Source organism: Salarias fasciatus, chromosome 3, assembly GCF_902148845.1.
Source record: "Salarias fasciatus chromosome 3, fSalaFa1.1, whole genome shotgun sequence".
NCBI lineage: Eukaryota > Metazoa > Chordata > Actinopteri > Blenniiformes > Blenniidae > Salarias > Salarias fasciatus.
In genome coordinates, this window is record NC_043747.1 from 1,992,765 (window position 1) to 2,047,699 (window position 54,935).

The following is a 54,935-nucleotide window of genomic DNA, read 5'->3' on the forward strand; positions in this document are numbered from 1 at the left end:
AACACCCGCTCTGGACTGCCACGCAATGCTGTAAAGCATTTTTTTTTCCAAGAAGGAGACCCTGTTTGTGCATCACCCTCCACGGACTCACGCTTCAGAGGCCGACCTGGTGTCAGCGTTGGATCGACGGGCTTCGCGCCACCTTCATCAGGGTTTGCCCGAAAATGTCGAACAATCATGTGATACAGTACACCCAGTCGTTGGAGTTCAGCATCGCTATAGAAGGTACAGCTCCCTGCTTTTCACCCTCACCTCGCTGATAGAGGCAAAGCTCCCCCGTCATATTTGAACACGTAGCCCCATGCACCACGCCGTCCGTAAGGTTTCAGCGGCCATTCTTCCTTCAACGATTCCAATGGACGGAGCTGGGTCCGAAGCAGTGCATCACATGCTTCTTGGGCGCATTCGGGATGATCGGCGTCTCTTCGTACACCATGATCGGTGTGTCCCGGATGATCGGTATGTGAATTCTTTCCTGAGCCATTTTTTTTCTTCCAAAATCTGTATTTTTTAATTGGAGTGATCCAACGGGCTTGATGTATTTAACGACGCGTATAAATGGAGGCCCTTCTATAGGGAGGGCGAGAGGAGGGCCCACAGGACTTCAGCGTTTTTATTTTTTCTCCTTTCCCCACCTCCACTGAGTCAGCATGGGGGAGGGTGTGTGTGTGTGTGTGTGTGTGTGTGTGTGTGTGTGTGTGTGTGTGTGTGTGTGTGTGTGTGTGTTCTGATCTGAGGAAGTCATTTGACATGGTGTCCTGTGAAGAAAGCAGAGAGCGTATTTTGTGTCTGATTTAAGGAAGTTGAAGGAACTTGGACGCTGACGATGATTCTCTGGAGGTGAGAAGCACATCAGGCCTGTAGAGACGCTCGGTCTGGCTGTGAGTGTTTGAAGCTCGCTACAGGTGCTGATTCTGGAAGTGAGTACAAATACGGCCTTACAGCCTCACCATGCAGAGGTGCTAAAGCCATTTGTTTGCGTCATTGACGCTTTTGTGGTTTTCCACAGAGTTTTTTCCCAATGTGTATTTAGTCGGTCAGGTCAATCAGAGAAGTTGACAAACGGATGAAAGAAATAAGTTAGATAGATTCCCTCGTTCCGTGTCTTCTCACAGAATGTTCTTTAAAGCATCTGAGTATCGACCCGTTTTGTTTTTGGGGCCAGTTGTATTCCGGGGCATTCTTGCAGGCCTGTACAACCATTCCTGCTCCTTAGTGAACCATCTTTATTCTTACGATGGAGTCAGTAACCCCCCTGTGCAAATAGATCATGCTGAAAAACTACTCTGGAATTCCTGAGTGGACTTTATGGTGAACGATACATGACAAAGTTATGGAAAAGCTTCTTACTTTAGCAGATGTGATAACACGGTACTTCACTGTAAGAAACGGACTGATGAACAGGTGTCTGAATATGCAGAAAGATTTCTTCAATGTTGGAAAGAAATGGTCAAATTAAAAGTGTCGCATAAAGCTGAACCTTTCTTTGTGTCAATGATCATTAATGGACTGGGAACACAGGATGCTGATACTTTAAAGAATTAGCACCCCTGACGTGTTTTCATTGAGTCCTGTGGGATTACTAAAAAAGGACTAGAGAATTAGATGCAACTGGATTGTTTGCAAATCAAAAAAAAAAAAAAAAAATCTAACATTCATGCTGTACAATACACAACTCTGGGAGAGTATAGACCGTTTGTATCAACACAACCAGGCTTCAGAGGATGAGGACGAGACAGGATGAGACCAAATCAACGACGATTTAGGGGCCGACGTTATATAATAATACTAATGATCACAAAACTGGCAAGGGGAAGAAACCTCAATGATGCATGTACCAGAGACTGTGAGCAAAGGAAAAAAAAGAGATGAAGCTAAAGTAGCTAGACCCCGGAGTGCCACAAGTGTTGAATCAAGGCCAAAACTCAACAAGTACCAAAGACAAACATTACACCAGAACAGAGAGCAGTTTCCTTTCTGTGGAGAAAAACTTTACACAATGAAGCGGCCGACAGAACTGGGACGCTGACAGTGATCATAATAATAATAATAATAATGATGGTTATTCAGGCACAAGTTTCAATACCGGTAGAAAATACCAAAGATTTGTTTAAACATTAAAGGGAAACCAAAAAGTTTTCATCAATGTAGGTGCATTTTTCTCTGGTATTCGTCAACAGGAGATATACTGTCCATGAAGTAATGACACTGTTCAAACTGTCAGCATTTCTGGTGTCCCACCAAGAGAACCGCTGTCAAAACTGTTCCGGTTGAGAGAGATGGCTGGAAATTTCAACATGTTTGTGATTTAGAAATGTTTTCATTATTAGGAAAAAGATATGCTATCAAAATTAAGATTATATAGAATTTGTGCTCCAGAGTGAGTAACAGTAAAACATCCCAAACATACATCAGACGGTAGGACAGTATTTCACTGTTTGGCAGAAAGCAGCCTCTGGTTTGCTAAATGTTGATGTTGTGACTTGACTGCTCACAATAGAGGGAATCAGAACATTAGCATCCAGTCAAGCAGACCAGTAGATAAACCATTCTAAGACAGAGTAGTGAAGAAGGATGAATTAGTAGAAAGTCCACAAATATTGTTTGTCTATCATGTAGGACTGCTGGATATGGAACCTTATCAAGCAACAATTAACTATGCAAAATATCCTGTTTGTTAAACAGTATCTCTTATCAAAGGAAAAACAAATGGTGATCAGACCAGTGGTTCAATCACTGCTGAAACGAGGAGTCATTGTGTGTCTCCAAACAACACCCCAATAAAAATCCCATTCAGTAAAAGACAAAAACAGTGGCTCAGTAATTCGGAGATGGTTCAGTTTTAAAGTATCAGACGAGCTACAGAGTCACGTTATATGTAGGGAGTGCTATAAACAAGATACAGGCAAGAGTGGAAGCACAACTAATCTTTACACCACCTAAAACAGTGGCACAAACTGCAGCACAGAGTGTGTAAAGCTGCGCGCATTACTGTCTGTCAGAGTAGAAAAAGAGTGAGAAAATGTATATTGAGCTGATATTCTGTTTTCTTGTGCAGTTGGTTGAGACTGTTCAGAAAAGAAATTGCTACAGGAAAAGGTATGTAAAGCTGATGATTGTATTTGTTTCTTAAACTAAGCACTTTAATTTGTTCTTTCTTTGTTCTTACATAATGCTGCTCTTACAAGGGGTTGTCATATTTGTTTTTTGGTAATGTTTCTGTGGATTTGTTAGAAAGGAGAAGAAAATCTGTAATCGCAAATCATGTAAAACAGTGGCACAAACTGCAGCACAGAGTGTGTAAAGCTGCGCGCATTACTGTCTGTCAGAGTAGAAAAAGAGTGAGAAAATGTATATTGAGTTGAAATTCTATTTTCTTGTGCAGCTGGTTGAGACTGTTCAGAAAAGAAATTGCTGCAGGAACAAGAGGAAAAGCTAATGTAGAGCTGATGTTTGTATTTGTTCCTTAATCTCAGCACTTTATTTTGTTCTTTCTTTGTTCTGATATAAATGCTGCCCTTACATGGGCTTGTCATATTTTGTTCTTTGGTAATGTTTCTGTGGATTTGTTAGAAAGGAGAAGAAAATCTGTAACTGCAAATCATGTAGGATTGCTGGCTGTGGAACCTTATCAAGCAACAATTAACTATGTGAAATATCCTGTCTGTGTTAAACAGTATCTCTTATCAAAGGAAAAAGAACTGGGGATCAGGCCAGTGGTTCAAACATTGCTGAAACGAGGAGTGTCATGTCTGTCTCCAAACACCACACCGATAAACCCCATTTTTGAAACCAGGAACAAAGAAGTACAGATTTGCACAGGACCCGAGGAAAAATAAATGTCAGCGTCATTCCTTTAACTCCGGTTGTACCAGATGTTAATGCTATCTTAGTATCAGTAGCAGCCAGAGCGAAATGGTACACAGTTGTGTATTTGTGTTCTGCTGTACACAGGAATACATGGATTGTTAGTTTCACCTTCTGTGACCAACAACATCGCTTGACAAGATTAACGTTGTTTGTTTGTTTTTTGGACAGTCCAACCGTCTACGCTGCAGCTGTGAGACAGCAGCTTTCAAAGCTGACATGACCTGCTGACTCGGTTTTGTTTGGCGTACATCGACAACATCTATGTCTCTTATACAGAAAATTGAATTTGAGTTTATAAAAATTGTTAACCAGATATTCTGATTTATTGAAGGCTGTGTCTACGCTTCCTGATTAAGTTTGTGTGGCTTTATTTGAATATTTAGAATGAGACTGTCTTTGAATGATTTTATGATTCATTTATACTTTTTGTATTTTATACACTTTTAAAAACCTTCCCTTCTTTTGAGAAATTACGATGCTTATCACAGGGACGCTACATGTTTCAAAGTTTTGAGAGCAGTAACTTAAAACTTCAAGTTAGGAGCAGATTTGGTTATCTTCAGGTCACAAATAGAAACACTTTTGATTATCTGCTTTCTGTGTTAAGATGAAACCTGAGTTTTTTGTTTAGATCATAATTTTAGGTTCACTGGAGAGCTTCAGAAAGGTCATACAACCATCTAAAATGCTACAGACATCCAGACGTATCTGTTATAGTAAATGTAATATCTAACCAGACTGTTTGAAAACTGTATGAGTGAAAAATGTTAATGAGTCTTTTTTTCCTTTCTGCAGCTCCGGCTCACAGAATAAACCTTCGATCACTTCGCCGTCATAATCTTTGAGTTTATATACGCGGAGTACGCAGAATGCATTCTGACACCGTAAATACTTCGTCCGTGAAACTCTGTTCATATTTTTTATCGAAGGCCCCTCGCAACTTGGATATTCTGACAACATCGCCCTCCTTAAATCCTGCCTTTATTTTGTTTTCTCTTGTCTCGTGGTGTAGGCGCACCGTACAGATTGTGAAACACTTGAAGGCCCTTAGTCACATCAGCCGGGCGCGTTTTTACACTGCTGTGGTAAGTGTTATTATAGCTTTTTACCAAGTCTGGCAGGATTTCCACGTATCGACGTGTGTTCTTAGCAGTGAAATATCTCCACATTCTGGTCTTTAACGTTCGGTTAAATCTTTCAACCACGCAGGCTTTTAGATCACTGGCTGTGGCAAAATGTATGATGTTGTGTTTCCTCATCAGAATCCCAAAACTTTTGTTGAAAAATTCTCTTCCTGCATCAGTCTGTAGTTTTTCAGGCGTCTGGCTCTCACGAAAGACGGATTCAAAGGCAGACACCACCTCAGCCGCGGTCTTCTTTCTCAAAGCTCGCACGTACGCTAATTTGGAAAAAAACGTCTATGACCGTGAGTAAAAACTATACCCATCATTTTCATCCGCTAAAGCCCGCATATCACAAAGGTCTGCCTGAAAGTTTGAGAGGTCTTGTAACAAAAACTCTGTTCCTTGGAAAATGTATCCTAGCGGTTTATGCAGAGTATAGGCGTCTTGAGATGATAAAAAGTCTTTCACATCTTCCACCCTAATTTCTTCCCGTCTCATCTTGAACGCTTTATGAAGCCGCTTACCCCGCCGAAACTACCAGGATCGACTCGGCTTGTAATATAACCTCTTCATGACACGCTTCCGCCATCTTAAATATAAATTCACCCCGCCTCTATCGTCTGTCTGGCTCCTACTCATCCCTTCAGATGTGTCAACACCTAACACATCGTAAAAACTTCAAAAGACCTCAGAAGGGAGGAAGTTTGTTTGTTGGGGGGGGGGGGGGGGGGGGGGGTGGACAAATGCGCAGTGACAAACGGTGGACAAATGGCGAGGGGAGGGGTTTATTGGGGGGCCATAAATCTTTCGGTTTGACATATAATATAGTACAAAGTTTTTTCACACACACACACACACACACACACACACACACAGACGGAGCAGAGAAGACGGTGCTGTTCAGACAGCGGAGCACTTCTTCTTCTTCTTCTTCTTCTTCTTCTCTTCTTCTCCTTCTTCTTCTTCTGTGGTGTTTAACGGCGGATGGCACCATTTCAACAGGCGCATTACCGCCTCCTATCGCTATAGAGTGGGATCAGAGAACAATCTAAATTCTGTTTATTAACCCCGTTAACACAAGGTATGAGATCAATGCATTCTGACTGTTTACAACACGACTTATGGAGAACTGATGAATTCCTTCTCTTCTTAATTCGACAGCGGAGCACGGAAAATGACTAAGCTTAAGAGCACCTTCTCAGATGAACTGCAAAAAAAATTGAAGCACTGAAGCATAATAAAGCATGTTCATCAACGTCCGAGAAGCCTATCTGAATTTGTGTCTTGAGCACAGCAGGGTCAGGGTCAGGGTCAGGGTCAGGGTCAGGGTTGTTCAAGAAGCCTGATTCTGAGATAGAAAATGTGACCTGGTTTCCACTGCGACCTGCAGCTCAGACACACAGCAGCAGGAAGCTGCTGCGGTACCTGTGGCCGGACTGCTGTGGCGCCACCGATGAACTGCAAGACGCCACATCGTTCAGCTCCTGCAGGCGGCGCCGGGTAACGAAAGATAAAGAACGATACGGGGCGAGGACAGACGGAAGAGACGTGATGAAGACATGAGGAGGCATTGTGAGAGCAGCAGAGAAGTGCAGAGGTTGTCACTTCCTGTTTACTGTAAGTGTGTGTGTGTGTGTGTGTGTGTGTGTGTGTGTGTGGTTTAGAGCTTATGTGCACAGTGGCAAATCTTATGTTTCTACAAAGACAGATAGAGAAACGTTCTGCGATAAGTGAACTTTCTACATTCAGCCTGAGTGAAGCTGCTGGTCGAGACGTGCAGCGGATCATAGCTATTAATTATAACGAGAAGAAGAATTAATGTTGTCAGTATTGCCGTTATTCTTGTTGTTGTTATTGACAGCTCTGACCACAATTAATCAGGATTAATCGCATCATTTATGAACTTGTAATCAACAAACAACATCAACAATTTAGCACAGGAAAATGTCTTCATCTGAATGATTTAACTTCTAATCAGAAAACACTGATGCGGGATTTGAACCATCCAACATGTTCAAGTTGAGCTGCTCAAGGGAAGGTCAGTCCCAGGTTCTCTCTGAGTGTAGAACGGTCCAGAACATCGACGCCACCAGAGGATGTCTGGAACATTCTAATCTCAGATGAAGAGTCTGATCCTCATGATTAATCTGGACTGAACAGGAGGAGAAACGATGAAGCCTCAGTGACGGGAAGATGAGTTTTCTCTCCTCTTTCTTTTCTTTGAGCCAATTTATAACCTTTAGATAATTCTGATTAATTGCAATTTTGAAAAAAAATAATTGTTGACACTCCTCCATTATATAATCATGATTAATGCAATTAAAACCGACAGCACTGGTCGTGAGACATTTGACTTCTTAAGCCATAAACTGTGAGGAGAGCCTGGTTCTGGTCCATTTCACGTACGTATTTAGTCTTCCACGACTTTGACCTTCCAGGACTTTGACCTTCCAGGGCTTTGACCTCGGACGTCCCTGCAGCAGGTCAGGTAAATGTAGGTTCAGTCTGAAACCACGGTGACATGGCCACAGAAGGCTGTGGGCGAGAGCCGCATGCACGTTGGCATCGGGCAGCATCGGGCTTGAAACAGAGGAAGTGATAAGAAGGAACTGTCATATTTCAGAACGGAAGCTGTCGTTGCAGCTTCCTGAATGTGCAGACGGCGTTGGGGTGCGGAGAGGAGGACGCGGTGCTGTCAGGGTGCAGCCGGGCCCGGGTGGAGCTGGAGCCGTCCCGGGTCGTCCTTCGGGGCGTGGGTGGGAGCTCTGCTCCGGCTGTTGGCCTCGGAGCTGTGGCTGTTCAGCTGGAACATCCGCCAGACGGCTCCCATGCCCATGTTCCTCCTGAAGGTGTCGGTGGTGAAGTAGTACGCCACCGGGTCCAGCACGGTGTTGAGGCAGGCCAGCAGCAGGCTGCAGCGGTACGCCGTCACCACGGAGCAGGCCACCTGGTCCCTGTTCAGGAACAGCAGCACCAGGCTGATGTGGTACGGCAGGAAGCTGAGCAGGAAGATCAGCAGGCTGGCCGCGATCATCCTCTGGATCTTGTCGCCGTCCACCAGGTCGGTCCGCGCCACGGCGCTGCGCCGGACGGCGCGGACCAAACCCCAGGAGCAGATCAGCATGACGAGCAGCGGGATCCCGAAGCCCAGGGCCAGCGTGGGGACGAGCACCGCCGGCTTGGTGGCGTAGACGGGCAAGGCATCGAAGCAGTCGTCACCGGGAGACCTGGCGGCGGACGAGGAGGTTAAATGGGCAGGCTGGCCCCGAAGGTGAGCGTCCAGGACCCCCAGGCAGAACAGCCAGGCCTTCTTCCTGGCCTCCTGGACCCGCGCCGACATGGGGAAGATGACGGCCATGCAGCGGTCGAAGCAGATGCAGGTGAGGTAGAAGATGCTGCCGTACATGTTGGCCTTCAGGACGAGGCCCACTACGTCGCACGCCAGCTGCCCGAGGCCGCCGAACCCCAGGTGGTAGTAGATCCTGACGGGCAGCGTCAGCAGGAGCAGCACGTCTGCCACGGCCAGGTTGGTCATGTAGACGACGGTGTGCGACCGGGACCTGCTGCGACTGAAGAAGAAGACCAGCGCCGCCGCATTGAAGACCAGGCCCCCCACGAAGACGGCGAGTATGTGCACACCGGAAGACGCTGACGGACGCCGAGCTGTTGCTGTGGCAGGGAAGACGAGCTGTTGACGGCCATGTTGACCTGTGAGACAGGAGACGCAGCGGCAGTCAGAACTGTGCTTCAGTCAGCGGGTCTTAAATCTACTTTCCGCTGCTCAGCATCTGCTGGGAAGTGGTTCACTGCTGTTGAAGGGTTGACGAGCCGCAGTGTCTGAGTTACTAACTGTCACACACACACACACAGCGACACACACACACACACACACACACACACACACTTCTGCTTCCACCCACACCAACACCCAGCACACCCAGCACACACACACATAGGGTGCTTCCAGCAACGAGCCATCAACTCCTCAGCTGAAGAAGCCACGACAGCAGCGGCTGTTGGACGACATGGAGTCCTGTCTGTCCCTGTCCAGGCTCTTTCTGCTCTGTGTCTACAGCAGAGACAGCTGGACATCGGGCTCCAAAACAGCTGGAATAAACTGTTGGACATGGTGAGACCCGATGGCCTCTTCTCCTCTTTCCACAGCCCAATGGAACAACACCAAAAACAAGAAACAGAGCAGCGAATAAAGACCTTTTCTGTCAGAAACATTCACTAGAATACAACGCTGAGAGTATACACCTCCACCAAGCAGCCCAGCCCCCAATCCAGATCACTCCCACAGTCTAATCAGGTCTTCATGTCCTGTCAGACGTTTACTGAGAGCTTCAGCATCATCCTCCATGATTTCTTGAGTTATGTTGCTAATAAACAAACAAACAAACAAACCCTTCTGGCAACACGACCTGCAGGAGGCAAGCAGCTGGAGACGGTACCTGTGCAAATCCCAATTCTTCTTGCTGTAGTTCTTGAAGTTACAGCCCTGTGGTGGATATCTCCACTGACACGGATCGTCATTTAGAGCTGCTATAATCACCTCTCAAACGGGGAAGCGTGAACTGTAGGAAGTCCAGCTGCCTGTTGCATTGTTTATCAATGTTTGGAAATGTTAGCGCAGACGGAAGAGAACACTGGCAGTCCTGAAGAGCGAGACGGTCCCGGACCCGACTGACCCAGCGCTCTGCTTTCCCATCAGGAAACTGGAAGCAACACTTTGAAAAGCAACTTGCAGCCAACCAACATCCTGGACTGGATTTCCCAAAACTATAGAAATAAAGCTCAAACCTCTGACCGGTGCTGGGGAGGAAGAAACGCTTCTCTAACTGTGGTATGTTTGATGGAGGTTCTGAGGTTCTCTAAAAGTAGAACAGCTATCAGGCTGTCAGGTGGAACCATCGTCCAACTGTCCGTCTTCCTCTCATTTTCTCTCCTTCTATCCCCTCATCCCAACGGGAACATTGGAAAGTCTCCTCTGGGTCTGGTTCTGCAGGAAGTCTCTGGGTCTGGTTCTGCTGGTTCTTCCTGGACCTCCTGGTGTGGAGCTGCTGGATGTTATCTGTCAAAGAGCCTCACAGTGACTGTGTTGTGTTTGACACTATAGAAATAAAACTGAATTCCTCTGAATAGAACCAAAATATGTCCAGATCTGTTCAAATGGTTCAAACTGTTAAAGATGCCTTCTTTTTTTTTTTGCTTTTTTTAATTAGCAAAATGTATTTGAACTGAAATGAAGCTAAAATGGTAACTTTCATGTAAATATGGAGACATGAAACCATCAAACAGCAAGAAAAATAAAACAGGCTCACTGTTCTCTGCAGAGGTCAGGCCTGAGTCGCTTTTCAGCAACAGGCTGCAGTGTGTGTGGTAGTTTGTAATGCAGGCTGCAGTGTGTGTGGTAGTTTGAAATGCAGACTGCAGTGTGTGGTAGTTTGTAATGCAGACTGCAGTGTGTGTGGTAGGTTGGCAGAGCAGCAGTGTAGTGAGTGTGAGCACCGGGAGTGTACTGTACCTGCGGGGCCATCCGTCGGCTGAGGCTCTGATGTCTCTGATCGGCGCCCCGGAGGCGTCTGAAACCCGCCTCAGGAAGTTGACCAACCTTAACGCCTGCTTTGAGTTCTCACACTGTGTGTCAGCTCCGTTTCTGCTGAGCAGACGTGTCACGTCGGTCTGATCTCCTGTGGGCCGACTGACAACAAGCGCTAAGAGCTTCTGCACACCCAGCATCCCGACGACGGTCACATTTAAAGTATATTGGCTTTCCTAATTTGTGTTTAAAACTTTCCAATCTGGCTGACTGCTGGTTATTTATGACCTATGGCAGGGGTGTTCAACCCGCGGCTCCCTTCAGTCCCTCTGTAGCGGCCTCCGTGAAGCCTTCACAGCATGAAATGTGAACGAACATTGAACTTATTTTTAATATTTTGAACACACCACGGTACTAAATGTATTAATATTACAAATAACAGTGTAAAAAAGGTTTTAACTGACACTTTAACCAGATGCAAAGCCAAACTTAATGTCTGGAATGAGAGCAGTTTGTGAAAGAGAGCATTCCTGAAAACTGGAGGCCGAAAGCTGGAAGGGAAAGAAAACCCTGCAGTCGCTCACAACCTTTTCTGGATTTCAGAGTAAAACACATTTTAAAGTCCAAATCATCAGATATAACCTGCTGTAACTGCCTTAATGTTGAAGCTATAATCTGGTGGTGTATGGCTCATTTTAAAGCTCTTTTCCTGATCGTTCTCATGCTGCATGGTGGTTTGCGGTGTCTTGAAAAAACAGACGCTGAGCAGAATGTCTCTGTTGGACAGCGCCCTCTAGGGGGACATTTGGGAACAACGCCGAGTTCTGTAACGATGATTGTCACCGTGACTGTGAGGAAATACCAAATAATAGGCCTTATTTATCATCTGAAATGAATTCTTCGTCACAGCAGAAGGAAGTAGGAGTGTGTGTGTTCTGCTATATCTAGTTTTGCGCGACGTGGCGCAGCAGAGACCTCGTGGCGCAACGGTAGCGCGTCTGACTCCAGATCAGAAGGTTGCGTGTTCAAATCACGTCGGGGTCAAACTTTTTCCTTTTCCCAGGAACGGCACCCTGTTTTTCTCCTTCTTTCTCTGCAGTCTCACCACCAAAACAGTATCCGGAATGCTTCTCTATTAAAATGATGAATGCAACCACAAAGCCAGTCCAGCCTTCAGCATGAGGATGATGAAGCTACTGCAGTTTCACTGGAACACTAAAGTTTTCTCTCTCGTCGGTCCGGAAACACATCCCAGTAAAGAAGGAAGAGGCTCCGTGGCGTTCGCCACGATAAAACCACGCTGGGCTGAGTTTACAAGCTTTATTACAAAACATTTCAAAAATATAAATTTTCAGACATTCGTTGCCGGAGATTTAAATATTCAATAATATAATCTTCAATGTATTTAATAACATAATCTTCTTCATCAAAAAAAAACAAAAAAGAAAAAAGAAAAGAAAGACATCCCAGTGGAGGAAGAAGAACGCTGATTTAGGACACAAAGACTTTTGAAGAAGAGGATGAAGCCCTTGAGCCGCAGACGAAGGTGAATTATTCAGAGCGTTTTGAGTGATGAAGATGATGGTGGTAATAAATAATGGTGATGAAGGTCCCCTGCAGGCCTTCTCCAGGTCTTCGTGTTTCTTACTGTTGACAGAGAACAGGTTGTGAGTTAGATCTCTTTAAACAGAACTTCATTCTCCTGCCGTTCCCCCTGCCTCCACAGGGGGCGCTGCTGTGAGGCCTCACCTCCTTTCCCGAGCAGGTTCCACAGATGCAGCCGAACAGGCCGTTGACCATCTGGATGGAGCAGAGGATGATCTGCAGGCCGGCGGCCACCAGCAGGGTAGAGAACAGGGCCAGGTTGAACTGCACCACGTCCTTTGGCTCGAAGCACAAAGCCCACTGAGACTGGTCCGTCAGGTAGGAGCCACTGCTGCAGGGCGCCGGGACACGGACAGGGTCAGGGTCAGGGTCAGGGTCAGGGTCAGGGTCAGGGTCAGGGTCACTGACAACGGTTCAAGGCGGTCTGGAACCCAGACGCGGTGCGAACCAGTACCTGTTCGCAAAGGGCGTTCCCCAGTGCGGGAGTGGGTTGGAGGGCGACACCCCGAGACACGTCGGTCCGTTAGCGAGGCCCAGAGCGGCGACGGCCAGACTGTACACGCCTCCCGCCACGCCCGCGGCGGCGAAGCCGATGGACAGGAACATCTGCAGGAGGAGCGCAGCTCAGTGAGGACAGGACCGGCGGCTGGGACGCCCAGAACACACGCCCACCGCGGGGGTCTACCGGCAGGACCGGCCCCCCGCGGCGAGGACCAGAGACCGGCCCCCCGCGGCGAGGACCAGAGACCAGCCCCCCGCGGTGAGGACCAGAGACCGGCCCCCCGCGGCGAGGACCAGAGACCGGCCCCCCCGCGGCGAGGACCAGAGACCGGCCCCCCGCGGTGAGGACCAGAGACGGCCTCGGCGGCCGGGGACTCACCCCACAGCGGTTTGCGCAGCAGGTCTTGGTGCCGGTCAGGTGGATGTGGATGGCGGGAATCAGAGCCTGTCGGTGGAAACACAGCAGGTCCTGGTTAGTCCTCTCGTCAGACAGAAGTCTCTCTATCAGCGGAGTTCTTGAGCGACCAAAGGGTTCTGCGTTTTTTCTGAGATCCAGAAGCAGATCCTGACGGGCCGCTGTCCACAAACAGAGGGACAGCTGAGAAGGGAGTCCTGACCGGGAACTGAAACCTCCGAACGGGTTTCCGTTTCATGAAAACTGAGGTTATCACGACGGTACTCTCGACGGGTCGAAGGCGTGTCTGTGGAGGAGCCAGACTCACCATGATGCCTCCTCCGATCACGCCGCCCATGTATTTGACCTCGGCGGTGAGCCGGGGGGTCGTCTCGCCGTCATCTTGTGCATACTTCGTATCGAAGTCCGGGAAGAAGAGCAGGATGTTGCAGACGACGGACACCAGCACCAGCACGTAGAGCGGGATGGCCACGAACTTGGAGCACGCCCCGGTACACATTCTGTCTGCGGGACGAGGAGGACGGCGTCTCGGGAAGCGTGAAGCGGTCTGGAGCGGAGCCGGGCGGATGAGACGCCGTTTCCGAGGTCAGAATATATACGGGACGCGTGGAGGGGTGGGCGCCGGCGGGGAGGAGCTCTGCCGATAAAGGACTTCTAGCCTGGATCCACTCCCTCCGTGACCCGGCTTTATGGCCGTTATCAGTTCCGGCTGGAACACGTCATGAGAGGAGAGGAGGAACAGCAGGGGGCCGAGCGCCGCCGTCACACCGAGGCGTCAACGCCAGAACGACCTCCTCTAGACCAGCAGAACTGGGAGAAACGAGACTAAAGAAGAAAACACAGACTGTAATGGAGAAAGGACAGACACACAGACAAATTGAAAACAAACAAAAACAGAAACATGACATAAGTCAAATATTCATGAGGACATAAAAGCCTGGAGGACTTGTTCTCTCTGTATTTAGCTTTAACATCGTAGACGTCAGCAATAAAGGAGGGAACGGAGAGAGAACAGAGCAGGGGCTGGAAGAACAGGCCCCAAACACCAGGTCAGTAGAGGCCGGGCTGGACCACTCCAGACCAGACCCCAGGACCAGACTGAGACAGGAAGCCCTGAAACAGTTCAGACCATCACAGCAGGGGGCCACATGCTGCAGGAAAGACCTGGAACCAGAACCAGGCTGAGGCAGAGTTTACAGGAACATCTGGGGAGAGTACAGCCTGGAGAACCCAGAGTCTAGATGGAGAACCCCCCGCAAGGGGTGGAGAACCACCAAGACCAGACCCTGAGGGACTTTAAGATCCAGAATGACATAGTGGTGGAGAAGAAGATCCTGCAGAACCCTCCAGCTCCCAGGACTCTGGTAGATCCTGCAGAACCCTCCAGCTCCCAGGACTCTGGTAGATCCTGCAGAACCCTCCAGCTCCCAGGACTCTGGTAGATCCTGCAGAACTCTCCAGCTCCCAGGACTCTGGTAGATCCTGCAGAACTCTCCAGCTCCCAGACCTCTGGTAGATCCTGCAGAACCCTCCAGCTCCCAGGACTCTGGTAGATCCTGCAGAACCCTCCAGCTCCCAGGACTCTGGTAGACCCTGCAGAACCCTCCAGCTCCCAGGACTCTGGTAGACCCTGCAGAACCCTCCAGCTCCCAGGACTCTGGTAGACCCTGCAGAACCCTCCAGCTCCCAGGACTCTGGTAGACCCTGCAGAACCCTCCAGCTCCAGGACTCTGGTAGATCCTGCAGAACCCTCCAGCTCCAGGACTCTGGTAGACCCTGCAGAACCCTCCAGCTCCCAGGACTCTGGTAGATCCTGCAGAACCCTCCAGCTCCCAGGACTCTGGTAGATCCTGCAGAACCCTCCAGCTCCCAGGACTCTGGTAGATCCTGCAGAACCCTCCAGCTCCCAGGACTCTGGTAGATCCTGCAGAACCCTCCAGCTCCTAGGACTCTGGTAGATCCTGCAGAACTCTCCAGCTCCCAGGACTCTGGTAGACCCTGCAGAACCCTCCAGCTCCCAGGACTCTGGTAGATCCTGCAGAACCCTCCAGCTCCCAGGACTCTGGTAGAGGACTCCAGCCAGGACGGGCCAGAACACAGGTTATATACTGTACACTGTTCAGCCTGAACAACAAGCTGGTGGTGTCCATCGGACCGTCTGATCACGTGAGGACCCAGAACCAGTGGATCGTGGTCAGGGACGTCAGGTCCTCAGCTGGAGGCATTCCGGTCCATCACAGTGGATTAACGAAGGGGGCTGCACCGGTTGGAGAGGGTCTATCTGGGGGCTGGTCAGAGACCGGCAGAGCAGCCGAGGACAGAGACGGTCTGGACGGACGTTACGCAGCTGGTCCATCAAACCAGCACGGGTCCGACTTGGGTCCCCACGTGCTCCGCTGAACCTTGGCCGAGCGGCAGACTATCAGCTCAGCACGGAAACCAATAAATAACCGTGACGGCCAATACTTCCACATGAGGCTCACCGGCCTCCTCCAGGCCCTGACCCGGTCCCGTCAGGGGTCCCGGGGGCTGAGGGGGTCTAAGGACTCCTCCCTCATACCGGGGGCTGAGGGGGTCTAAGGACTCCTCCCTCCCCGCTGAGCGTCTGGAGACTCGGCGTCCTTCAGGTCTCCCATCAGCACAGGGAGGGGGGCGCTATCAGCCCTCCATCACTGATAACACACCAAGCGCTTCCATCAGCAGCTTTGTGTGTGTGTGTGTGTGTGTGTGTGTGTGTGTGTGTGTGGGTGTGTTTTTATGAGATGATTACTTTATCAGATAATAATGGATTACTGCATGCAGAGGTGGACTCTGACAAGCACACACACACACACACACCTGTGATGTTTCTTCTCAGTGTGTTTGCTTTGTCGTTATGTAAGCTGGGCTGTGAGTGTGTTTCCCCCTCCAGGCCCTGAGGGGAGCGAGGCCTGGGAGGTGCTGCCGGCTGGTTGCCATGGCAGCAGGTGTGTTTGGTGTGAGGGGTTTCCCTCCTGTTTCCAGGATACACACCGGTGCTCTGAGAACACACACACCTCCGTCACAGTGTGTGAAGTGTGTCTGTCTGGCTCACTGGTGAATGCAGTCAGGGGGGTTGTTTCAGTGTGTGTGTGTGTGTGTGTGTGTGTGTGTGTGTGTGTGTGTTCTTGTATTTCTATCCTTGTTGGGGCCAAATGTCCCCACAAGGATAGCAAAACGTGGAACGACGTGCCTTGTGGGGACCTTTTTCCGGTCCTAAGTAGGAGAAACAGTGTTTTCTTGACCATGTTGTTGTTACTGAAAAAAGTAAAAGTGCAAAAACATTTCTTTAGGGTTAGGCTTTGTTGTGGTGTGGGTTAGGGTTAGGGTAAGGGTCAGGGTTAGGGGCTAGACATGAATGGGAGTCAATGGACGGTCCCCACGAGGATAGAAATACAAGACTGTACGTGTGTGTGTGTGTGTGTGTGTGTGTGTATTCTGCTGAGTGGTTGAAATAAATATAGCATTACAATGCAAAGCAATATTCTGACACACACACACACACACACACACACACACACACACACACACACACACACACACACACACTCCCTGTACCCTGGAGAAGTCTGATCAGTCATTCGTCATGAGTCATGCATCATGTGAGGTTGAACACAGGAGCATTACAGTAGTTTGCTCCAGTCAGTGGTGGGCGCAGTCCGCTAATCAGCTAACTGCTAATTAGCGAAGCTAACATTTTCATTAGCGGGTTAGCTGTTCAGCTAACTTTGAAAAACATTAGCGGACTAATTAGCTTCCGCTAAATTTACACATTGAACGCCTCTCGTACGAGCTTCCACTGTGCAAAGTAATGAAAAGTCTCTCCTCTGAGGTTAAAAAAAAACACCAAAAATTGTTTCGAAAAAACATGAATTTTGTAATGCATATAACTCCCGATCCGTTTGTCCGATTGAAACGATTCAAAAACTGTTAGAAAGCCTCGGAACTCAAGATTCCGGGGGTATTTGAATGACTCGCGTACGTGCCTGCGTCATGGCGTGACGTCAACAAATAATCCCCTATGGCGCTCTCGGCGCTCGGGGACCGCGGAGAAAATAGAGAGGAGCGGAGCGGGCGCGCTGCAGAGCGCGAGCTGCTCCGCCCGCGGCGCTACCCCATGCTACCCCGTGCTACCCCATGCTACCCCGTGCTACCCCATGCTACCCCATGCTACCCCGTGCTACCCCATGCTACCCCGTGCTACCCCGTGCTACCCCATGCTACCCCGTGCTACCCCGTGCTACCCCGTGCTACCCCATGCTACCCCGTGCTACCCCGTGCTACCCCATGCTACCCCGTGCTACCCCGTGCTACCCCGTGCTACCCCGTGCTACCCCATGCCTCCTGTATGAACCATCAGGTAGGTTAACAGGGGCGCCGATCCTCGGTGCGCGGCGCGTCCTGTGTGAACCAGGCGTTAGCGGTTAGCAGTTATTGTTAGCTTCAGCTAAATCTTTTAGCAGTTTATCGGTTTAGCGTTGTCGAAGCTCACTTTTTGGTTACCTGTGCCCACCACTGACTCCAGTGTGTGTTACAGTGTGTTGTCTTCTGTGCCTGTAAGTTACTTTGTGTGTGAATAAGTTACAGTCACAGCCGTGTGAATCAAAACACTGAAGCTTCTTCTGACTGTAAAAAGCTTTTTCTCTTCATTTCCTGACACAGCCTGTGTTCTGTTCGCTAAACAACCACAGAGAAGTAAAGCTATCAGAGAAGCTATAGAGAGTGAAGGACTGGGCTCAGGCTGAGGTAGAGGAGGGTTTCAGTCTTCCTCTGCCGGAAAGACAGAACGTCTCAACATTCTGTCTCCCTGTTCGTCCAGCCGTCCTTCACCTGCTGACGCTCTTTACATTGAAGTTCCGACACTGATTGGCTGACATGTTGGATGCTGTTGGCCAATCGCCTCATAAATTCTTATGCTATTAGCTAAAATTGTGATGTTATCATCTCAGGACTTTTATTACGGTATAAACCAGGTCTACGCCGTTGGCTTCAACAAGGATCTTTGTCTTCTGGAGGCTCTGGCCGTCTGTATGGGACAGGAATGTCCTGTTGTGGTTCAGGTTCTGCCTCACTGGCAGATCCTTCAGTGTCATGGCGAGGGGAGGAGTCCAGGTCACATGGTCTATCAGCAGGGGTCCCTCAGGGGTCTGTGCTGGGTCCCGTCCTCCAGTGGTCCGCTGCCATGGCTTCTCCTACCACCGTATGCTGACGACACTCCGCTCGTCCTCTCAGCAGGTCTGGCTGATCCTCCACCACCTTCAGCCTAGTCTGTCTCAGACTGGACTCATGGTCTGTCCAGCTGTCCATCTGTCCAGCCTCAGATCAGTGTCCAACTTCACTCCAGCCTCCCTGGACTCCCTGATCCAGGTCTCCTCTCTACCTGGAGCTTCCAGTCCAGCACGGCTCTGAAGCTCCAGCCAGACTCTGTTGACCCCAGATGGTGGAACAAACTCCCAGACTCTGGTTCTGCTTTTAGAGACAACTGAAGACTCAGTAGTTCAGAGAACACCGAGGCTCTTAATCCCACTCCACTTCAGGGGTAGAACCAAAACCCAGCACTGATTTAGCTCCAACTAAGTTCAGAAGAGTGTTGGCCATTGGGGGTTGGGGGTGTTGGCCATTCTTCTACAACTAGAGGGCAACCGACCATTCACAGTTGAAGCACTTGCTAAAGGTTTTTCCTTATGTCTGAATTCTTGCTTGTGTCGAAGGTCGCTTTGGACAAAGCGTCTGCTGAATGAAACTGTAGAACTGTAGTAGAACCAGACCAATAGAGAGAAACTCGCTGAGATCCTGACTATCATCACTCAGAAACACATAAGGGCTCATTTATTCAGCTTTAAAAATGTATTTTTCCTTGGTTTACTTTATAGAACTGAAACGGAAGTTTGTGTAAAGTTAACTTCTGGTGCTGTAAAAGAGCAACAATGAAGGAACCAGCAAGTTCCCTTCATCAGAGACAGAGAGACTGAGAGACAGAGACAGAGAGACAGGAGGACAGAGAGACAGAGAGAGAGACAGAGAGACAGAGAGAGACACAGAGAGAGATAGAGACAGGAGGACAGAGAGACAGAGAGAGACACAGAGAGACAGAGAGAGAGACAGAGAGACAGGAGGACAGAGAGACAGAGAGAGACACAGAGAGACAGGAGGACAGAGAGACAGAGAGACACACGGAGACAGAGAGAGAGACAGAGACAGGAGGACAGAGAGACAGAGAGAGAGACAGAGACAGGAGGACAGAGAGACAGAGAGAGAGACAGGAGGACAGAGAGACAGAGAGAGACAGAGAGACAGAGAGAGAGAGAGACAGAGAGACATAGACAGAAAGAGAGACAGAGAGACAGGCGGACAGAGCAGCATTCAAAGCAACAATAGGTCGTATAACTCAACTTTTATTGGCTCATTTTTCTCAGTGTCCATGACTTCATTCATACTTTATGGCTTTATTACCTGCTGTTTGTGCCTGGTACCAGCAGCCAGATGGTACTGTCACACACACACACACACACACACACACACACACACACACCACACACACACACACACACACACACACCACACACACACACACACACACACACACACACACTTTTGTGATAATTGCATCATAAACACTCAGGTGATGAAGTTTTATTGCATCAAAGGAAAAGAGGAAGCCGGTGAAGTTCAAAGATTCATATGAAAACATTTATTCAGCTCATTATCTAATGGATCACAGGTAGGCTGGACACACCTGGACACACCTGGACACACCTGGAATCTGTCCCAGAGAGTCAGGAGCAGTGAAATGACTCAAACGTTCCAGATGCATCATGCTGCAGTAATGGAAGGTTCCCGGGGCGTTATCTGGGTCAGACTGAACAACGTGGGGGAACCACCTCCAGCACAGCCTCTTAATCCTGGGCTGCGTTTCACGAAGCAGGACGAACACACTCTGAGTCCGTCCCTGAACGGGGACTGACGGACTCTGAGACAGGAAGCTCTGACCCTCCAGCTGCAGGACCGCTGGACAGCCAGCCAGACCGCCTCGGGTCCGTTATGTTAGTACAGGTCTAAGTTAAACCATCTATCAGGCCAGTGTTTTCACCCCCAACCCTGAACCGGACCCCCCGGTCCCCAAACCGGACCCCCTCTGGCCCCTGGTTCCTGAACCGGACCCCCTCCAGCCCCTGGTCCCTGAACCGGACCCCCTCTGGCCCCTGGTCCCTGAACCGGACCCCCTCCGGCTCCTGGCTGCACCTAGAAATTCTGTCCATAAAGATTCTGAACAGAACCGGTCACAGTTCAGCCCTGCTGGAGTCCAACATGCACCGGGAACAGGTCTGACTTACTGCGGGCAATGCGGACCAGACTCCTACTCCGGTCCTACAGAGACCGGACGGCCCTGAACAAGGGGAACCGGACTTCGTATTCCTGGAGCACCCCCCACAAGACACCAGGAGGGACGCGGTCGAATGCCTTCTCCAAATCCACAAAACACATGTGGACTCCAATGAACCCTCGAGCCCCTACGGAGGGTCTAGAGCTGGTCCAGAGTTCCACGACCAGGATGAAAACCGCATTGATCCTCCTGAATCCGAGGTTCGACTATCAGTGGACTCCTCCTCTCCAGGACCTGGAATAGACTTTCCCAGGGAGGCTGAGGAGTCTGACCCCCCTACAGCTGGACCACATCCTCTGGTCCCCCTTTTTAATAAGGGGAACCACCACCCCGGTCTGCCAGTCCAGAGGTTCTGTCCCCGACAGAATTTAGAAATTCAGAAAAAAAAAAAAAACACAAAAAAACTAAATAAGTAAAATCTTGGTAAAGATTAAACCCGAGTGGGACCGTCTCCACTCTGAACCAGGAACACAGAACCGCTGTGTGTGTGTGTGTGTGTGTGTGTGTGTGTGTGTGTGTGTGTGCAGGTCAGCTCCTCAGAACCCTGAACGGGGGTCCGTGTCCCGGGATGATGAGGTCCGCGGTGCGCAGCGCCTCCTGGCGGCTGACCTCCTGCACTGCAGGGTTCAGGCTGACGTCCCGCCAGCTGTCCTCATCCGAGCAGCACTCAAATAAGTCCCCGGCAACAAGCACCGTGCCGGCCACGGTTCCGTCCACCCGGACGCTGACATCCTGGCCCGTGTGGCCCGGCGTGGGAAGAACCGAGACCTGCAGCACAGAGGAGGGAACCCTGGTTCAATTCCCACACTTCACGGTAACACCGAATCATAGAAGACTGAACAAGCTTATCAGTGAACGTCTGGAAGAAGAGATCAATCACTTCAGGGAATATATATACATATATATATATATATATATATATATATATATATATATATATATATATGTGTGTGTGTGTGTGTGTGTGTGTGTGTGTGTGTGTGTGTGTGTATATAGAAAGAAAGAACTGCAGGGATCAGCAGCCCCATCTGTTAATATGTCTGAAGAACTGTTGTTTTGTCATCATTATTATTTATTTATTTCTGTCCGTGTGTTTTAGCTGTGTGTGTGTGTGTGTGTGTGTGTGTGTGTGTGTGTGTGTGTGTGTGTGTGTTCTCGTATTTCTATCCTTGTTGGGGCCAAATGTCCCCACAAGTATAGCAAAACGTGAAACGACGTGCCTTGTGGGGACCTTTTTCCGGTCCTAAGTAGGAGAAACAGTGTTTTCTTGACCATGTTGTTGTTACTGAAAAAAGTAAAAGTGCAAAAACATTTCTTTAGGGTTAGGCTTTGTTGTGGTGTGGGTTAGGGTTAGGGTAAGGGTCAGGGTTAGGGGCTAGACATGAATGGGAGTCAATGGACGGTCCCCACAAGGATAGAAATACGAGACTGTGTGTGTGTGTGTGTGTGTGTGTGTGTGTGTGTGTGGCGCCCTCTAGCGTCTGGTCTGCAGACAGCGTGTTTCTGTGAAGGAAAGCAGTTTAAACGGAGAACCATCACACAGCGACAGACTGCAGAACCGGGACCAGAACCGGGACCAGAACCGGGACCCCACGATACTCAGACTGACATGTGGGTCTATGGAGACCGGCAGGCCCCGGGCCAGCGGGTTCTGGCGGTACGTGTCCCCCTCGCTCCAGTCGTATCCCACGATGAGCCTGGCTCCGGGGAACAGGTTCAGGTTCCCGATGTGGTCCGAGTGTCCGTGGGTGCCCACCACCCAGTCCACGTCCGCCGGGTCCAGGCCCCGGTCCCTCAGGCACGCCAGGAGGAAGTCCCGGTCCCACGGCCCCCCGGTGTCCACCAGGATGGTCTGGGGCCCGGTGAGCAGGCTGACGGTCCCGTCGGCCCGGAAGCTCCCGTCCGCCCCCGGCCGGCAGTAGCCCACCTTCAGCACGGACACCGAGTAGGGCTCCCCGGGGAAGAGCAGCTCGCTCTGCGGCACCCGGGACACCCCCGAGCCGCCGGTCCCCACGACCCCCGCGTCCCCCGTGTCCCCCATCATGTCCCCGCTCCGAACATGGAGCTGCGGCGGGACAAACATAGAGCTGTAGGGGTAGAAACATAGAGATATAGAGGTAGAAACATAGAGCTATAGAGGTAGAAACATAGAGCTGTAGAGGTAGAAACATAGAGCTGTAGAGGTAGAAACATAGAGCTGTAGAGGTAGAAACATAGAGCTGTAGAGGTAGAAACATAGAGCTGTAGGGGTAGAAACATAGAGATATAGAGGTAGAAACATAGAGCTGTAGAGGTAGAAACATAGAGCTGTAGAGGTAGAAACATAGAGCTGTAGAGGTAGAAACATAGAGCTGTAGAGGTAGAAACATAGAGCTGTAGGGGTAGAAACATAGAGCTGTAGGGGTAGAAACATAGAGCTATAGAGGTAGAAACATAGAACTATAGAGTTAGAAACATAGAGCTGTAGGGGTAGAAACATAGAGCTATAGAGGTAGAAACATAGAGCTGTAGAGGTAGAAACATAGAACTATAGAGTTAGAAACATAGAGCTATAGAGGTAGAAACATAGAGCTGTAGAGGTAGAAACATAGAGCTGTAGGGGTAGAAACATAGAGCTATAGAGGTAGAAACATAGAGCTGTAGAGGTAGAAACATAGAACTATAGAGTTAGAAACATAGAGCTATAGAGGTAGAAACATAGAGCTATAGAGGTAGAAACATAGAGGTAGAAACATAGAACTATAGAGTTAGAAACATAGAGCTATAGAGGTAGAAACATAGAGATATAGAGGTAGAAACATAGAACTATAGAGTTAGAAACATAGAGCTATAGAGGTAGAAACATAGAGATATAGAGGTAGAAACATAGAACTATAGAGTTAGAAACATAGAGCTATAGAGGTAGAAACATAGAGCTATAGAGGTAGAAACATAGAGCTGTAGAGGTAGAAACATAGAGCTGTAGAGGTAGAAACATAGAGCTGTAGGGGTAGAAACATAGAGCTATAGAGGTAGAAACATAGAACTATAGAGTTAGAAACATAGAGCTATAGAGGTAGAAACATAGAGCTATAGAGGTAGAAACATAGAGCTGTAGAGGTAGAAACATAGAGCTGTAGGGGTAGAAACATAGAGCTATAGAGGTAGAAACATAGAACTATAGAGTTAGAAACATAGAGCTATAGAGGTAGAAACATAGAGCTATAGAGGTAGAAACATAGAGGTAGAAACATAGAACTATAGAGTTAGAAACATAGAGCTATAGAGGTAGAAACATAGAGCTGTAGGGGTAGAAACATAGAGCTATAGAGGTAGAAACATAGAGCTGTAGGGGTAGAAACATAGAGCTATAGAGGTAGAAACATAGAACTATAGAGGTAGAAACATAGAGCTATAGAGGTAGAAACATAGAACTATAGAGTTAGAAACATAGAGCTATAGAGGTAGAAACATAGAGCTGTAGGGGTAGAAACATAGAGCTATAGAGGTAGAAACATAGAACTATAGAGTTAGAAACATAGAGCTATAGAGGTAGAAACATAGAGCTATAGAGGTAGAAACATAGAGATATAGAGGTAGAAACATAGAGCTATAGAGGTAGAAACATAGAGCTGTAGAGGTAGAAACATAGAGCTATAGAGGTAGAAACATAGAGATATAGGAGTAGAAACATAGAGATATAGAGGTAGAAACATAGAGATATAGAGGTAGAAACATAGAGCTGTAGAGGTAGAAACATAGAGATATAGGAGTAGAAACATAGAGATATAGAGGTAGAAACATAGAGATATAGGAGTAGAAACATAGAGATATAGAGGTAGAAACATAGAGATATAGAGGTAGAAACATAGAGCTGTAGAGGTAGAAACATAGAGATATAGGAGTAGAAACATAGAGATATAGAGGTAGAAACATAGAGATATAGGAGTAGAAACATAGAGATATAGAGGTAGAAACATAGAGATATAGAGGTAGAAACATAGAGATATAGAGGTAGAAACAGAACTGTAGGGGTAGAAACATAGAGCTGTAGAGGTAGAAACATAGAGCTATAGAGGTAGAAACATAGAGATATAGGAGTAGAAACATAGAGATAAAGAGGTAGAAACATAGAGCTGTAGAGGTAGAAACATAGAGATATTGTTGAGACTTTGGGTGGCTAAAAGGGAAAATAAATAAATAAATAATACTAATTAATGGGTTTGGATAATTTTGTTATATTAAATTGTTTGAATTAAGATAGAAGTAATCTGAAGTAAGTAATGGGAAATAAGAAGAAAATAAGTTCTTTGGATATGTTTGAATATATTTTCTATTTAAGTGTGGCAATATGGCGGACTTCGGGTTGGTCTTATTTTGAAGGGGTCATCTCCACCAGCACCAGGAGCACACAGCCCGTCGGTTTATGACCTGTGGTCATTGGATTAAATAAACAGAATACAAATGACAAATACGAGTTGTAAATGGTGTGCTTCCTGGTAAGCCTTTTCGGAGGGCTCAAACCATAAAAATCCGTACAGATATAGAGGTAGAAACATAGAGCTGTAGGGGTAGAAACATAGAGCTGTAGAGGTAGAAACATAGAGATATAGAGGTAGAAACATAGAGCTGTAGGGGTAGAAACATAGAGCTATAGAGGTAGAAACATAGAGCTGTAGAGGTAGAAACATAGAGCTGTAGGGGTAGAAACATAGAGCTATAGAGGTAGAAACATAGAGCTGTAGATTTAGAAACATAGAGATATAGAGGTAGAAACATAGAGCTATAGAGGTAGAAACATAGAGCTGTAGAGGTAGAAACATAGAGCTGTAGATTTAGAAACATAGAGATATAGAGGTAGAAACATAGAGATATAGGGGTAGAAACATAGAGATATAGGGGTAGAAACGTAGAGCTAGAGGGGTAGAAACAGTGCTTCAGTGGTAGAAGCAGAGCTGTCGTGGCAGAAACGTATATCTACAGCTGTAAAAGCATAGATTTTTTTTCAATTATTTATATATTTATTTTATTATTTATTTGTTATTAAAAGAAAGACCATATACAAACTCTCATGGAGGAAAACAGTCAAAAATGAAGAAAAGAACACAAGCACAAAGATAAGCACTACACAGGGGGGCAAATAGTCAGACGTGACGTAAATCAGCACAAGGCAACGTCCATTAAATGTCCGCTGGTCGGGGTCTAATGCGTTGAGTTCAAATCAAAGGAAAACGGGACATATCACAGCATATTCTTTCAGAAACAGCACACGACATCCTTTTTAGAGACAGAAAATAAAGATTATTACAATGTAAATGATATTTTCCCAGCAGAAGAATGATATTGATAAGAGTGGATAACGCTGTCTGGATACGTTCTGTAATATAGAACGTCGGAGAGGTCCAGACTCTGAACGTCTTTGGTCTTGAGGGAAATCCAGTCTCTAAGATCAGCCCGACATGTTTCAGAGAGAGGACAGAAAGAAATAAAGGTTCTAAAGATTCGTTTGATTCGTCATAGTAAGCACAGGGGTTAACTTTAAAGCCAAATCTATTTTTTAAGAATTCTCCAACCGGGTGAATCTTGTGAATAATTTTAAGAAGTGTTTCCTTCAGCTTCGGGGGAATTGGCCTCTTCATAAAGCACTGCTGAGCTTTTTCCAGTTTTCCACGAGTGTCCAGGTCAACAGTTGTGGGTGAATCTGTCTTTTATAATTACAAAAAATGATTGATGTGAGTCTCTCTCTCATCAACCTGCTGTTACGTTACACCAGGAGGACGCTGCAGGCAGCAGAACCTTCCTGATGTCCAGAACCGGCTGATCCGCGTCCGTCACGTCCACAGACGTCCAGCCGTCGATGTCTGCTGTCAGGAGTCTGCAGTCCGGGACGGGGACGGGCTGGAGGCAGGCTCAGGACCGTCTCGCGCCGAGCGGGTTTCATCAGGTGGAGACGTGAGTCTGGACTCTGGCGGTCCAGCTTCTGAACCCCATTCAGAACCAGAGCTGACCTTCATAACAGGCCTGGAGTGGTCCGAGTCTCTGGGCGTCTCCTGGTCACGAAGGACTGGCAGTGAGCGGGAGACGGACACGTGAGACATTTAATGATCCCAACGTTGACCTGCTGCTGCTGCTTACCGTCTCCCTCCGTCCTGTCCTCGTCCTGTGTGTCCTGCTCTCCCTGTCCCTTCCCTCTCTGTCCCTTCTGGACTGAAGATGGCAGAACACACCCCGTCCTCCTCCGCAGGCCGGACCAGGAAGCAGGTGTGTGTGAGTGGAGAGCCGAGGACCACCGAGGCCCGTCCCCGTCTGAGAGGTCCAGGTCCAGAACCGGGTTCTGCAGCCTTTAGGACCAGCCGAGCCGTTTCAGTCCAGCTGTTCTGGAGACATAAAGAACCTTGAACCTTTAAAACGAGGAGAAAGCAGCTCAGGAAGATTCTAACAAAACTGGATCTGATGAGGCTTCCTGAAGTTTAACTCCAGTTCAGAACAGAGAGCAGTTTATTACACTGAACCTGCTGTTGTTACTGATTTGAACAGTTTTGCTCTTTTCAAGGTTTTTCTGTTTACAGTTCTATCATTTTTTTCTCCATTTCTTGTAGTTTAGCTATTTGTCCCAGTTTTGTTTTTACCTTTTTCCATCCCGTTTGAACCAAGAGTGACGGATCATATAATAACATCAAAATAAGTTAAATGTTTATTCAGGCTCCATGGAGCCGCTGCAGAGGGGCTGAATGGCCTCATGAGGACCCAGAGCCGCAGGTTGAACAGGTTTATCAAGAACCAGGAGCTGAAGGAGACCAGGAGGACCCCCTGCTGATCTGGTCCTCTCTGTGGTCTGACGGTCCAGAGTCTGACGGTCTGCCTGGAACTCCTGCAGAACCTGGAGCCAGACGTCCAGCAGGGACAGAACACTGGCTGTATCAGTCTCTCCTGTCCCTCTGGTCCCTCTGGTCCCTCCTGTCCCTCTGGTCCCTCTGGTCCCTCCTGTCCCTCCTGTCCCTCTGGTCCCTCCTGTCCCTCTGGTCCCTCTGGTCCCTCCTGTCCCTCCTGTCCCTCTGGTCCCTCCTGTCCCTCTGGTCACTCTGGTCCCTCCTGTCTCTCTGGTCCCTCCTGTCCCTCCTGTCCCTCTGGTCCCTCCTGTCCCTCTGGTCCCTCCTGTCCCTCTGGTCCCTCCTGTCCCTCCTGTCCCTCTGGTCCCTCCTGTCCCTCCTGTCCCTCTGGTCCCTCCTGTCCCTCTGGTCCCTCTGGTCCCTCCTGTCCCTCCTGTCCCTCTGGTCCCTCCTGTCCCTCTGGTCCCTCCTGTCCCTCTGGACCCTCCTGTCCCTCCGGTCCCTCTGGTCCCTCCGGTCCCTCTGGTCCCTCTTGTCCCTCTGGTCCCTCCTGTCCCTCTGGTCCCTCCTGTCCCTCTGGTCCCTCTGGTCCCTCCTGTCCCTCTGGTCCCTCTGGTCCCTCCTGTCCCTCCTGTCCCTCTGGTCCCTCCTGTCCCTCCTGTCCCTCCTGTCCCTCTGGTCCCTCTGGTCCCTCATGTTGACCTTTGCCCTCCGGGTCCAGAGAGCATCTGCCAGGTTTCTGATGCGGTCCTCGGCCCGGTCCTCAGAGTTCCTCTCAGAGCTCCGTCAGACCCGGCGTCTCACAGGCTGCACGTCTCCTCAGATTCAGAGCCGCTGGGCCAGGCAGCGGGCGGCGGTCTGAGTCCTGTCCCTCCTCCGTCCTGGTGAGACGGGAGCGCCAGCCTCCAGACCAGGACCAGACGGAGCTGCTGACGGAACGCTCCGGACCAGACCTGCAGCCCTGACTGACCCTGCACTGGGGTGTGAATGTGTGTGTGTGAATGGGTGAGTGTGATGAAAACGCTCTGAAGGCGAAACGCACCAAACTAAACTAAACCCTGGAAATCTATGAAGTCAAACAGCAGAGAGCGCAGAAGGGCTGACTGAGTCATGAGAGCTTTGACCTGAAGTGTCGCCAGCTCTCATGTTTTTGATAAATTCTCAGGGCTTCTCCAGGCTCAGCAGCGTCCATCGTTCAGGTCAACTCGGAGTGGGAGTGTTTTGTCATGCGGCACAGTATTTCTGCGTTCAGTGAAACACACTGTGGCTGTGCTGCCGACAGAGTCCGGCTGTGGCTCTGCTCTGGACCTCAGTCTGCTCTGCATCGCGTTCATTCACACACCTGTTCAGAGACAGTCACTGCTGACAGGCACAGTCACGCTGTTGACTGCATTTCCCATAATGCTGTGCGTCCAGATGACACACACTTCCGTGTTGGTCACGTGGTCAGGTGAGCCCAGAGGAAGCAACACTTTAATATCGAACATTTCACTATTTTCAATATTTACATCAAACGTATTGTTTATTTTATCTTTATTAAAGTCATTTCATACAGAATCTGGATGAAAAACGAACTTCCGGGCGGGAACACGGAGGAACAGAGGTCTGCGGAACCTGTGGCGCCTCGCGGAGCAGCGGGACTGCTTTTCCTGCTGCACAACGCGCGCGTCACATCTCAGGCTGGAAATGTCGGACGGAGGCGGCGTGGAGCCGGGCTCGACCTTCATGGACCCCTTTAAGGGGCTCCTGGTGGGCTACCTCATGCCCGAGTCCTGCTACGACGAGTTCTTCCTGAACTGGAACCTGCTGGACGGTGAGGGGCCACTTCCGGGTCTCTGAACCCGGTCCCGGAGGCTCTTATTTACAGGGGGACTCTGGAAACCTGGTCCTGGAAGTCCCTGTTTACAGGGGGACTCTGGACACCTGGTCCTGGAAGTCCCTGTTTACAGGGGGACTCTGGAAACCTGGTCCTGGAAGTCCCTGTTTACAGGGGGACTCTGGAAACCTGGTCCTGGAAGTCCCTGTTTACAGGGGGACTCTGGAAACCTGGTCCTGGAAGTCCCTGTTTACAGGGGGACTCTGGAAACCTGGTCCTGGAAGTCCCTGTTTACAGGGGGACTCTGGAAACCTGGTCCTGGAAGTCCCTGTTTACAGGGGGACTCTGGAAACCTGGTCCTGGAAGTCCCTGTTTACAGGGGGACTCTGGAAACCTGGTCCTGGAAGTCCCTGGTCTCTATCAGGCTGTCTGAGGAGCCTGTTCTTTTAGAAGTGTTGAAGAGACATGCTTCAACCCTCCAGGACCAGCTTCAGGGACGTCCAGGACCAGCTTCAGGGACGTCCAGGACCAGGTTTAGGGACTGACCCTGGGTGTTGTGTTCCAGTTCCGTGTCTGAAGACCGTGGTCAGCAAGGCTCTGGGGATCGGGATCATCCTGGGATCAGTGATGGGTAAACATCCTCTCCTTCAGAGCCAGCACAGCGCCAGACCCAGTGAGCCAAACAGATTGTGTGTGTGTGTGTGTGTGTGTGTGTGTGTGTGTGTGTGTGTGTGTGTGTGTGTGTGTGTGTGTGTGTGTGTGTGTGTGTGTGTGTGTGTGTGTCCTCAGTGAAGCTGCCTCAGATCCTGAAGCTGATGGGGGCGAGGAGCGCCGAGGGTCTGAGCTTCAGCTCGGTGCTGCTGGAGCTGCTGGCCATCACCGGGACCATGGTGTACAGCGTCAGCAACCGCTTCCCCTTCAGGTGGGCCGGGCCGGGCGCCAGGGGCCCCAGGGGCCTCCAGGGGCCTCCAGGGGCCCCCAGGGGCCTCCAGGGGCCTCCAGGGACCTCCAGGGGCCTCCAGGGGCCCCAGGGGCCCCCCAGGGCTCCTGGTCTCAGTGGCCTCCTGACTGACCTGTGGTGTGTTGTTGTGTGTGGGGATGTAACGATATGAACCTTTTATATCACATATGTGATTATATCATATATGTGTGGTTGTGTTGCTGTGTGGTTGTGCGGCAGCTCCTGGGGCGAGGCTCTGTTGTTGTGTTGTGTTGTTGTGTTGTGTTGTGTTGTGTTGTGTTGTGTTGTGTTGTGTTGTGTTGTGTTGTGTTGTGTTGTTGTGTTGTGTTGTGTTGTGTTGTGTAACGCTGTGTTGTGCGGCAGCTCCTGGGGCGAGGCTCTGTTGTTGTTGTGTTGTGTTGTGTTGTGTTGTGTTGTGTAACGCTGTGTTGTGCGGCAGCTCCTGGGGCGAGGCTCTGTTGTTGTGTTGTGTTGTGTTGTGTTGTGTTGTGTTTTTGTGTTGTGTTGTGTTGTGTTGTGTTGTGTTGTGTTGTGTTGTTGTGTTGTGTTGTGTTGTGTTGTGTTGTGTTGTGTTGTGTTGTGTTGTGTAACGCTGTGTTGTGCGGCAGCTCCTGGGGCGAGGCTCTGTTCCTGGCGCTGCAGACCGTGTCCATCGGCTTCCTGGTCCAGCACTACGGCGGGAGGACGGGCCGAGGTGAGACGGGACGTCCAGAGTGAGTGTGTGTCCTCCGTCCTCTCAGACCGTGTCTCCTGTCCGTCCTGTCCAGGAGTCCTGTTCCTGCTGGTCTACGTCTCCCTGCTGGTCCTGCTGCTGTCTCCTCTCACGCCGCCGTCCCTGGTCACGTCCCTGCAGGCGTCCAACATGCCGGCCATCATCGTGGGAAGGGTAGGCAACTGCTGGCCCCCGGACCGGGACGGGCCGCTGGAGACGAGCTGCGTGTTGACTGTGTCCCTCTGCCTGTCCCTCTGCCTGTCCCTCTGCCTGTCCCTCTGTCCCTCTGTCTGTCCCTCTGTCTGTCCCTCTGTCTGTCCCTCTGTCCCTCAGCTGATCCAGGCAGCCACTAACTTCCGGAACGGCCACACCGGCCAGCTGTCCGCTGTCTCCGTCTTCCTGCTGTTCGCCGGATCCCTGGCCCGCATCTTCACCTCCCTGCAGGTCAGCCACCAGGAGGCGCCCTGGAGACACACACACACACACACACACACACACACACACACACACACACACACAGGAAAACATGTATACACCTCTATAGACGGATAAACATCCCTCCTTTGTGTGTGTGTGTGTGTGTGTGTGTGTGTGTGTGTGTGTGTGTGTGTGTGTGTGTGTGTGTGTGTGTGTGTGTGTGTGTGTGTGTGTGTGTCTCCTGCAGGAGACGGGGGACTCCCTCATGGCTCTCACCTACGTGGTCTCGTCCTCCTGTAACGGCGTCCTGGCCCTGCAGGTCCTCTACTACTGGAACAGCGCTCCGGAACGCCGGAGGAAGAAGAAGAAGAAGAAGGAGTGAACACACACACACACACACACACACACACACACGAAGCGTGTAGCGCTGCTCGGACCACACAGCTCCGTCCAGGTGAAGAAGAGTCCCGGTCCCGGTCCCGGTCCCGGTCCCGGTCTAACATTCCTCCTGCTGTGTGAAGACTCCTGTTCAAGTGTTGGAACGTTGAAACTCCTCCAACGGTCTTTGGTGTGCAGAATGGATGAGAGTGTGTGTGAGAGTGTGTGTGTGTGTGAGAGAGATGAGAGACCGTCTGGACCTGGATCATATCTGTGGCACTGATTTCTGTTCAATTTCATTCCAAATGTAAAGAAATGAAAGGTCCAATAAATGAATGGATGAATAAATGAATGGATGCAGTTTGTGGAAGGCGTGGAGCCTGGTGGACCCACTCAGAGCAGGACTGGGCGCCCGGGTCCGGGTCCGGGTCCGGGTCCGGGTCCGGGTCGGGTGGTAAAGCCAGGCCTTGTTTTGTGTGGTTGTTGAGATTCTCTGGCGTTCCAGGTCAGACTGCGTGAAGAGACGGAGGCTCTCTACAGCTGACGGTTCCTCCTGGGCCCGGGGCCACATGATGTGAGATGGTCCGCCGTCCCTCCCCAGGCCTGGCCCTCTCCTTTCCCCTCACTCTTCCTCTCCGCCCCTGTTCTTGCCCCGCCCCCTGTATGACCTGGAACTGGTGTCGGGGTATAAACTCGCTCCCTTCACGGTGGAGGTGGAACACCTGTAACGGAGAGTGCTTCTGACTGGGCTTGTGGTTTAATTCACCTGCGTTTGCACTTCCTGCCACTAGGTGTGCTGTTGGCTTGTTCAACCTTATTGTCACACAGACACCACAGAAGAAGAAGGCCCCTGAGGCCAGGCTCTCTCCGCAGGTTGTTAGAAAAAGAGTGTTCCCTCCTGTCCCTCAGGGCCCTCGGCCAGGCTTTTACTTTTTTTTTTTTTTTTTGTCCAGAACACAAAAAAAGTATGTACAACGCAGAGGCGTAGTTTACGTGGGGTTGGTGGGTTATGAAAACCCTCGGGCCCTCTTGTGATGAAATCCACTGCCGAGGATTTTAGTTAGTTTAAATCCGAGGCGGAGTGAGCAGCAGCTGCACACAGGGCCCCGGGCTGGAGGGGCCCCGACGGACGGCTGACATCACTCAATTTCAATGACAAATTCAAGGCGCTACACTAGACGCTGCAACGACAGAGCGTCGAAAACCCCCCTCATGGGGCCCTTTCCGAGTGCTCAGCGGTTAGTTGCTGGTAGGAGGGCCTCGACAGACGGCGGGTATCAGCGGCACAACTTAAATCCCCCGGATAATTTACAATGACACGTCGGGAATCTACCTAATGGGGCCCCACGACTACCCGGCCTGCATCAACGTGATGCATTACATGCAGTCAATAGGACGCCATGACTGCATTTGCACTTCATGCCACTAGGTGTGCTGTTTGCATGTTCAACCTTATTTTACACAGACACCACAGAAGAAGAAGGGCCCTGAAGGCAGGCTCTCTGCATGTCGTGGGAAACAGCGGCAGGACGTGTGATGTGTTCAATGAGGCGATGCAGCGTTTTTTCAGTAAAAGAGAAGAAGTGAACTTGTTCCTCTTGTACCCGGGTTGAACCGATAAAAAGTGGTTGTAAACAATAACGGTCCACATGCAATGGGCTTTATGTTTGCACTTATGAGCGTTTCCCATACATTTGTTAACTCGTGATTATCATCATTATTATTATTATTATCATTATTATTATTATTTACTGCACTTTTTGGGCTTTTTTTCTGTCCTCTATTCTTGTATGCCAGACATGCGGCCCCTTTGACACATGAAAGCCGTGGAATACATCCCAGCTACGCCACAACCGTTTGTTTTCAAAATGGAGAAGCGGGCGCTCAGCGGTTTGGAAAAACGAAAGCTAAGGAAAGAAAAAGAGGATAAAAATTCTGCTTTGGTGCAGCAAATACCAACAATTTCAACATTTTCTCAAGAAAACGGAGGCAAGATGACAGTAGTTCTACTCATAACAGCAGTGGCAGCAGGACTTTCCCTGGAGGAAGGCCAGGAAGAAGCCGGCAGTTTAGGTAAGTTTTGGTTTCTTTTATTTGAGGTGTGTCTCATTGTTAGGTGGCCTGGTACGTGCATCGGTGCTGATATATGTAGATGGATCATTGGGCCGAGTGTCGTGGACAGCACCACAGCTTTTTTTGTGGTTGTGTATTGCCCAGTGTTATGTGTGTGACACACACTCTATTTGTATGGTGGTATGGTGGCTGTGGGCCCATGACAAGTTTGTGTCCAGGACTCTTGGGGATGATAATCCGTTTATGGTGTGTGTGTGTGTGTGTGGGGGGGGGGTTCTTAACCACAACTTCAGGGACAGTTAGAGGGAAAACAAATAAATAAAACCAACAAATAAAACAAATAAAATGTAACTCAAATATTAGAATTTCCCTCCAATAATAGGCCTATTTTTGAAAGTTTTTGAAAATTTATTTCTTAATTTAATGACAGCCGGGTTCGCCCCCTCCCCCCCTCAGCTCTGGGCCCGGGACAACAGACCTGTTTGTCTCCCCCTACCGGTGGGCGTGTGAGTGTGTCCACTGAGTTCAGACAGAAATAGGATGAGAGCATGATCATGATTTCATTCACAGTGAGAGGAAAGAACAACAACCCCACCACACACACACACACACACACACACACACACACACACACACACACACACACACACACACACACACCCTGTCTGGGTTCTCCAGGTGGAACCAGAGCCGTGCTGGCGGAGCTGAGCTGCTCAGTGCTCCTGTTCTCCTGGGGGGTCCGGTATCTGATGGAGCAGATCTGGGCCTGATTGTGGTTCTCGTCACACGCCTCCACCTGGGAGGTCCTCCGTCCTCCAGGTTCTGTCCTGACATGTCCCACCAGAGTCCAACCGCACGGAGAACAGCTGACATGGAGCACGGGGGGGGGGGGCTTCTCTGAACGAAGATGGAGCAGCTTGAACAGTGGTAAATGTATAGATTTATAAAAGAAAAAAATTAACATGGTTGGAATAAAACATGCAAAACTGATGAAAAGGAGGCAAAACGGCTAAAATGGCTACATTTCAAAACTGTTACTAAAAAACAACTTAAAAAGAGAAAAACTTAAAATCAGGTGAAACTTGGTGAAGTGTGTTCAAACTGTTCTGAACTGTAGTTACCTGTGGCCGACACCGTACGGGCCCCCAGGCCTTATGTTGGACACCACTCCCCTTCACTGAATGCAGAAAGCGGCTCAACACACACTCCCAGAGAACCAGCAGAGTGTGTGTTCTCCGGGTCCTGGTCCCTGCTGGGAGCAGCTGGATCCAGATGTGGGTCTGCAGCCGCCTCTCTCACGCTCTGTCAGCACTCAGCCACTCAGCGCTGCCATGGCAACCACTTGTTGAAGCTCGGCTGCCTGTTGCTAGGCGATGGGATGTACTGGACCAGAAAATCCCTCCATTGACACTCCCACCCCCCCGCCCCCCTCCTGCCCCCCCACCATGGACGGCGGCCAAAGCCTTCTCCGTCTTCCGCCGGTTGCAGGGCAGAATCCGTCCCGTGGTTCCCCCCTCCACTGGCTCACCATGGATGTCCAACATGAGGCCCGTGGACTCCAGAGGAGACCAGAGACCAGACAAACCAGAGTCTGCTCCCATTATCAGACTGATACTAACTAACTGTTAACTATTACCTGAACTTGGTCAAACATCTGTGAAACATCAGTAAACTCCTCAGAAGCTGCTCTGCTTCAAACCGTCTCCGTCCAAACGGGACGAGTCCGGGTCCCCAGAGTTCCTGTTCAGCAGAGGGAACACCTCCTCCACCTCCTCCACTTTACTCCACCCCCTCCACAGGCGGAGAACGTCTCTCCACCCAGCAGAACCAGGAGAACACAGGACAGGACTGGTTCATCCTGGTCCATCAGCAGCCGTCACACTCCTGTCTTTACTGTGAGGGAAGAGAGGCTGGAGCTTTTATTTTGAAAGGACTCCTCCACCCGTGGATTTCCTGGAGGAGGGTGGAGAGCGCCCCCCCACCCCCCACCCCACCCCGTGAGTTGCATTGTGATGTTGAGTTGCTGCAGAGGTCTGAGAAGTTGCTTGCATCTGTTGTAGTGTGTCCCCCCCCCCCCCCCCCCCCCCCCCCCCCCGACCGATTAGCCGGAGCGCTGCTCCCTCTATTTCCATGAGAAAGGCCCGGTCGGTGAAAGGGTTAAGCCTGAGGCCAGAGTCCCAGAAAGCAGCCCTAATTTTCTGCCCGGTGGGGGGGCGAGGGGGTGCGGGGGGGCGCGGGAACAAAGCCCCCCGGGGGAGGAGCGGAGACTCCGGCTTTACTATATGCACCTGCGGCCTGAAAGGCGGTGGACAATGAGCCCGAAACGGCCAATTACGGGAGGGAGGGGGAGGGGGGGTGGGAGGCGGGGGGGTGTTGGGGGGGGGGGGGGGCGGAGAAAGTGAATTTTAAAAGAGGCTGAAGATAAGAAAGTAAATAATCGAGCTTTAAATCATTCTGAGCTCTATAGAACCCCTACAAACACACACACACACACACACACACACACACACACACACACACACACACACACACACACACACACACACACACAGGTTTGTACTTCTATAGTTGTGAGGACACTCATTGAAATAATGCATTTCTAGCTCCTCACCCTCACCATCAGAAATGAATTCCTAACCCTGACCTGTACCCTAAACCTGACTGTACCCCCAAACCAAAACCAAGTCTGAACCTCAAAAAGGCCAAAAAAGGTCTGTGGAAAAGTGAGGACCGGCAAAGATGTCCTCACTTTCCAAAGATGTCCTCACTTTCCAAAGATGTCCTCACTGGTAAGGTTATAAACCCATGATGGTCCTCACAACTATAGCTGTACAAGTACACACACACACCCTCAACAGCGTCCCGTGCGCAGAGCTGCTGGGACCAGGATCAGGCAGATCAGAGACCAGGATTTAGACCAGGACACCACAACAGGCACCAGAGACCAGGACCACAGCAGGCATTAAAGACCAGGACTCCAGGACCGTGTCCTCACCACAGACTGTGGACCGCTGGAGTGGTCCAGTACTGTGTGTGTGTGTGTGTGTGTGTGTGTGTGTGTGTGTGAGTGAGACTCTCTCAGAGGTCAGTGGGCAGGGTTTCTTCTCTTCCCAGCAGGTCAGGGGTCGGAGGTCGGGGGTCATCTCTGTGATGGAAAACTGAAGAACTCTGCCACATTTGTCAGAACCGCAGGGCCCCCCCTCAGACCCCCCCAGACCCCCCTCAGACCCCCCCTCAGACTCCCCCAGACCCCCCCAGACCCCCCTCAGACCCCCCCAGACCCCCCCAGACCCCCCCCAGACCCCCCCTGACCCCCTCAGACCCCCCCCCACCCCCTCAGAGCCCCTCAGACACCCCCAGACCCCTCAGACCCCTCAGACCCCTCAGACCCCTCAGACCCCTCAGACCCTGGTCCAGCAGTGGGACGTTCCTGAGGACATGACACGGAGACGGGACATTTGACACCTTTTAGCGTTTTTTTAATTTTTTGCAAAGAGACATTAAAAGATCATCTTGTTATTTTACACATTTAAAAAAATCCAGTTTTCATTTCATCTTCAGTCGTCCCTCCTCAGATGCAGGTCTTGTCAGGACCAGCTGGTCTCTTCAGATCTCTGAACATTGGTTCATGAAGTGAATTCTGGTTCAAACATGGTTCCTAACATGAAGTGGGTTCCGGGGGAACTGAACCCAGAGTCCAGGACCGAGGAGAACGGGCTGAAGCACTCTGACATTCTTTCAGTGATCCGGTCCTGAATCCAGAACCAGCGTCTGAGAGGAAAGAGAACCCAGACCCTCAGTGTCCGAGCTGGTCTGTACAGTATTTACAGGTTCAGGCTGCAGGTCCAGAACCGCTACACCGGCACAGTGTCCTCAGACAGGGACCGGGGGTTAGTACGCGGCCTCAGACGGACCCTGGTCTAGCAGAACGCTCTAGTCTATCACCTGCAGGACCCGCAGAGAACCAGGCTCAGGTCTGGGACTCTGCAGAGAACCTGCTGAGGTCTAATACACAACCGGCTCCACACACTCCGAAATACACAACAAACACACAAACAGAGTCCAAACAGGGACCATCGGGACCATCGGGACCATCGGGACCAGACCCTCCAGCCAAATGAAGAATTCACTTATAAACAGCAGCAGAACATCTGGAGACACTCCTGGAACCAGGACCTGGACCGGCAGCAGGGACCCGGTCCAACTGAGGACAGTCCTGAAGACGCAGTGCTGATTGTCCGAATGATCCAACAGGTGGTCCACGGGCCAAATGGACTCTGCTGCAGAAGAGAACCGGACCGAGGCCAAGGCCCCAAGAGTTCCTCTGAGAACCGCCCACTGACACAAGACAAGACCAGGTCCTCCGGGTCCAGGGCCGGGTCAGGGGCTGGGTAAAGGATCAGGTCCAGGATCGGGTCCAGGATCAGGTCCAGGACCGGGTCAGGGGCTGGGTCAAGGATCAGGTCCAGGATTGGGTCCAGGACTGAATCACAGGCTGGGTCCTCTGGGTCCAGGACTGGGTAATAGACCAGGTCCACAACTGGGCAAAGGACAGGGTTCAGGACTGGGTCAGAGGCCAGGTCCAGGGTCCAAGACTGGGTCCAGAATTGGGTCAGAGGCTAGGTCCAGGACCGGGTCCACTGGTCTCCTGTCTCTGTGTCTAAAGACTGGGATCAGGTCCAGACCCGGTTCCTGCTGTACAGAGACGTTCTAGAATAAAACTGGTTCAGGCCAAAAGGTCTTCTACTATGTACACAACGGGACCCCCGGAATCCCCGGATCCTCGAGAGCTCCTGGAACCCCGGGGACCCGGGGCCCGAGGTCCTGGGGCCCCGGCTCTGTGTGGGGAGGTAGGAACGGTTCTTCTGGGTCAGGGAGAACCGGCGCCACTTCTGGACTTCCAGACGAAGGACCCAGAGGAGAGGACGGACTTCCTGTCAGTTCCGCTCTAAACACTCCAGACTGGACTCCTCGGGTCTGGCCCCCCAGGACCGGAGCTGGACCGGCGTCCGGGGCCTAGATGTGAGTGAGGGGGACGGTCCCGGACAGGTAGTGCTGCTGGACGCTGCTGTAGCCCCTCTGGGCGGCGGCGGCGGCGGCGGCGGGGTCGGGCGCCTCGCCGCCCGGCCCCGGGATGTACATGCTGATCATGTCCCTCAGGTCGCCCTGCAGCGCCCCCCGGTGGTGGCCGGCCGGCGCCGTGGGCGGCGAGTGGGACACGGGTTCCGCCTTCACCATGGACATGACCGGGCTGGGCTGCTGGGGGCTGGAGCCGTACGACATGGGGCTGCGGACCAGAGCACAGAACCGGGTCAGAACACCAGAGGTCCAGAACCACAGGAACACAAAACAGTCTCCACAGAACCGGGTCGGTACACAGGACTGCAGAGACCCAGAACCACTAACGAACAGTTCCACTACTTCAAATACGTCTTCATAGTCAGAGTTCTGAACGGGGAACGCCAGCGGTGAGATGAGAACCTAGAAGAGGTTCTGACTGAGACTCTGAACGGTGAGGTTCTGTCAGGAGGGGAGGAGTCAGATGTTAACGTTCTCCCTGAGGTCAGTTCTCAGCGGGTCCTGCCCCGTGAGAACGCTGGTGGTCTGGTTCCTCCAGAGAGAACCCCGGTCCTCCAGAGAGAACCCTGGTCCTCCAGAGAGAACCCTGCTCCTCCAGAGAGAACCCTGCTCCTCCAGAGAGAACCCTGGTCCTCCAGAGAGAACCCTCCAGAGAGAACCCTGCTCCTCCAGAGAGAACCCTGGTCCTCCAGAGAGAACCCTGCTCCTCCAGAGAGAACCCTGCTCCTCCAGAGAGAACCCTGGTTCCTCCAGAGAGAACCCCGGTCCTCCAGAGAGAACCCTCCAGAGAGAACCCTGGTCCTCCAGAGAGAACCCTGGGCTCAGGTTCTCTTTCACATCTCGCTCTGACTCTGAAGAACGGTTCCGTGTGGAACCAGAGTTTTAATCTATCAGATTATTTCTGTTCCAGAACCGGGATCCTTCAGCAAGATCTCCAGAAACAGAAAGAACACGACGTCGGGGAGAAGAGGAGGGAAGAGCTAGAAGAACAGATCAGGAAGAGTTAGAGAACATTGAAAGAACAGTTCAAGAACCGATGAGTCTGTGTCAAAACAATAACACCAAGTAAACAAGTTTGTTTGTTGATGTTCTGAAGTTCTTCAGGTTCTGTGTCACGAGCGTAGCATTAGCATTAGCATTAGTACTAGCATTAGCACTAGCATTAGCCTAGCCTCAGAGCTCAGCGATGCTAAAGGCTTCAGCCACGCTGAGGCAACAGGTTAGAAGTTCCTCGGAGAACGTGTTGGAGACTTGTTCTGGCGGAACGAGCTGAAGCGGGCCGGGTTCCTCGGGGACCCTGGGTCGGCCTGCGTCCCCCGGGAGGGACGGCTCTGTCCCGGATCTGGACCGCCGGGACAGAGGGGAGGAGGGCCGGTGGAGGGTTCTCCCTCGGAACGGGGACAATGGTTGGGGAGCAGAGGGGGATTGTGGGTAGAGGACCACACACAGAGCGGAACGCCTCCATCAGTCCTGATCAACATTCCAGGCAGGACCGGAGCGCCGCTCGCATGACAAGTGGGCCGCACACAGGACCCTGTTGTCCCCCGCCTTAATGAGCTCCGAGGGCCGGACCGGCAGCTGCCTGGAGGACCGGGGAACCGGGGAACCGGGGAACGTTCACGTCCCTCCAGAACATCCATCTGGGTGACCAGGACAGGAAGCTGACTCCACTCAGTTTTCACAATAAAGCTCAATATTAAAGCGACTGAAGGCAAGAAGAAAAACAAACAGTGTGAATCTAAACGTCTGATCTGATGACAGAAGGAAGAGTGAGGCGGTTTGGTCTCTGAGCTGCTCTGTTTCATGCGGAACCTCTAGAACGTGTCTTGATTTTCACAATAAGAGCTGAGCGGAAAGTTGAGAAACTTCCTGACTTCTCTGAAGTAACTTTCCCACTGAATGATGCTTCTGAGGTTTTGCTCCTGCTCTGAACTCTGTGCGTAAAGTTGCTCAGACAGACCGGATCCTGCTCCTGCTCCTGGTTCTGGTTCTGGTCCTGGTTCTGGTTCTGGTTCTGGCGCACTCACCTGTACGAGTTGGCTCCGTTCATGTAGGTCTGCGCCGTCATGGCGGGGGGGTACTGCAGCGCGGACAGGTCGTACCGGTGCAGCGGCTGCGTGTAGCCCAGCGCGTCGCCCTGCATGCCGGCGTACCCCCCCGCGGGGCCCCAGCCGTAGCTGTCCACGCGCGGGCTCGCGCCCGGGCCCTGCGCCGCGGCCGCCAGCAGGTTCCCCGCGGACAGCGGGTACTTGCCCACCTGCGGGTCCTTCTTGATGAGGGGCTTGGTCTTGCGGCGCGGCTTGTACTTGTAGTCGGGGTACTCCTTCATGTGCACGGCGCGCAGCCGCTTGGCCTCGTCGATGAACGGCCGCTTCTCCGCGTCCGTCAGCAGCTTCCACTCCGCGCCCAGCCGCTTGCTGATCTCGGAGTTGTGCATCTTGGGGTTCTCCTGGGCCATCTTGCGCCGCTGGCCCCGGGACCAGACCATGAAGGCGTTCATGGGCCGCTTCACCTTGTCCATGGGGTCCGCGCCGGGCGCGCACGCCGTCTTGGAGCCCGGGTGCGAGCCGCCGTTGCCGCCCAGGCTCCCGGTCATGTTCCCGGCCACCGGGGACATGCCCTGGGCGGTCTGGTGGGACGGGGGCTGGCCGGTGGGCTTCAGCTCGTGCTCCATCATGCTGTACATGCTGCGCCGCGGGAACTTCACGGGACTCGCGGAGAAAGTTGGAGCGGAGACGCGCGTCCCGCCCGGAGACGGTGCCAGGTGTCCCTGCAGGTCTGACCGGCGGTCCGGAGGCGGCGGGCCCGCGGCGGTGAGCTCAGACACGCCCGGGGACGCGGCGGGGCGTGAGGCGGGCCGGTGGAGGCAGGTGGAGGCCGGTGGAGGTGAAGTGCGCCGTGACGCACGGGACAGGTCTGCTCAGCGCGGCTGCTGCTCCAAACCACTTGTTGTCAGCCGGCCAGCGCTCTGCGGCTCACCCGGCCCCTCAGCCCCAAGCCCCCGGACCCCCCCGGGGCCCCGAGCCCCCCACACCTCCCCCGGCCCCGCGGCGCCCCGACAACCAATCACAGGGCCCGGCTGGCCGCGCGCATTAGCAAGTGAAAGAGCCCCGGCTGAGCGCGAGACACTTGTTGAGGACGGAGAGCGTGAAGTTATCCATCCATCCATCCATCCATCCATCCATCCATCCGTCCATCCATCCATCCATCCATCCATTTATCCATCTATCCATCTATCTATCCATACCGTGTGCGTCATTTCTATGAAGTGACAAACAGGTTTTGTGGGTTTCAGAGTGTGTGTGTGCGTGTGCGTGTGTGTGTGTGTGTGTGTGTGTGTGTGTGTGTGTGTGTGTGTGTGTGTGTGTGTGTGTGTGTGTGTGTGTGTGTGTTTTCATGCCTCTGCACCTTAACCTCACTTCTCCCTCTGGTGCCCAACATCCGGCCCGGGTCCCGGGTCCCGGGCCACAGGCCAGATCAGGGTGCAGGGATTCCAGTCAGGGCAGCGCGCTGAGGCTACATGTTAATGTGAATAAATAAATCAATTTAATTGAAGGTTCACATACAGTTTGATACGAAGAGGTCACGATCAGGCAGCACCAGAGGTCATGACCTCTGAGTGAGGAGAAGAGAGATGAGAGAATATAGTTAAAATGTTTATTTAAAAAGAAATCTGAGCGGCGGTCCCAGAGGAGGGGCTCCGGCTTCTGCAAGGGATTCCACACCGCGTCGTCATGGAGACACACACACACACACACACACACACACACACACACACACACACACACACACACACACACACACACACACACACACACACACACACACACACACACACACACACACAGGGGAAGTTCTGCTCGGACTCCAACCTGTGACGGCTTACTGTGGGTCTGGAGAGTAAACCACTGCTCCACCGTGCATTCATAATAATAATGTAATAATGATGATAATAAATCATGTTCACTCCTGCTTCCTTCCTTCCTGCCAGACTTGGTGGTGGAGCTGCCCTGGAGCCTGACGGAGGCCAGGCTGCTCCTCCCTGCTCCTCCCTGCTCCACCCGCCCCCCGGCGCTGCTGGAGCAGCAGGATGTGGCCGTCAGCAGACAGCCGGAGCTGCTGGTGGAGCTGCTGGAGCAGCAGCGTCTCCGTCTCCTCCGTCCCTCTGATGACGCCGTGGCGTCCCCCGCTGGGTCCGGCCTGGACGCAGTCAGGACGTCACATGACTCCTGTGAGCGGCGAGGAGCTGCGACCGTGACATTTTCATTACACCACCTCCTCCTCCACCCACGGCACATAATGCCGGAGCAGCCAGGGCGGCGGAGCAGCAGCGGCTTGATGGAAGGGAAGGGAAATGTGAATGAACAGAAATTAATTGGGATGAAATAAGAAGTACGGAGGGCAGCGGGGTGGGGTGGGGGTGGGGGTGGGGGTGGGGGGGTGTAGATTAAAGGCTGAGAAAGAACCAGTGAAAACGGGCAAATGAAAGGCCGCAAAATGAAGGAGAAAAGAGAAGCAATGGAGAAGGAGAACAAGAGAGGAGGAGGAGGGCCGGAGCGGTGAAGGGGTGGATGCTGGGGGGCGGGGGGGTGGGGGGGCGGCGGGCTCGGTGCAGGAGGGTGGTTTTGGGTGACAGCCCTCATTGAATAGGCCTCCATTCTTCGCTGCGCCGGCGTCTCTTCTCATGCAAAGCAGGTCTGCTGAGCCTCCCAGCCATCCGTCACACACAGAAAGAGCCTGGCAGCCCTTTACGAGCCCCACACCCGCATAATCCCCCCGCGGGGGGCGCCTGGCATCGGGGGGATGGGCACGGGGTGTCCTCACCTCCCAAAGGGGCTTTTGGAAGACGGGCCACCAAGGCAGAGGACGGAGAAACGCTGGGACGGACAGGAGGAGGCTCCGAGACGCAGCTGAGGGACTGGACTTCAGCTGGATCATGCTGGTCCCGGTCCCAGTCCCGGTCCTGCTCCATGGTCTGCTGTCTCGGGTCGGAGTCCAGGACGGATTCTGTCCTCCTGGCTGCAGAAAGCACAAATCTTTTCCTTTACAATGCGAGACTCGGCGAGGGACGGCCTGAAGTACTGGACAGATGTTCCTGTCGGCATCTGACTGACTGACGTCCCACAGTTGGACGAGGTCATGAGTCCTCCTGGACTCACGTCCCAGGAAGAGACGCACACCGCTGTCCACTCTCATGTCAGTCCTGATGTCTCTGAGACACACGGGGACAAACTGCTGTGAGACAAACTTCAAACAGAAAACTGACTGCAGGTTTCCTGGTTTGTCCAAACATGGAGACACAACCTGAAAAGGACCAGAGCAACAACACAACGCGAAACCACAGCAAAACCACCCAACGCAACAGCAGAAAGTCACAGCACAACAAATAACTCTAACACAACAGCAAAAAGCCACAACACAACAGGAATGCATTTACAAAACAAATGAAAAGCCACAAAAAAAGAACGGCATAAAGCCACATTACAATATCAAGAATTCACAACACAACTGCAAAAGAAACGAAAGTTACATTCGTACCTTTCGTTCTATTTCCTCCCTACTGACCGCCAGAGGCGGAGCTTAAAGCTCTGGAATGACAAATGGAGGAATCCCAGAAACCACCTCACTGAGACCCTCTGCAGGGCCCAGCACCACCCCCACTGGATGGGGAGATACAACGTCCAACCTGTAACCTGGAGAAGGTGCCAGGTGTCGCCCAGGAGGCAGCGACACACAGTTTGTCCAGGGGCGCCCCCTTCAGGGCGGCTCATGACAGACACCGCCCTGGTGGAGTGGCAGCCCACACCCTGGGGCGGAGGCCAGCCTGCGGCCTGGTAGGAATGGAGAATGGTGTCCACCGCCCAGCGGGACAGGTGCTGCTTGGACAGAGCAGAGCCTTGATTAGAGCCTCCAGGGCAGACAAACAGCTGGTCAGACGTGCGCACATCTGCCGTAGCCGCCATGTAGCTTCTCAGAGCTCTGACTGGGCTCAAGAGCCCCGCCCAGCCCCCCAGGTCGCCCGCCGGAGGTCATATCAAACCAGTTGTAGAGGCTGGCGGTTCGCAGCCCCAACAGCACCTTCGGAAGGAAAGCGGCGTTCCGCCACGGCGTGATGCCCGCCCCATCCTGGTGCCACCTGAGGCATGCTGGGTGAGCAGACAGACGTACACCCTCGGGGGGGATGGGGATCGGCCACTGTCTAAAAGAGACTTTACAAAGTCCGGGACCACGGGGACTGGGCAGAGCACCGGGTCCTCCCTACGGCCGTCGCACCACTGTGCAAACATCTTCCACCTGTTGTCACACTGCAGCCTGGTAGATGGCACCCTAGCATTCAAGATGGCCCGCCTGACAGGCCCCGAACAGCTGCTCAGCAGGGACTGGGGTCCTTCAGTAGCCAGGCGCAAGGACAGAGACGGTGAGCGTGGGGGTGCCACACCCAGGCCCCGTGCTGAGACAGCAGATCCCTCCTGCTGGGAAAGGTGCCATGGCCCGCTGAGGGACAGCCTGCAGAGCAGGGGGAACCAAGTCCATCCCAGCTAGTAGTGGGCCACCAGCAGCAGCATGGGGCATTCTTAAAGAACCCTCGGGAGTGTTGACCAAAGCAGAGGCATCGGTGGAAACACAAAGAAGGCCCAGCAGCCAGGAGTGTGCCAGCGCTGGCCCAGAAGGGTGGAGGTTTCACCCAGGGAAAACCAGAGTGGGCAGTGGCAGGACTCCTCCGAGGCAAAGAGGTCTACCTCGGCCCTGCCGAAACACTCCCAGATTACGCTTACCACCTTTGGATGGAGGCACCATTCCCCCGAAGGGGGACTCCAATGGGAAAGTCCGCCAGCTTATTGAGGTTTCCCGGCAGGTACACCGTCCGCAGGCTGGCCAGGCGGGGGGCCGCCCACCGGAGTAGCAGCTGAGACACCTGCAGCAGCCGAGCAGACCTGGTGCCACCCTGGTGGTTGATGTAGAAGACGGCCGAGGTGTTGTCAGGCCGCACGACCACATGCCGACCCTCAGATACGACAGGAAGTGCCTGAGTGCCAATGCACTGCTCACCAGCAATCTTACCATGCCTCCAGCTATTGGAAAGAATTCTCACCAAATAGAGACGCCGCAGTGACGTCCAACTACCTCACGCTTCGAACTGAACGCGAGGTGTCACGGTGCGAGGAGGGAAGAACCCACGCGCAGGCAGTCAGACAGAGTTCAGCTTGTTCATTTCCTGGAATGCAGGGAAACATGAACACCGGGCAAGCTGAGCTGAGGTGCAGGCAGGGACACGGAAGCACGCAGACAGACCCACAACGAACCGACCAGGACAAGTGCGAACAGCAGGGCTTATATAGGGGAAAACACAGGTGTAGCACATGAGGGCGGTAACGAGACAGGAAGGAGAGCATGAGGAGCAAACAGGTGGGCAGTCAGGAAAACATGAGGACAGACAAACACAAAACAAGACCCGAGCGCCCCCACATGGCCACACGAGGGCGTGACACGAGGAGAAAAAAAAAAAAAAAAAAAGGGGGGGTAGTGGCTCCTCTTCTGCAACTTGATGGCAACTCCCTTGACCAATCGCACTTGAAGCAATTGAAGCATTTACTAATGGTTTCTTTCTTTCTTATGTCTATATTCTTGCTTGTGTTGTACGTCGCTTTGGACAAAAGCGTCTGCTGAATGAAATTGTAGAATTGTAGAATTGTAGAAAAAAGGAACTGAACCTGGGGATGGACTCAGGAACTTATAGTAGTTCCTGGGTCACAAGTGACGTTTTTGGTATACGTACTCGAACTGCGCTAGCCTCGTAAACCAGCCCCGCCCACTCCACATCCACATTTGGATTGTGGAGCTGGTGTGGGTCTGGGGACAAGGCAATACAAACTTCATGCAGGGGGTGTCGGTTACTCCTTTGACTGACAGGCACCTCAGCCATTCTGTGCTTCAAAACAAATACGTCATCAAAATCTGTTAGCTTCTCTAATACCCCTTTCCCACCGGCCAAAAAACCCATTTAAACCTGCTAACAAACGGCTCCTCATGGCAGTGGGAAAGGGTTTAACCAGCATTTCGACCCGGGTCGTTCGACCCTGCAATCAACCCGGGGAATTTACCGAGTCAGCTTTCTATCGGCTTTTTGAGGGAGGGATACATCCGGGGACTTACATGATGACGTCGACGCAGCGTGGCTACCTTAGCACGCTAGTTGTTGTTTCTGGACACAGCGTGAGATTTCCTCCGTCAACATGACCCAGCACTGGCAAGACAGCGAGACCAGAGAGCTTCCCCTGATCCATGGGGAAGAGAAAATTTGTCTACAGGTAACAGGGACTGTGTTCCGCTGCATTGTTTACTTTTGTTCCAAGGGCGGACTGGCCATCGGGAGCACCGGGAGGTTTCCCGGTGGGCTGCTGCCCCAGTGGGCCGGTTGGACCACGAGAAAAAAAAAAAGTCTGACGCGACACCGCCAACTGCGCTATGGTCCGCTCCACAAGGAGGCTGGGCTATCAGCTGGACAGCTCCTGATGCCATAGGCTGGTTTACCTGGGATTGCTGCCGATAGCCAATCACATTTCATCCCTGCGGTGGTTAAGTCCCACCCACTCCCTCACTCTGCAGCTGCTGTCACCTGTCAATCACACACAGCCGAGACGGACATCTGACGGCAACTTTGGATGGATGCAAGTAGGCGCAAAATATGGAAAAAAAAAAAAAACAAAACAAAAAAAGATGGCTCTGCATTTGAATGCTGGGAAAAGATCTACAAATTACAATGGATGACTTCAAGCTCCGACACATGGAGGGAATTCTGTTGGAAAAACATTGTTAGATTTTTTGTTTCTCCTTCCCAGAAAAAATATCAGAAGGGAATGGACACATGTTGGAGACTCTGCTCAACAACAAAGGCAAATCATCATCATATTTTTTGGAGTTGTCCAGTGATGAAACCTTTTTGGGAGCAGCTGTGTGAACATTTAAACAACATCTTCACTGAAAAAAATCGCTTGTAAATTTGAAGTGCTTTATTTAGGTGACATTGCAAGGGATAACTGGACTTTGACAGATAAAAAGCTACTGTCAATGCTTCTGGCAGCAAGCAGAAAGACTATTACTAGGAAACGGTTAAAGCCTGAAGCACCCAGTGTTCAAGATTGGATCAATATTGTGCAGCAAATTTATGTTATGGAGAAACTGTAATTTTCTTTAAGAGGTCAGAAGGAATGTTTTTTTGAGATGTGGTCATAGTGGATTAACTATATTAAGCCTGTATTATCTGTTGAATGAACAATTTCGGTTATATGAATAGCTCTCATACATTTAGATTTTTGTTCTTGGCTGTATAAAGATACATACTTTGTGTTACTCTCATATTTGAGACAAAGTGGAGTAAGCCCTCTCCTCCCACCCTCTGGTACAGTTCTACTTTTGATTTTACGTTTGACTAGTTTGGACTTGTTGTGTTGTTGTTTTGTTTTTCTTACCAATTCTGGATTAGTGAGGAGCATATATGTGCCCACAGTGGAAGTTTGTACACGGTTTTATGCCCAAAAGACAAGTGATATGTTCTTTGCTCTTCCAATGAAACAATAAAATTTAAAAAAATAAATAATTTTTTTTTTTTTAAAAAAGTGGCTCTGAGAAGCTCAGGAACAAAAAGAGAAAATCCCTTCATGACCGGCAAGTAAGTTATGTTTGGTACTTGTTTGGTACTTGATGATGCTTTGGTGAAAATGTCAATTTGGTAAAAGTGAGATAATTCAGCACAGCGTTAGCGAGCCTGTTAGCACAGTGCGAGCTAGCGTCTGGAGTCCAAAATAGCCACCATTTGCTTACCAGACATTTCCTGTAGATGTGAACCTGGCTGTACTGTTGCTAATTATGATGGGATGGGGTCTCTCGTTGTCATCTGGTTGAAATTAACCTGTTATTATCAATTAATTGACTGTAATACTTAAAGACCATAAATTAATGAATGGTTTACTTGTCTGTACAAGTTGGCTGTCAGAATAATTCAGTGATACCATCCCAGAATTTATTAATTTTTTTCTTTTTTATGTAACATACCTACTGATGATGATGCGCGATGATGATGATTGGTAAACTAGCATAATTAATAATATTAATCTCTTATCTGGATTGAAGATAACCCAGATGTGGACCGAGGAGAGGATCCCAGACTTGTTACGGTAAGGCTGATGACAATAATGCTTGTTTGCCCAACCATGACCCACATGCACTAATATCAAATGCTGTTGACAGTAAACCACTAAAACTGCTCTAACAGTTCACACTGACAATCATTTTTGTAGTCTGGTGTCCCTGCTGCTGACACAGAAGGCCAAGGCCAAGAAGTCAGGTTCCCCCCATCAGTTGATTATTTCACAAGGCCAAAGCCAAACTTAGACCTGTTCCTTCATTTTCACCACAAGCAGAAGGCAGACAGCCCTGTAGTGCAGAGGCCATTTTGTCTGATAGAACAAACCAGAAATGGCTGACATATGATGAACAAACCAAAACACTCTTCTGCTTTCTTTGTATGGCTTATGCTAACGCTGAGACAGCAGCTCCTTTATCACTGGCGTGACCACCTTCACCCACAAACACCTGAGAGTCGATGAGCATGAGAGAAGTGACAGTCACAGACTCTGTGTCGAGACATATTTTCTCAGGTCCTCCTAAAAAGACCATGAAGGACCTTGTCATGGGACCTCAGATGTCACTTCACAGACAGCAAGTCCACAGGAGGCCACAAGTGTTGGAACACATCATAGATGTGATGAAGCTCATCGGCAGAAGGGGTTTGAGCCACAGAGGAAAGCAGGCAGAAGCAGCACACCTTAGATGATGAGACTATTGATCAAGGCTGTTTTTAGAGATCATTCTTTACTTGGAAAATATGTCTGTCTCAAGGAACACCTCACTCTCAACATAGAAAAAACCACGCAAATCCATCAGTCTGACTCTGGATCAGGAGGAGGTCGAGGTTCCCTTGTCACTTTCCTATCAAACAACCATCAACTACATCATCACCACTATCCAACACTATATGAAGGTCACCATCGCCACCGAAATTCAGGAATACTTCTATTCACATTGCTTTTAGTGTGTGACTTAGCTACTTACCAATCTATATATTAGTGAATGACTTATTGTTACAGACTCTTGAGCTAACATTTACAATGTGACCTATTAGTTTTAACCCAGGTTTCAGGACGGGAGGATGTGTTGTTATAGCTAATGTCATGTTTTGTCTCTCACCCATATAGCATGTGTTCCAGAGGGGACCCGGAGAGGACTGTGATCCACATTGTGGATGGTTGTGAACATTTGAACACAACTGACTGACAAAGGTTATTGTGTATAGTTGTTTGTATAGCTGCTGTATAGTTTTTATTTTATATAAAGGATGTTATCACATGATTTTATATAGCTGTTTGTATAGTTGCTTGTTGCGTAGTTTATTTATCTATAATATATATAGAAATAATATTTACATCTATATTGTTCATCTATTTTTAAATAGAACAAACTTTGTGAAATGAACTTATTGTTGTAATTAAGTTGCCCTCTAGTGGTTGACTCATGGTATAGACAGGTGGTGTCACTAACAGACTGGCAAATAGGGAAGCTAAATTCCATTGTATCAACATGCTATAAAATCATAATATACCTGCAGTTATTTACAATAAGCTACTTATAGCTTAAGGTTAATTAATATTATACGATTATGGCCCAAATTGCTTCTTTTTTTCAGCGAGGAACTCAGGAACATGAAAGTTGTGTTGCTGGCTGTTTGGTTGCCACACCACGCATGAAGTGGGCCGGTCTGTCCATGTCTCCCGGGCCACTTTCACCCCCCAGTCCGCCCCTGTTTCGTTGTGCTCTGTCGCGCTGATGATGTCATCAACGTGGGACACCATCAGCACGGGAAAACGCAGCGACGCGGCTCGCCAGCAGGTGGTGAGACGCGGGTCTGCAGGCGGTGGGAAAGATGTCTAAAAAGGTGATTGTTAGCGTTTCGAAAACACGGGTTGACCCGCTAGTTGCAGTGGGAAGGAGTATACGGGTTAGCTTTAGCTCTTTATCTCTGGCTTCTCAACACGCAACGACATGCGAAAACGTCTTTTCCTGTTAAAAACTCACCAGGCACAGACTCCTGCTCCTGCTTGATTGTTGTAATTCCTGGTGTTTTAGCTATAACTTTACTTATTGCAGCTTTCAGACAATGGTTAAAGTTTATCTCCGTAATCTCTGCTACGCGCAGTGATGGCGTTACTTCCAGTTTTGCCACCGTAATTCGCCAAAAATATTTGAAAACTAAAACAAAATCTCAGTGGCTGGCAAGAGCTGCCGGTCCGTCCTCTGTCCTCCTGCTGCTGGTCAGTCCTCTGTCCTCCTCTGTCCTCCTGCTGCTGGTCAGTCCTCTGTCCTCCTGCTGCTGGTCAGTCCTCTGTCCTCCTGCTGCTGGACAGTCCTCTGTCCTCCTGCTGCCAGTCAGTCCTCTGTCCTCCTGCTGCTGGACAGTCCTCTGTCCTCCTCTGTCCTCCTGCTGCTGGTCAGTCCTCTGTCCTCCTGCTGCTGGACAGTCCTCTGTCCTCCTGCTGCCAGTCAGTCCTCTGTCCTCCCGCTGCCAGTCAGTCCTCTGTCCTCCTGCTGCTGGACAGTCCTCTGTCCTCCTCTGTCCTCCTGCTGCTGGTCAGTCCTCTGTCCTCCTGCTGCTGGTCAGTCCTCTGTCCTCCTGCTGCTGGACAGTCCTCTGTCCTCCTGCTGCTGGACAGTCCTCTGTCCTCCTGCTGCTGGACAGTCCTCTGTCCTCCTGCTGCTGGACAGTCCTCTGTCCTCCTCTGTCCTCCTGCTGCTGGTCAGTCCTCTGTCCTCCTGCTGCCGGTCAGTCCTCTGTCCTCCTGCTGCTGGACAGTCCTCTGTCCTCCTGCTGCTGGTCAGTCCTCTGTCCTCCTGCTGCTGGACAGTCCTCTGTCCTCCTGCTGCTGGACAGTCCTCTGTCCTCCTCTGTCCTCCTGCTGCTGGTCAGTCCTCTGTCCTCCTGCTGCTGGTCAGTCCTCTGTCCTCCCGCTGCCAGTCAGTCCTCTGTCCTCCTGCTGCTGGACAGTCCTCTGTCCTCCTGCTGCTGGACAGTCCTCTGTCCTCCTCTGTCCTCCTGCTGCTGGTCAGTCCTCTGTCCTCCTGCTGCTGGTCAGTCCTCTGTCCTCCTGCTGCCGGTCAGTCCTCTGTCCTCCTGCTGCTGGTCAGTCCTCTGTCCTCCTGCTGCTGGACAGTCCTCTGTCCTCCTGCTGCCGGTCAGTCATCTGTCCTCCTACTGCTGGACTCGTCTGCTGCCTTTGACACCGTGAACCATCAGATCCTCCTCTCCACTCTCTGACCTCGGCCTCTCAGGTTCCGTCCTGTTGTGGTCCAGGTCCACCTCACAGGCAGATCTTTCAGAGTGTCATGGCGAGGGGAGGAGTCCAGGTCACATGGCCTATCAACAGGGGTCCCTCAGGGGTCGGTGCTTGGCCCCTTACTCTTCTCTCTGTCCACCACCTCACTTGGTGCAGTGATTCACTCCCATGGCTTCTCCTACCACTGTATGCTGACGACACTCAGCTCTTCCTCTCTTTTCCTCCTGACGACATGACAGTCTCAGCTCGGATATCAGCATGTCTGGCTGATCCTCCACCTGGATGAAGGAACGCCACCTTCAGCTAAATCTGTCTAAGACTGAACTCATGGTCTTTCCAGCTTGTCCATCTGTCCTCAGATCAGTGTCCAACTTCACTCCAGCCTACTTGTGCCACAAACTCAACCAGAAACCAGGGGGTCATGATTGATGACCAGCTGACCTTTAAGGTTCACGTGGCCTCAGTTTCTCGGTCTTGTCGTTATGCCCTCTACAACATCAGGAAGATCAGACCCTTCCTGACCCAACAGGCCCCCCAGCTCCTGGTCCAGGCTCTCGTGGTGTCACGCATTGACTACTGCAACTCTCTTCTGGCGGGTCTCCCTGCAGGTCCAGTCAAACCTCTACAGAGGATCCAGAATGCAGCAGCACGTCTGGTCTTCAACCAGCCCAGCAGAGCTCAGGTCCTCCTCTGTTCATCTCCCTTCATTGGCTTCCAGTTGCAGCCAGGACCAAATTCAAATCTCTCTTCCTGGCTTACAAAACGCTTACAAGAACGGCTCCGGCCGACCTGGACTCCCTGATCCAGGTCTGCTCTCCTTCACGCCCTCTTCACTCTGCATGTGAGAGACGCCTGCAGCCTCCAGTCCAGCTCGGCTTTAAACCTCCAGCCAGACTCTTCTCCTCTGTTGTTCCCAGATGTTGGAACAAACTACCAGACTCTGTGCGTTCCGCTGAGTCCCGTTCTACTTTGAAGAGACAATTGAAGACTCAGTTGTTCAGAGAACACCTAGGGACCTAATCTGACCCCATCTTTGCGGAAGAATAGGTCAGGTGGTCTAAAACCCAGGGTAGTGGCTCCTCTTCTGCAACTTGATGGCAACTCCCTTGACCAATCGCACTTGAAGCAATTGAAGCGTTTACTAATGGTTTCTTTCTTGTCTGTTTTCTTGCTTGTGTTGAACATCGCTTTGGACAAAAGCGTCAACAAAAAAGCGAAAAGCGGCAACACTGATCAGCTCCAAAACCCAAATGTGGATGTGGAGTGGGCGGGGCTGGTTTACGAGGCTAGAACTGCGCATGCATGAAGGTAACATTCCAGTGCTTTCAGGAAGGCCTCAGCAGGGACTCATAGAACCGTAGTTACAATTGTGACTTTCGTTCTGTCAGAAAATATTGTCCTGCAGAAACAAAGACTGTTTGTCCGACTGCTGTGTGCATTGTGGCTTTTCATTTGTAAAGTGGCTTGTTGATGTGTTGTTGAGTTTGATGTCGCATTGCTGACCTTCAGGCTGTGTTGAGTTTGGCGTTGTCTCTTGACTTTGGAGTTTGAGTTTGTGTCGAGTTTGTCATCCCGTTGTTGACTTCGATGTGGCGTTGCTGACTATGAGGTTGTGTTGTGGCGTTGGCCCTTTCCACAGTCGGAGGAGAACACAGTAGGCAGAAAAGGAATACACACACCCAGCCTAGTGGTGTGTGTGTGTGTGTGTGTGTGTGTGTTTTCACACCGACTGGAACCTGTAGGGGAACACCGTCTCCTCCTGGTGGACTGAAGCTGAACTGATTGTGTTTATCAGTTGTCCAAACTGTCTTTCTGGTCAAACACTAACTTTGATCTATTTTATGTTTAATTGATAAACTAAGTTTAATCCCTGCTTGATGCTGTTTCTCACCTGTAGATCAATCGATCGATCGATCGATCAATCCTGAACACGAGACGAAGAATTAACTCGACTTCGCTGCAGAGGATTAATCCCGAGCCTGAGAACTGGACTGTCCTCAGGAAGACACACAGGACAACACGGCTCTGAAGCAGGATCCTGGGGTGGACCAGTGGCCATCCAACACAACTCTGGTAGTACCAACACTGAAGTGTTCCCAGTGCACTCGTGGATCAAACTTCAAAGCTTTTATTTTGGAGGAATTGAGGACAGTCTTTGCAGTGTCTTCCCCGCTGCCCTCTGAAGCCCTTCTCTCCACCAGTTTATCATCTCAAAGTCTTCAATTCGAACCCAAACCAAGCAGCTGACCTGAGGACGCCCCCTACTGGTCACATCCAACAAGTCATTCTAGGACTCCTCAAAGAAACTTAAGTTATGACTTCCAGTGAAGCTCCCATCAGTCCACCTCCCTGACCAGACCGACCTCTGCCTCGCGCCTCGGATCACCCAGAGGATGGAGTTCATGGTCTGATCAGCAACCAGCGCCGACTGAAGCCACATGACACCGACAGACAATTCAACGTTTATTGTGGAAAGACAACAACCAGTAATGACATGCTCCAACGCTGTAAAGAAAAGCCGAGCTGCGGGCGCCTCCTGACCGACCCAACCACTGCTGCACCCGGCACGGCGGCACGTCCGCCGGTCCGAGCCCCTCGCTCCATCACCACGCCACTCAACGACGCAGAGGCCAGTTTACACCGTTAAAAACCAGAAACTTTTATTTTAAAGACCATTAAAATAAATACTATACAGAATCCAATGTAGAAAACTTGATACACTGCTTCTGTCTGAAAAAAGGTTAACAATAATCCAGAGTCATTAAAAAAAAAAAAAAGAAAGCACGATACCCTGCCCTCCCCCCCAGCGACGGGCTGCTCCCTCAGCGGAATCATCTACCATC

General features: G+C 51.0%; 5 protein-coding genes and 1 non-coding gene across 6 annotated transcripts; 2 read left to right on the top strand and 4 right to left on the bottom strand.

The window, feature by feature from the left end:
- Positions 1 to 5,910: 5,910 nt before the first annotated feature.
- LOC115386148 (lysophosphatidic acid receptor 6) lies at positions 5,911 to 10,736 on the bottom strand. The gene is given in 5 exon segments (XM_075410411.1): positions 5,911 to 8,243; positions 8,246 to 8,276; positions 8,278 to 8,702; positions 10,522 to 10,579; positions 10,674 to 10,736. Coding segments are annotated over 5 exon segments (1,131 nt in total). The 3' UTR covers positions 5,911 to 7,689.
- Positions 10,737 to 11,508: 772 nt separating this feature from the next.
- On the top strand, positions 11,509 to 11,580 carry trnaw-cca (transfer RNA tryptophan (anticodon CCA)). Its single transcript has one exon. It is a non-coding gene; the product is annotated as a tRNA-Trp (tRNA).
- A 553-nt stretch (positions 11,581 to 12,133) lies between these two features.
- On the bottom strand, positions 12,134 to 13,556 carry tm4sf21b (transmembrane 4 L six family member 21b). Its single transcript, XM_030087905.1, has 5 exons — positions 13,365 to 13,556; positions 13,022 to 13,087; positions 12,596 to 12,747; positions 12,286 to 12,472; positions 12,134 to 12,183 (listed from the first exon to the last, which is right to left on the bottom strand). The coding sequence occupies exons 1-5, from the start codon at positions 13,554 to 13,556 to the stop codon at positions 12,181 to 12,183; spliced, it is 600 nt and encodes a 199-aa protein (XP_029943765.1). The 3' UTR covers positions 12,134 to 12,180.
- A 7,328-nt stretch (positions 13,557 to 20,884) lies between these two features.
- On the bottom strand, positions 20,885 to 22,503 carry mblac1 (metallo-beta-lactamase domain containing 1). The gene is made up of 2 exons (XM_030088369.1): positions 22,069 to 22,503; positions 20,885 to 21,227 (listed from the first exon to the last, which is right to left on the bottom strand). The coding sequence occupies exons 1-2, from the start codon at positions 22,501 to 22,503 to the stop codon at positions 20,988 to 20,990; spliced, it is 675 nt and encodes a 224-aa protein (XP_029944229.1). The 3' UTR covers positions 20,885 to 20,987.
- A 6,378-nt stretch (positions 22,504 to 28,881) lies between these two features.
- mpdu1b (mannose-P-dolichol utilization defect 1b) lies at positions 28,882 to 31,894 on the top strand. The gene is made up of 7 exons (XM_030088401.1): positions 28,882 to 29,081; positions 29,650 to 29,715; positions 29,874 to 30,006; positions 30,654 to 30,739; positions 30,813 to 30,931; positions 31,091 to 31,201; positions 31,422 to 31,894. The coding sequence occupies exons 1-7, from the start codon at positions 28,955 to 28,957 to the stop codon at positions 31,554 to 31,556; spliced, it is 777 nt and encodes a 258-aa protein (XP_029944261.1). The 5' UTR covers positions 28,882 to 28,954; the 3' UTR covers positions 31,557 to 31,894.
- A 5,370-nt stretch (positions 31,895 to 37,264) lies between these two features.
- On the bottom strand, positions 37,265 to 41,620 carry sox19b (SRY-box transcription factor 19b). The gene is made up of 2 exons (XM_030084943.1): positions 40,732 to 41,620; positions 37,265 to 38,912 (listed from the first exon to the last, which is right to left on the bottom strand). Exons 1-2 carry the CDS (start codon positions 41,388 to 41,390, stop codon positions 38,642 to 38,644), a joined length of 930 nt encoding a protein of 309 aa, XP_029940803.1. The 5' UTR covers positions 41,391 to 41,620; the 3' UTR covers positions 37,265 to 38,641.
- Between the last annotated feature and the right edge of the window lie 13,315 nt (positions 41,621 to 54,935).

What these genes read in the sequence shown, in the direction of transcription:
- tm4sf21b (XM_030087905.1), bottom strand. Translation starts at nt 13,556, where the DNA reads ATGTGTACCGGGGCGTGCTCCAAGTTCGTGGCCATCCCGCTCTACGTG. An exon ending in TGATCGGAGGAGGCATCATG is followed by an intron (nt 13,088 to 13,364) that starts GTGAGTCTGGCT and finishes TTCCACCGACAG; the next exon opens with GCTCTGATTCCCGCCATCCA. An exon ending in GGAACGCCCTTTGCGAACAG is followed by an intron (nt 12,473 to 12,595) that starts GTACTGGTTCGC and finishes GGCGCCCTGCAG; the next exon opens with CAGTGGCTCCTACCTGACGG.
- mblac1 (XM_030088369.1), bottom strand. Translation starts at nt 22,503, where the DNA reads ATGATGGGGGACACGGGGGACGCGGGGGTCGTGGGGACCGGCGGCTCG. An exon ending in CGGTCTCCATAGACCCACAT is followed by an intron (nt 21,228 to 22,068) that starts GTCAGTCTGAGT and finishes TCTGTGCTGCAG; the next exon opens with GTCTCGGTTCTTCCCACGCC.
- mpdu1b (XM_030088401.1), top strand. Translation starts at nt 28,955, where the DNA reads ATGTCGGACGGAGGCGGCGTGGAGCCGGGCTCGACCTTCATGGACCCC. An exon ending in AGCAACCGCTTCCCCTTCAG is followed by an intron (nt 30,007 to 30,653) that starts GTGGGCCGGGCC and finishes GTTGTGCGGCAG; the next exon opens with CTCCTGGGGCGAGGCTCTGT. An exon ending in GCATCTTCACCTCCCTGCAG is followed by an intron (nt 31,202 to 31,421) that starts GTCAGCCACCAG and finishes TGTCTCCTGCAG; the next exon opens with GAGACGGGGGACTCCCTCAT.
- sox19b (XM_030084943.1), bottom strand. Translation starts at nt 41,390, where the DNA reads ATGTACAGCATGATGGAGCACGAGCTGAAGCCCACCGGCCAGCCCCCG. An exon ending in AACGGAGCCAACTCGTACAG is followed by an intron (nt 38,913 to 40,731) that starts GTGAGTGCGCCA and finishes TCTGGTCCGCAG; the next exon opens with CCCCATGTCGTACGGCTCCA.